Source organism: Miscanthus floridulus, chromosome 9, assembly GCF_019320115.1.
Source record: "Miscanthus floridulus cultivar M001 chromosome 9, ASM1932011v1, whole genome shotgun sequence".
Lineage (NCBI taxonomy): Eukaryota > Viridiplantae > Streptophyta > Magnoliopsida > Poales > Poaceae > Miscanthus > Miscanthus floridulus.
In genome coordinates, this window is record NC_089588.1 from 85,735,180 (window position 1) to 85,807,268 (window position 72,089).

Consider the following 72,089-nt stretch of genomic DNA (forward strand, 5'->3'; position numbering starts at 1 on the left):
CATGAAGACTTTTGTCATAAAATATCAAATTTCTTGTAGTGACAGGTCGGGAGAAAGATGCCCCTTGTTTTTTTTTCATTATGCCCCTGACGTGTGGGCCCAGGTTAGCAGTGAGATAGAGAGAAGTGGAGCTGTATTAAACACTTAGATGAATCCCAGATATATGGTACGGTGGATATGGTGAATCTAGTTGGATCTGCAGCTAGTAGAGATCTGCCAAACATGCTTTACACATTCGCTACCACATACTCCCATGACGCGGGCAGGCCGGCCCCTCCTGCCCCAACATTACATACTACTGTGCTCCTCTCCTATCATGTATTGATGACTCATGGGAATAGCCTCTCTTCAAAAACCACGTCCTTGCGCAGCCTCAGCATGAGTTGCTCGCCCGTGCCTCTACGGGCGATGCCTGCTCGACCGCGCGTCTGTGCGTGGCGACAGCGGTGGACGCTCGCCTATACGTGGCAAGGACAAGGATGACATGGAGGACATCGGCAAGTTGCTCGAGCCACGCTCCTTGCGGTGCTCAGCACGCCTGCTGGCCAGCTGCTCGTCTGACGCAGTCGCCGCGGTGCATGCGGCCCTTGGCCTCGACGGTGCGCCAGTGCGCCGGCACACGCAGCCTCGCCGGCCACCACTGTGGGCACGTGTAGGCTGCTGCGTCCACCGCCTGATGCCGCCCTGGCCCGCATGCCCATCGGCCACGCTCGGCCGAGCCACCGCCGCCCACGCCTGTCGCTAGGGCCACTGCGTCCCAAGCACACCACCGCTGCCGCCGATGGCTCCCCCATTGAAAGCTCTAGTTTAGTTTTGGTGAATTGATGAAACCCTATGTGCTAACCTAGTTTATCAAGTGATCATGAGATAGATAGCACACTCCAAGTGGTGAAGCAAATGAAGATCATAGCATGATGATGATGATGCCATGATGATCAAGTGCTTGGACTTGGAAAGAAGAAAGAGAAAAACAAAAATCTCAAGGCAAAGGTATAAATTGTAGGAGCTATTTTTTTTGGTGATCAAAACACTTAGAGAGTGTGATCACATTTAGGTTTGATAGTCATACTATTAAGAGGGGTGAAACTCGTATCGGAATGCGGTTATCAAAGTGCCACTAGATGCTCGAACTCATTGCATGTGCATTTAGGATCTAGTGGAATACTAACACCCTTGAAAATATTTGTAAAAATATGCTAACACATGTGCACAAAGTGATACATTTGGTGGTTGGCACATTTGAGCAAGGGTAAAGAAGTTAGAGGTGAAAAGGAGTTAGTCTCGCTAGTCACAAGGTGATCAGACGCTGGTCCCAGAGGAACCGACGCGCCCGGTCAGTTGTAACAGCAGAGACGCTGGCGTCGGTCAAACGACCAGACGCAGGGTCTTGAACGACCGGACGCTAGAAGGATGTGTCCGGTCCTGTTGTCGGCCAGCGCAGAGAAAAGTCACTGTGTGACCGGACGCTGGCTGTGTCCGGTCAAGCATGACCGGACACGTCTAGTCAAAGAAAACCGTTTCTGGAACCTTACTAGAAATGATCGGACGCCGGAGGCTGAGCGTCCAGTCAGTTTGTGCGCAGTGTCCAGCCAACAGATGACTGTTAAAATCTAACGAATAGTATTTTAAGCAGGGGACACGTGGCGTGAATCATGTGACCGGACGCTGAGGGCCAGCGTCCGGTCGATCGGACCGGAGCGTCCGATCACTCCGCTTTGTGCCCAGTGAAGGGGTACAACGGCTCTATTTCGTGGGGGCTTCTATTTAAGCCCCATAGCCGGTTAAAGCTCACACCTTTGGCCATTTTCATTGACATAGCAACCTTGTGAGATTAGCCAAAGTCCTCCCACTCATCTTTATCATTGATTCATCATCTTTGTGAGATTGGGAGAGAATCCAAGTGCATTTCTTGAGTGTTTGCATCTAGAGGCACTTGGTTTTCGTGTTTTGCTACTGGATTCGCTTGTTACTCTTGGTGGTTGCCGCCATCTAGATAGCTTGGAGCAGCGAGGATCATTGAGTGGAGGGTGGTGATTGTCTCCGGCTCCGATCATGGTGATTGTGATGGGTTCTTGACCTTTCCCCGGCGGAGAGCCAAAAGGTACTCTAGTGGATTGCTTGTGGCTTGTGTGATCCTCACCTTGTGTTGGTTGTGCGGCACCCTATTAAGGGTTTGGCGTGTGATGCCAATTAGCGTGTTAACCTCCAAGTGAGTGAATCGCCACAACGAGGACTAGCTTGTCGGCAAGCAAGTGAACCTCGGTAAAAATTATTGTGTGCATCATTGATTCCGAGGTGATTGGTCTTTATTGTTATTTATCCTTGTGATTGATTGGTTCCTTCATCTATACGGCAGTATAACCATCTTGATCACTCTCTTTAAATTGCCGCAAACTAGTTATCAAGCTCTTTAGTGTAGGTAATTGTGAGAGCTTGTTAGTTTGGTTAGTGTGGCTCTTTAGTTAGCTTTTGAGAGCACACTAACTTAGTGTAGTGTCATAGCTATTGTGTGGATAGAAACTATATAAACTAGAATTATGGTAGGTGGCTTGCTATTTTGGTAGGCTAGCGTAACACTTGCTTCGCCTCATAATTGTCTAACCGGTTTGTTAAGTGTTGCTGTTGAAATTTTTAATAGGCTATTCACCCCCCTCTAGCCATTAGGACCTTTCAAGTGGTATTAGAGCTGAGATCACCATGATTTGAGGCTTAACAACCTTTAGTGTAAAAATAGCTCAAATCAACAACATCAAGAAGCCACCCCAATTTGATGGCACAAATTATCCTTATTGGAAGTCAAAGATGACCACACACATCAAGTCAATCAATACAAAAGTGTGGAAGGTGGTAGAAACCAAAATTGAGATTGGTGAAAGCTCTAGTTCGGTTTTGGTGAACTGATGAAACCCTAAGTGCTAAACTAGTTTATCAAGTGATTATGAGATAGGTAGCACATTCCAAGTGGTGAAGCAAATGAAGATCATAGCATAATGATGATGATACCATGATGATGATACCATGATGATGATCAAGTGCTTGGACTTGGAAAGAAGAAAGAGAAAAACAAAAAGCTCAAGGCAAAGGTATAAACCATATGAGCTATTTTGTTTTGGTGATCAAGACACTTAGAGAGTGTGATCACATTTAGGATTGATAGCCATACTATTAAGAGGGATGAAACTCATATTGGAATACGGTTATCAAAGTGCCACTAGATGCTCTAACTCATTGCATATGCATTTAGGATCTAGTGGAGTGCTAACACCCTTGAAAAATTTGTGAAAAATATGCTAACACATGTACACAAGATGATACACTTGGTGGTTGGCACATTTAAGCAAGGGTGAAGAAGTTAGAAGTGAAATGGAGTTGGTCGCAATGATGCTGGCGTCGGTCAACTGATCGGACGCTGAAGGGCTACGTCCGGTCGTGTTGTCGATCGACATAGTAATCAGGGTTAAGCACCGGACGCTGAGCTATGTCTGGTCAAGCATGACCGGACACGTCTGGTCGGCAAAAACTCGGTTTGGACCCTTACTGTAAATGACCGGACACTGAGGGTTCAGCGTTCGGTCAACTCTGTCGGAGCGTCCGGTCAATATGTCGACCGTTGAGATCAAACGTTCACAGTTGAACGCAAGAGACACGTGGCCGCCATCAGGCGACCGGACGCTAAGGAGTAGCGTCCGGTCAGTAGGACCGGAGCGTCCGGTCACCCCGATCAGTACCCAGTGAAGGGGTACAATGGCTCTATTTCGTGGGGGCTTCTATTTATGCCTCATGGCCGGCTGTAGCTCAAAACCTTTGGCCATTCTCATTGACATAGCAACCTTGTGAGCTTAGCCAAAGCCCTCTCACTCATCTCCATCATTGATTCATCATCATAGTGAGATTGGGAGTGAATCCAAGTGCATTGCTTGAGTGATTGCATCTAGAGGCACTTGGTGTTCGTGTTTCGCTGTGGATTTCACTTGTTACTCTTGGTGGTTGCCGCCACCTAGACGGCTTGAAGCAGTGAGGATCGTTGAGCGGAGGGTGGTGATTGTCTCTGGCTCCGATCGTGGTGATTCTGAGGGGTTCTTGACCTTTCCCCGGTGGAGCACCAAAAGGTACTCTAGTGGATTGCTCATGGCTTGTGTGATCCTCATCTTATGTTGGTTGTGTGGCACCCTATTGAGGGTTTGGCGTGTGAAGCCAATTAGCGTGTGAACCTCCAAGTGAGTGAATCGCCACAACGAGGACTAGCTTGTCGGCAAGCAAGTGAACCTCGGTAAAAATCTTTGTGTTCATCATTGATTCCGAGGTGATTGGTCTTCATTGTTATTCATCCTTGTGATTGATTGGTTCATTCATCTACGCGGTGGTATAATCTTCTTGATCACTCTCTTTACTTTACCGCAAACTAGTTGACAAGCTCTTTAGTGTAGCTAGTTGTGAGAGCTTGCTTGCTTGGTTGGTGTGGCTCTTTAGTTAGCCTTTGAGAGCACACTAATATAGGGTAGTGTCATAGCTCTTGTGTGAATCGACACTATCTAAACTAGAATTGTGGTAGGTGGCTTGCATTTTGAGTAGGCTAGCGCAACACTTGCTTCACATCATAATTGTCTAACGATTTGGTTAAGTGTCATTGTAGAAATTTTTATTAGGCTATTCACCCCCCCTCTAGCCATTAGGACCTTTCAAGTGGTATCGGAGCCGAGGTCACCGTTATTTGAGGCTTAACAACCTTCGGTGTTAAAATGGCTCAAATCAACAACACCAAGAAGCCACCCCAATTTGATGGCTCAAATTATTCTTATTGGAAGTCAAAGATAACCACACATATTAAGTCAATCAATAGAAAGGTGTGGAAGGTGGTAGAAACCAAAATTAAGATTGAGGATCCGGAGAATCCCACCGCGGTCGAAGAAGTACTTCTCCAAAATAATGATATTGCTCTAAGTGCCATTCATGATGCAATTGATATGAGAACATTTGAGCAAATCAAGAATATTGAGATGGCTCATGAAGCTTGGAAGAAATTGAAAGAATCATTTGAGGGCACTCAAGCCATGAAAGGTGCAAAGGCATATATTCTCAAAGAGAAGTTTTCAAGCTTCAAGATGAAGGAAGATGAGAGTGTGCCGGACATGTTCCATCGGATGGAAGTGATTGTCAATGATCTCAAAGCACTTGGTGAGAAGATAGAGGACAAGCACTTCTCCAATAAGTTCTTGAGATATTTGCCTACAAGATTTGGCATGTTGGTCACCTTACTAGTGAGGACCGGTTTGAACACAATGACACCAAACCAAATCTTGGGAGATATCATGATCGATGATGCTTATATAGATGATGATGAGAAGGAAGAAAAGAGGGAGAAGAAAGATGAGAAGAAGGATGACAAGAAGAAGAGCGTGGCATTCAAAACCACATCATCCAAGGGCAAAGCTAAGCAAGAGACATCAAGTGAAGAAGATGAATCTTGGGATGATGATGATGATGAGAAGATGGCTCTCTTTGTCAAAAGATTTGGCAAGTTCATGGTGAAGAAGGGCTATCGTGCAAGAAGAAAGAAATCTTCATTCAAGAACAAAGAAGAGTCAAGAAGGTGCTTCAAGTGTGGAAGCAAAGATCATCTTGTTGCTCAATGCCCATACAATAGCGACAATGCTGATGACAACAAGAAGAACAAGAAGAAGGACAAGAAGGAAAAGAAGGAAAAGAAAGAGAAGAAGGATAAGATGGCATTCAAGAAGAAGAAGGGTGGTTCATATGTAGTCACTTGGGATAGTGATGCTTCCTCAAGTGATGATGATGATGATAGTGATGATAACAAGACCAGCAAGAAGAAGGTTCTTGCAAGCATTGCTATCAATGAAAATCCTTCTCTCTTCGAATCTTCATCATGCTTCATGGCTAAGGCCACTAAGGTACAATCTTGTGATGATGAAAGTGATGAAGAACATGTTGATGATAATGAACATGAAAATGAAAGTGATAGTGATAGTGATGATGATGAACCTACTAAGGATGAATTATTTGACATGCTAGAAGAAGCTAAAGAACACTTTGACATTAAGAGAAGGGAATGCAAGAGCTTCAATAAGGAGGTAAAAGCCCTTAAGCAAGCACTTGATGAGCTCAAAGCAACTCATGAGAAGCTAGAGGAAGCCCATGAGAAGCTTGGCAAAGCTCACAAAAAGCTTGAAAAGGCTCATTCCTCTTTGCTTGATGAGCAAAATAAAAAGAAGCATGTTGAAACTTGCAATATAGATTTAACTTATGATATAATTGATGAATCACTATCTATACCTATCATTGTTGCTTCTACTAACCCTTCTTGTAGCACTTCCACTTCTACCTCATCTAGTAGTGATGGTCTCACTTGTGATGCCTCACTAGTGGTTGAGAATGAGAACCTCAAGAAGGAGGTCACTAAGCTCACTCACACCTTAGCTAAGGCTTATGGTGGTGAGGACCGCTTGCTTATGTGCTTGGGTAGCCAAAGAGCTTCTCTCTATAAAGAGGGATTGGGCTATACCCCCAAGAAAGGCAAGGCAGCCTTTGCTCCTCACAAGACTAGTTTTGTGAAGAACAATGGTCGGTTTTGCACCAGTTGTAAGCAAGTAGGTCACAAAGAGCAAGAATGCAAAAACAAGAGCAAAAATGCTAATGTATCCTCCATTAAGCTTGATTCATGCTATATGCTTACTAAGGGTACAAATTGTGTAAAGGCTAAGTTCATTGGTAAACCATGGATGGGCTCAAAGAAGAAAGCTATTTGGGTACCAAAGAGCTTAGTGACTAACCTTCAAGGACCCAAGCAAATTTGGGTACCTAAAAGGAATTGATCTTCTTTTGTAGGTCAATTACAAAGCCAGAGGAAGGCATTGGGTTCTTGATAGTGGGTGTACTCAACACATGACCGGTGATGCAAGAATGTTCAACTCAATCAACACCAATGGCAATGATGGTTATGATAGTATCACATTTGGTGACAATGGCAAAGGCAAGGTCAAAAGGCTTGGTAAGATTGTAATATCCAATGACATGAGTATATCAAATGTGTTGCTAGTAGAGAGCTTGAACTTCAATTTGCTATCCGTGGCACAATTGTGTGATCTTAGATTCAAATGCATATTTGGGGTAGATGATGTAGAAATCATAAGTGTAGATGGCTCTAATTTAATCTTCAAAGGTTTTAGATATGAGAATCTATACTTGGATGATTTCAATGCTAGTGAAGCTAAATTATCTACATGCTTGTTCACTAAGTCAAGCATGGGTTGGTTATGGCATAGAAGGCTTGGTCATGTTGGAATGAAACAATTGAATAGATTGGTTAAGCATGACTTGGTTAGAGGCTTGAAAGATGTTGTGTTTGAAAAAGATAAGCTTTGTAGCTCTTGTCAAGCCGGCAAACAAGTTGGAAACACATATCCTAAGAAAAGCATGATGAGCACTAGTAAAGCATTTGAGTTATTGCACATGGATTTGTTTGGGCCAACACAATACACTAGTATCGGTGGAAACAAATATGGCTTTGTGATAGTGGATGACTACACTAGATACACATGGGTATTCTTTCTAGTGGACAAAAGTGATGTGTTTGCAACGTTCAAATCATTTGTCAAGGGCATTCACAATGAGTTTGAAACAACCATCAAGAGAGTTAGAAGTGACAATGGTAGTGAGTTCAAGAACACTAGAATTGATGAATTGTGTGATGAATTTGGAATTAGACATCAATTCTCGGCCAAGTACACACCTCAATCAAATGGCCTTGTTGAGAGAAAGAATAAAACACTTATTGATATGGCAAGGTTTATGCTTGTGAGTACAATGTGAGTCAATCTTTTTGGGCCGAAGCTATTAACACGGCTTGCTATTATAGTAACCGCCTCTATTGTCATCGATTGAAAGAGAAGACACCATATGAGCTCTTGAATGGTAGAAAGCCCAACATTGCATATTTTCGGGTCTTTGGTTGCAAATGCTATATCTTGAAGAAAGGCACTAGATTGGGCAAGTTTGACAAGAAATGTGATGAAGGATTTTTACTTGGTTATTCCGCTACAAGCAAAGCATATAGAGTTTGAAATTTGGATAGTGGTACTCTTAAGGAAGTTCATGATGTTGAATTTGATGAAACCAAGGGTTCATAAGTAGATAATGAGAACTTAGAAGATGTTAGAGGCATTCAACTTTCAAATGCCATAAAGAACATGGATATTGGTGAATTGAGGCCTAGACAAGTGAATGATGATGAAGATGATCAAGTGCAAGTGCTCTCTAACTCAAATGTGCAAGATGATACAAATCAAGTTAGTGCAAGTGGCTCTCATGACAATGAACAAGATCAAGTGGCTAGTACATCATCTCAATCCAATGATCAAGCAAGTGCAAGCAATCAAGTTCCAATCCTCCAACCAACCAATGTTGCAAGGGATCATCCATTGGACACTATCAATGGTGATATTTCAAGAGGTGTACAAACAAGATCAAGATTGGCATCATTTTGTGAACACTTCTCATTTGTGTCATCCATTGAACCAAAGAAGATAGATGAAGCATTGAAGGATGTTGATTGGGTAAATGCTATGCATAAAGAATTGAATAACTTCACAAGAAATCAAGTATGGGAGTTGGTAGAAAGACCAAAGGGACACAATGTGATTGGAACCAAATGGGTCTTTAGAAACAAGCAAGATCAAGATGGGATAGTAGTAAGAAACAAAGCAAGATTAGTAGCACAAGGCTATACACAAGTTGAAGGTCTTGACTTTGGTGAAACATATGCCCCGGTTGCTAGATTGGAAGCAATTAGAATCTTGCTAGCCTATGCTTGTGCCCACAACATCAAGCTCTATCAAATGGATGTTAAGAGTACATTTCTCAATGCATACATCAATGAAGAAGTATATGTTGAGCAACCTCCTGGTTTTGAAGATGATAAGAAACCCAACCATGTATACAAGTTGAAGAAGGCATTGTATGGCTTGAAGCAAGCACCTAGAGCATGATATGAGAGATTGAGGGATTTCCTACTCTCTAAAGGGTTCACCATGGGCAAGGTTGACACCACTCTTTTCATCAAGAAGATTAGAAAAGATCTATTTGTATTGCAAATCTATGTTGATGATATCATATTTGGATCAACCAATCAAGACTTTTGTGATGAGTTTGGAAAGATGATGGCTAATGAGTTTGAGATGTCCATGATTGGAGAGTTGAGTTACTTCCTTGGTCTTCAAATCAAGCAATTGAAGAATGGTACATTTGTGAGTCAAGGCAAGTACATCAAGGACATGATCAAGAAGTTTGGCATGAGTGATAGCAAAGTCATTAGCACACCAATGGGAACCAATGGCAACTTGGGTAATGATGCAAGTGGAAATATGGTGGATCAAAAGTTGTATCGGTCTATGATTGGAAGCCTACTCTATGTGACCATTTCAAGTCCAGATGTCATGTTTAGTGTATGCATGTGTGCAAGATTTCAAGCCTCACCAAGAGAAAGTCATTTGAAGGCTACAAAGAGAATATTGAAGTACTTGAAGCATACATCAAATATTGGTTTGTGGTATCCCAAAGGAGCAAAGTTTGAGCTAGTTGGTTACTCCGACTCGGATTATGCGGGATGCAAGGTTGAAAGGAAGAGCACATCGGGCACATGTCAATTATTGGGAAGATCACTTGTTTCATGGTCATCAAAGAAGCAAAATAGTGTTGCCTTATCAACCGCCGAAGCCGAATACATATCCGCCGGTAGTTGTTGTGCACAAGTACTTTGGATGAAGGCCACTTTGAGTGACTTTGGAATCAAGTTCAAGAAAGTGCCATTGCTATGTGACAATGAGAGTGCAATCAAGCTAACCAACAATCCGGTTCAACATGCAAGAACAAAGCACATTGATGTCCGCCACCATTTCATAAGAGATCACCAACAAAAAGGGGACATTTGCATTGAGAGTGTAGGCATCGAAGATCAACTTGCCGACATATTCACCAAGCCATTAGATGAGAAAAGGTTTTGCAAGCTAAAGAATGAGTTGAACATATTGGATTTCTCAAATATGTGTTGATGCACCCCCCCCCCCATTTACATGACATGCCTCTCCTTCGAGTAATCCAAGGTAAAAGTTGATTGGCATGACATACATCTTTGCTAAGGACATGATTAGTGCATCTAGTCACATTTTCAATTTTATTAGGACATTTCAAGTGGTTCTATCTTATTAGGCTCATTCATAAAAATCAAATGATTTTGATGTCTATATGGTATCACTATTGCTTCTATGCTTGACTTGATCTAGTGATAGCATATGACATGTTTATGGGCTTGTAAACCTAGTGTTTGATCTAGAAAATGAGCTCTAAGTGTTTAACTCAACATGGTACAAGATAACCCTTATTTGGAGGTGTGAAGAAGCTTGTCCTTGGATCAACCCGAGTTAAATATCTTTGGCAAATAATCTAGATTGGACCAAATTTGGGAAAATGATCCTCACCACATTGATTGACATTGATAATCTTGACCTTACAAGTAATTCTATCTATATTTTGAACCTTTGTGGTCATTGATGACAAAGGGGGAGAGAAACAAAGATAGTAGTAAAAATAGTGAAAAAGGGGGAGAAATATCATAAAGAGAGAGAAACATAAAGATATACTTGATATATGACATAGGGGGAGAAAAGTGAAAAAAGGAAAGGGATCAATTAAAATTTTGAGCACACAAGTAGGGGGAGCAAGCTCATGAACTTGTATGGTGCATTTGAATGTGCATTTCATATGTTTTGCTTGCATGGCATAAGTTCTAAATTTAAAATATTCATGCTTGTGTGATGTATGCTAGTTGTTAGATTGAATGATGAAATGAAATCACTAGATAACTTTCACTTCCAAATATTTCTAAGTGGTATTGAGCTAACCATGGTGCTAAGGATGGTATATTGGTGCACTCCGATTGGTATCACGCTTCAAAGGTCCATCTTTTATACCTTAGCATCATGTGGTAGACATTGTCTCCTATATTTCCTATCTAAGCATATGTGCAAGCTACAATCCAAACTCTTAGCACATATGTAGGGGGAGCAATTGCTACCATTTGGGGTTCATGAAACTTGTCCATATCCTTTTACACATGGTAAATATGCTTGGACAAGCAACATGGATTCAATTGAATTTCAATTCATATCTTTGTATAAGGGTTGTCATCAATTACCAAAAAGGGGGAGATTGAAAGCTCTAGTTTGGTTTTGGTGAATTGATGAAACCCTAAGTGCTAACCTAGTTTATCAAGTGATTATGAGATAGGTAGCACATTCCAAGTGGTGAAGCAAATGAAGATCATAGCATGATGATGATGATACCATGATGATGATCAAGTGCTTGGACTTGGAAAGAAGAAAGACAAAAACAAAAAGCTCATGGCAAAGGTATAAATTGTAGGAGCTATTTTATTTTGGTGATCAAGACACTTAGAGAGTGTGATCACATTTAGGATTGATAGCCGTACTATTAAGAGGGGTGAAACTTGTATCAAAATACGGTTATCAAAGTTCCACTAGATGCTCTAACTCATTACATATGCATTTAGGATCTAGTGGAGTGCTAACACCCTTGAAAATGTTTGTGAAAAATATGCTAACACATGTGCACAAGGTGATACACTTGGTGGTTGGCACATTTAAGCAAGGGTGAAGAAGTTAGAAGTGAAATGGAGTTGGTCGCAATGATGCTGGCGTCGGTCAACTGACCGGACGCTGAAGGGCTGCGTCCAGTCGTGTTGTCGGTCGGCACAGTAATTAGGGTTAAGCACCGGACACTGGGCTGTGTCCGGTCAAGCATGACCGGATGCGCCCGGTCGGCAAAAACTCAGTTTGGACCCTTACTGTAAATGATCGGACGCTGAGGGTTCAGCGTCCGGTCAACTCTGTCGGAGTGTCCGGTCAACATGTCGACCGTTGAGATCAAACATTCACAGTTGAACGCAAGAGACACGTGGCCGCCATCGGGCGACCGGACGCTGAGGAGTAGCATCTGGTCAGTAGGACCGGAGCGTCCGGTCACCCCGATCAGTACCCAGTGAAGGGGTACAATGGCTCTATTTTGTGGGGGCTTCTATTTAAGCCCCATGGCCGGCTGTAGCTCAAAACCTTTGGCCATTCTCATTGACATAGCAACCTTGTGAGCTTAGCCAAAGCCCTCCCACTCATCTCCATCATTGATTCATCATCATAGTGAGATTGGGAGTGAATCCAAGTGCATTGCTTGAGTGATTGCATCTACAGGCACTTGGTGTTCGTGTTTCGCTGTGGATTTCGCTTGTTACTCTTGGTGGTTGCCACCACCTAGACGGCTTGAAGCAGCGAGGATCGTTGAGCGGAGGGTGGTGATTGTCTCTGGCTCTAATCATGGTGATTGTGAGGGGTTCTTGACCTTTCCCCGGTGGAGCGCCAAATGGTACTCTAGTGGATTGCTCGTGGCTTGTGTGATCCTTATCTTGTGTTGGTTGTGCGGCACCCTATTGAGGGTTTGGCGTGTGAAGCCAATTAGCGCGTGAACCTCCAAGTGAGTGAATCACCACAACGAGGACTAGCTTGCCGGCAAGCAAGTGAACCTCGGTAAAAATCTTTGTGTTTATCATTGATTCCGAGGTGATTGGTCTTCATTGTTATTCATCCTTGTGATTGATTGGTTCATTCATCTATGCGGCGGTATAATCTTCTTGATCACTCTCTTTACTTTACCGCAAACTAGTTGACAAGCTCTTTAGTGTAGCTAGTTGTGAGAGCTTGCTTGATTGGTTGGTGTGGCTCTTTAGTTAGCCTTTGAGAGCACACTAACATAGGGTTGTTTCATAGCTCTTGTGTAAATCGACACTATCTAAACTAGAATTGTGGTAGGTGGCTTGCATTTTGAGTAGGCTCAACACTTGCTTCGCCTCATAATTGTCTAACCATTTGGTTAAGTGTCATTGTAGAAATTTTTATTAGGCTATTCACCCCCCCTCTAGCCATTAGGACCTTTCAATTGGTGATCCAGAGAATCCCACCACGGCCGAAAAAGTGCTTCTCCAAAACAATGACATTGCTCTAAGTGCTATTCATGATGCAATTGATGAGAGAACATTTGAGCAAATCAAGAATATTGAGATGGCTCATAAGGCTTGGAAGAAGTTGGAAGAATTATTTGAGGGCACTCAAGCCGTGAAGGGTGCAAAAGCCTACATTCTCAAGGAGAAGTTTGCAAGCTTCAAGATGAAGGAAGATGAGAGTGTGCCGGAGATGTTTCATAGGCTTCAAGTGCTTATCAATGATCTCAAAGCACTTGGAGAAGAGGTGAAGGACAAGCACTTCTCCCACAAGTTCTTGAGATGCTTATCTTCAAGATTTGGCACATTGGTCACTATTCTAGTAAGGAGTGGTTTGGACACCATAACACCAAACCAAGTGTTAGGAGACATCATGACCGATGATACATATAGAGATGAAGATGAGAAGGAAGAAAAGAAGGAGAAGAAAGATGAGAAGAAGGATGCGAAGAAGAAGAGTGTAGCCTTTAAGGCCACATCATCCAAGGGCAAAGCTAAGCAAGAAACATCAAGTGAAGAAGATGAATCTTGGGATGATGATGATGATGAGAAGATGGCTCTCTTCGTCAAGAAAATTGGCAAGTTCATGATGAAGAAGGGCTACCGTGCTAGAAGAAAGAAGCCTTCATCCAAGAACAAAAAGAGTCAAGGAGGTGCTTCAAATGTGGAAGCAAAGATCATCTTGTTGCTCAATGCCCATACAATAGCGACAATGATGATGACAACAAGAAGAACAAGAAGAAGGACAAAAGGGAAAAGAAAGAGAAGAAGGACAAGATGGCCTTCAAGAAGAAGAAGGGTGGTTCATATGTGGTCACTTGGGATAGTGATGCTTCCTCAAGTGATGATGATGATAGTGATGATGACAAGACCACCAAGAAGAAGGCATTTGCAAGCATTGCTATCAATGAGAAGCCTTCTCTCTTCGAATCTTCATCATGCTTCATGGCTAAGGCCACTAAGGTACAAATTAGTGATGATGAAAGCGATGAAGAACGTGATGATGAAAATGAAAATGAAAATGAAAAAAACCATGATAGTGATAGTGATGATGATGAACCTACTAAAGATGAATTATTTGACATGCTAGAAGATGTCAAAGAACACTTTGACATTAAGAGAAGGAAATAGAAGAGCTTGAATAAGGAGGTAAAAGCCCTTAAGCAAGCCCTTGATGAACTCAAGGCAACTCATGAGAGGCTAGAGGAAGCCCATGAGAAGCTTGGCAAGGCTCACAAAAAGCTTGAAAAGGCTCATTCATGTTTGTTTAATGAGCAAAATAAAAAGAAGCATGTTGAGACTTGTGATGTAGGTTTAACTTGTGATATAATTGATGAACCATTATCTATGCCTATCATTGTTGCTCCCACTAACCCTTCCTGTAGTACTTCTACTTCCACCTCATCTAGTAGTGATGGTCTCACTTGTGATGCCTCACTAATTATTGAGAATGAGAACCTCAAGAAGGAGGTCAACAAGCTCACTCACACCTTGGCTAAGGCCTATAGTGGTGAGGACTGCTTGCTTATGTGCTTGGGTAGCCAAAGAGCTTCTCTATACAAAGAGGGATTGGGCTATACCCCCAAGAAAGGTAAGGCGGCCTTTGCTCCTCACAAGACTAGTTTTGTGAAGAACAATGGTCGGTTTTACACTAGTTACAAGCAAGTTGGTCATAAAGAGCATGAATACAAAAACAAGAGCAAAAATGCTAATGTATCCTCCATTAAGCTTGATTCTTTTTATATGCTTACTAAGGGTACAAATGGTGTGAAGGCTAAGTTCATTGATAAACCATGGATGGGCTCAAAGAAGAAAGTCATTTGGGTACCAAAGAGCTTAATAACTAACCTTCAAGGACCCAAGCAAGTTTGGGTACCTAAAAAGAATTGATCTTCTTTTATAGGTAAATTACAAAGCCGAAGGAAGGCATTGGGTTCTTGATAGTGGGTGCACTCAACACATGATCGAAGATGGAAGAATGTTTAACGCAATCAACACCAATGGCAATGATGGTTATGATAGTATCACATTTGGTGACAATGGCAAAGGCAAAGTCAAAGGGCTTGGTAAGATTACAATATCCAATGACATGAGCATTTCCAATGTGTTGCTAGTAGAGAGCTTGAACTTCAACTTGCTATCCGTGGCTCAATTGTGTGATCTTGGATTCAAATGCATATTTGGGATAGATGATGTAGAAATCATAAGTGTAGATGGCTCTAATTTGATCTTCAAAGGCTTTAGATATGAGAATCTATACTTGGTTGATTTCAATGCTAGTAAAGCTCAATTATCCACATGTTTGTTCACTAAGTCTAGCATGGGTTGGTTATGGCATAGAAGGCTTGGTCATGTTGGAATAAAACAATGAATAGATTGGTTAAGCACGACTTGGTTAGAGGCTTGAAAGATGTTGTGTTTGAAAAAGATAAGCTTTGTAGCTCTTGTCAAACCGGAAAACAAGTTGGAAACACCCATACCAAGAAAAGCATGATGAGCACTAGTAAAGCATTTGAGTTATTGCATATGGACTTGTTTGGGTCAACACAATACACTAGCATTGGTGGAAATAAATGTGGCTTTGTGATAGTGGATGATTATACTAGATACACTTGGTATTCTTTCTAGTAGACAAGAGTGATGTGTTTGCAACATTCAAATCATTTGTCAAGAGCATTCACAATGAGTTTGAAACAACCATCAAGAGAGTTAGAAGTGACAATGGTAGTGAGTTCAAGAACACTAGAATAAATGAGTTGTGTGATAAATTTGGAATTAGACATCAATTCTCGGCCAAGTACACTACATAATCAAATGGCCTTGTTGAGGGAAAGAATAGAACACTCATTGATATGGCAAGGTCTATGCTTAGTGAGTACAATGTGAGTCAATCCTTTTAGGCTGAAGCTATCAACATGGCTTGCTATTATAGCAACCGCCTCTATTGTCACCCATTGAAAGATAAGACACCATATGAGCTCTTGAATGGTAGAAAGCCCAACATTGCATATTTTCGGTTCTTTGGTTGCAAATGCTATATCTTGAAGAAAGGCACAAGATTGGGCAAGTTTGACAAGAAATGTGATGAAGGATTCCTACTTGGCTATTCCACTACAAGCAAAGCATAGAGAGTTTGGAATTTGGATAGTGGTACTCTTGAGGAAGTTCATGATGTTGAATTTGATGAAACCAAGGGTTCACAAGTAGAGAATGAGAACTTAAAAGATGTTAGAGACATTCAACTTTCAAATGTCATGAAGAACATGGATATTGGTGAATTGAGGCCTAGGCAAGTGAATGATGATGGAGATGATCAAGTGCAAGTGCCTTCTAACTTAAATGTGCAAGATGATACAAATCAAGTTAGTGCAAGTGGATCTCATGATAATGAACAAGATCAAGTGGCTAGTATATCATCTCAACCTAATGATCAAGCAAGTGCAAGCAATCAAGTTTAAATACTCCAACCAACCAATATTGCAAGGGATCATTCATTGGACACTATTATTGGTGATATTTCAATAGATGTGCAAACTAGATCAAGATTGACTTTATTTTGTGAGCATTTCTTATTTGTGTCATCCATTGAACCAAAGAAGATAGATGAAGCATTGAAGGATGTTGATTGGGTAAATGCTATGCATGAAGAATTGAATAACTTCACAAGAAATCAAGTCTGGGAGTTGGTAGAAAGACCAAAGGGACACAATGTGATTGGAACCAAATGGGTCTTTAGAAACAAGCAAGATCAAGATGGGATAGTAGTAAGGAACAAAGCAAGATTGGTAGCACAAGGCTATACACAAGTTGAAAGTCTTGACTTTGGAGAAAAATATGCCCCGGTTGCTAGATTGGAAGCATTTAGAATCTTACTAGCCTATTCTTGTGCCCACAACATCAAGTTTTATCAAATGGATGTTAAGAGTGCATTTCTAAATGGCTACATCATTGAAGAAGTATATGTTGAGCAACCTCCTGGTTTTGAAGATGACAAGAAGTCTGACCATGTGTACAAGTTGATGAAGGCATTGTATGGTTTGAAGCAAGCACCTAGAGCATGGTATGAGAGATTAAGGGACTTCCTACTCTCTAAAGGGTTCACAATGGGCAAGGTAGACACCACTCTTTTCATCAAGAAGATTGGAAAAGATCTATTTATGTTGCAAATATATGTTGATGACATCATATTTGGATCAACCAATCAAGACTTTTGTGAAGAATTTGGAAAGATGATGGCTAATGAGTTTGAGATGTCCATGATTGGAGAGTTGAGTTACTTCCTTGGTCTTCAAATCAAGCAATTGAAAAATGGTACATTTGTGAGTCAATACAAGTATATCAAGGACATGATCAAGAAGTTTGGCATGAGTGATAGCAAAGTCATTAGCACACCAATGGGAACAAATGGTAACTTGGATAGTGATGCAAGTGGCAACATGGTGGATCAAAAATTGTATCGGTCTATGATTGGAAGCCTACTCTATATGACCGCATCAAGGTCGGATGTCATGTTTAGTGTATGCATATGTGCAAGATTTCAAGCCTCACCAAGAGAGAGTCATTTGAAGGCAATAAAGAGGATATTGAGGTACTTGAAGCATACACCAAATTTGGTTTGTGGTATCCCAAAGGAGCAAAGTTTGAGCTAGTTGGTTACTCCGACTCGGATTATGCGGGATGCAAGGTTGAAAAGGAAGAGCACCTCGGGTACATGTCAATTGTTAGGAAGATCACTTGTTTCATGGTCATTAAAGAAGCAAAATAGTGTTGTATTATCAACCGCCAAAGCCGAATACATATCCGCCGGTAGTTGTTGTGCACAAATACTTTGGATGAAGGCCACTTTGAATGATTTTGGAATCAAGTTCAAAAAAGTGCCATTGCTATAAGACAATGAAAGTGCAATCAAGTTGACCAACAATCCGGTTCAACACGCAAGAACAAAGCACATTGATGTCCGCCATCATTTCATAAGAGATTACCAACAAAAAGGAGATATTTGCATTGAGAGTGTATGCACCGAAGATCAACTTGCCGATATATTCACCAAGCCATTTGATGAGAAAAGGTTTTGCAAGCTAAGTAATGAGTTGAACATATTGGATTTCTCAAATATGTGTTGATGCACCCCCCCCCACTCATATGACATGCCTCTCCTTCGAGCAATCCAAGGTAAAAGTTGATTGGCATGACATACATCCTTGCTAAGGACATGTTTAGTGCATCTAGTCACATTTTTAATCTTATTAGGACCTTTCAAGTGGTTCTATTTTATTAGGCTCATTTATGAAAATAAAATGAATTTGATGTTTATATAGTATCACTATTGCTTCTATGCTTGACTTGATCTAGTGATAGCGTATGACATGTTTATGGGCTTGTAAACCTAGTGTTTAATCTAAAAAATGAACTCTAAGTGTTTAACTCAACATGGTACAAGATAACCCTTATTTGGAGGCGTGAAGAAGCTTGTCCTTGGATCAAACCGAGTTAAATATCTTTGGTAAATGATCTAGATTGGACCAAATTTGGAAAAATGATCCTAACCCCATTGATTGACATTGATAATCTGTACCTATCTAAAATTTAAACCTTTGTGGTCATTGATGACAAAGGGGGAGAGAAACAAAGATATATGTGATAAGGGGGAGAAATAACAAAGATATTAGTACATGGGAGAAAGACAAAAGATATATTAGTGTATTAAGGTGGTGAAAAGATAACAAAGGGGGAGAATTTGGACATAGGGGGAGAACTTGACATAAGGGGAGAAATATGACAAAAGAAAGAGATCAATTAAAATTTTGAGCACACAAGTAGGGGAGCAAGCTCATGAACTTGTATGGTGCATTTGAATGTGCATTTCATATGTCTGCTTGCTTGGCATAAGTTCTAAATTTTAAAATATCCATGCTTGTGTGAAGTATGATAGTTGTAAGATTGAATGATGAAATAAAATCACTAGATAACTTTCATTTCCAAGTAAGTGTTTACAAGTGGTATCTTTTCAAAGTATGTTTCCAAGTGGTATAAAGCTAATCATGGTGCTAAGGATGGTATAATGGTGCACTCCAATTGGTATCACGCTTCAAAGGTCCATCTTTTATACCTTAGCATCATTTGGTAGACATTGACTCCTATATTTCCTATCTAAGTATATGTGCACGCTATAATCCAAACTCTTAGCACATATGTAGGGGGAGCAATTGCTACCATATGGGGTTCATGAAACTTGTCCATATTCTTTTACACATGGTAAATATGCTTGGGCAAGCAACATGGATTCAATTGAATTTCAATTCATATCTTTGTGAAAGGGTTGTCATCAATTACCAAAAAGGGGATATTGAAAGCTCTAGTTTGGTTTTGGTGAATTGATGAAACCCTAAGTGCTAACCTAGTTTATCAAGTGATCGTGAGATAGGTAGCATACTCCAAGTGGTGAAGCAAATGAAGATCATAGCATGATGATGATGATGCCATGATGATCAAGTGCTTGGACTTGGAAAGAAGAAAGAGAAAAATAAAAAGCTCATGGCAAAGGTATAAATTGTAGGAGCTATTTTGTTTTGGTGATCAAGACACTTAGAGAGTGTGATCACATTTAGGTTTGATAGTCGTACTATTAAGAGGGGTGAAACTTATATCGGAATGTGGTTATCAAAGTGCCACTAGATGCTCTAACTCATTGCATATGCATTTAGGATCTAGTGGAATGCTAACACCCTTGAAAATGTTTATGAAAATATGCTAACACATGTGCATAAAGTGATACACTTGTGGTTGGCACATTTGAGCAAGGGTGAAGAAGTTAGAGGTGAAAAGGAGTTAGTCTCGCTGGTCACAAGGTGACCGGACGCTGGTCCTAGAGGAACCGGCGCGTCCGGTCAGTTGTAACAGCAAAGACGCTGGCGTCGGTCAAACGACCGGACGCTAGGTCTTGAATGACCGGACACTGGAAGGGTGTGTCTGGTCCTGTTGTTGGGCAGCGCAGAGAAAAGTCACTATGTGACCGGACGCTGGCTGTGTCCGGTCAAGCATGACCGGACACGTCCGGTCAAAGAAAACCATTTCTAGAATCTTACTAGAAACGACCGAACGCTGGAGGCTGAGCGTCCGGTCAGTTTGTGCGCAGTGTCGGGTCAACAGATGACCATTGAAATCTGACAAACAGTATTAGAAGCAGGGGACACGTGGCGTGAATCACGTGACCGGACGCTGAGGACCAGCATCCGGTCGATCAGACCAGAGCGTCCGATCACTCCGCTTTGTGCCCAGTGAAGGGGTACAACGGCTCTATTTCGTGGGGGCTTCTATTTAAGCCCCATGGCCGGTTGAAGCTCACACCTTTGGCCATTTTCATTGACATAGCAACCTTGTGAGCTTAGCCAAAGTCCTCTCACTCATCTCCATCATTGATTCATCATCTTTGTGAGATTGGGAGAGAATCCAAGTGCATTGCTTGAGTGTTTGCATCTAGAGGCACTTGGTGTTCGTGTTTCGCTATGGGATTCGCTTGTTACTCTTGGTGGTTGCCGCCATCTAAACGGCTTGGAGCAGCGAGGATCATCGAGCGGAGGGTGGTGATTGTCTCCGGCTCCGATCGTGGTGATTGTGATGGGTTCTTGACCTTTCCCCGACAGAGAGCCAAAAGGTACTCTAGTGGATTGCTTGTGGCTTATGTGATCCTCATCTTGTGTTGGTTGTGCGGCACCCTATTGAGGGTTTAGCGTGTGATGCCAATTAGCGCGGGAACCTCCAAGTGAGTGAACCACCACAACGAGGACTAGCTTGCCGGCAAGCAAGTGAACCTCGATAAAAATCATTGTGTGCATCATTGATTCCAAGGTGATTGGTCTTCATTGTTATTCATCCTTGTGATTGATTGGTTCCTTCATCTACACGGTGGTATAACCATCTTGATCACTCTCTTTACATTACCGCAAACTAGTTATCAAGCTCTTTAGCGTAGCTAGTTGTGAGAGCTTGTTAGTTTGGTTAGTGTGTCTCTTTAGTTAGCTTTTGAGAGCACACTAACTTAGTGTAGTGTCATAGCTATTGTGTGGATAGAAACTATATAAATTAGAATTATGGTTGGTGGCTTGCTATTTTGGTAGGCTAGCGCAACACTTGCTTCGCCTCATAATTGTCTAACTGGTTTGTTAAGTGTTGTTGTAGAAATTTTTAATAGGATATGCACCCCCCCCTCTAGCCATTAGGACCTTTCACCCGTCTAGGATCGGCGCAGCCCCGGCCGACCGGTGCTCTGCCCGGCCTCACGCCGCAGGTTGGTCGCCGCGGCGGGATGAGAGGAAGAAGACGACTCTTTTTCAAAACAACCCCGTATGAAGTTTATAAATATTTGTGTAATTTTTGTGTCTCGGCAATTTTGTATATAACCCTGTTAATCTTCTATTTTAAGCAATCAAGTCTTATCGCAATACGCAGGTATTGATCCATACCCGTTTGGATGAATATGAGACCCAAATAAAGTTTAAGGACCGAAATAACACACTTTCTGAGTTTAAGGACCGGGATGACACACACTCACAAGTTTGAGGACTGGCCATGGACTTTACTCTTTTTTACAAAGAGGTAGTATTATATTCCAGTGGGATTAGGACCTGTGTTGTGATGGAAGAAATATTCTATGATGCTCTTCCTTAGTTATGTCCATAAGTGAACACTAGAATATAAGTCTATCTTAAGTTAGAAGTTAAGAACCTTAGAAGTTCTCTCTGTAATCCTGTTTATCTTTAACCTTGTTGCTATCCCTAGTTAGGTTAGTCCATTGTTAATCTCACATGTTTTCCTATGGATACGATACCTGGAATACTCCTAGTGAATTGCTACAACGGTATTCCGTGCGCTTGTGGATTTATGTGTGAACGTAAGAAATACCAACAGTGGCCACATCACAAACACGGTTGGTATAGTCTCGCAAGACTATAAGCCATCTGATGTACAACAACGGTGCGTGCAAGCACCTAGTGGTAAGAGGTATAAAAACCTCACTAAACACTAGGCCTGAACCTAGAGCAAGCGCATAAACGGTGGTCTAAGCACTTCACAAAGCACCTACACCAATCATCTAATATTTTCTTAAACACTTTTGGTGGCTAGAGCACAAATGGATGAGCCCAAACTCTCCACAAACTTTCCTCAGCTGTAGCACACCTTTCTTGGCCGAATGGAGGGGTATAAATAGCCCCAACTCCAAAAACTAGTCATTACTAGCCGTTACAACCTTTTCTATGAGCATCAGACCAATAGATGTGTAGCATCGGACAAAACAGTGCCACTGTTCATTTCAGTTCAGTGAGCATCGGACAAATAGCATCGGATGTCCGCTACTCAATTTCCAGCATGTCGCGCTTTCGTATTTTGGACATAACTTTTGGCTTCGAACTCTGATTTTAATGATCTTGGACTTTTTGAAAAGTTAATGAAAAGCTCTAAGACTTTGGACTGGATTTATGTCAATTTTAGGAGATCCAAAATCATGAGATAATTCCAATTCATCTATCTCTTTGTCTCGGCTCTAGTGGCTTCAGTTTTGTTTGTGTCTTTACGTCCGGGCTTCTACTTCTTGGTGGCTTAGACTTGTATAATGTCTTGCAGGTCTTCAACATGGCTTCCAATATCTTGCTTGAAGTGTTGATCATTTGGATCACCACTTTGTCTAAGTCCAAGTCCACCTTGCATCCATTTGAACTATACCTTGTATACTAGCAAACAACATTAGTCCAATTGGTCATGTTGTTCCTCAAACACCAGAATCCAAACTTAATGGCCCATAGGTTCCATTTTCCTTACAATCAGTAGTGGCCAAAGCTTCCATGCAACACATATATCGGCTTCATGGGTTACCTTCGGTGATCATTGCTGATCAAGACCGCATCTTCATAAGTACCTCTTGGAAGGAGTTGTTTCGTTTGGCTAAGGTGTCTCTGCATAAGAGTTCCAATTATCACCTCTAATTAATTGGATAGTCAGATTAAGTGGCTGAACTAAACTATGGAGACCTTCCTTCGTTGTTTTGCTAATCCTTGTCCTACAAAATTACTGAATTGGCTCGCACTCGCGGAATTTTGGTATAGCACTTGCCCACACTTCACAATTAGTCGTTCTCCATCCGAAGCACTCTATGGTTATGTGCTTAAGAACTATGCCCAGGTCAGCAACGCCAGTGGCTGGATCTTGGATGATGGAAATTGGAACAACGGAGGAGACGGTTGCATCTAGATGGGGATGAAGGGGAGGAGAGGATCTGAATGGGATGACTTTCTTGAGGTGCAGCCACCAAAGACGAAGAAGACCCCTAAGCTGCCACCACCGATGTGGACAACAATGGTGGAAGCCACGAACCAACCATGATGGCGGGGAAAGGGACCATGTGAGCCAAACTCTTAACTAAAAACTAACCTTAGATGTCCGAAGAGGCAAATCCCCTCTCCTCCTTGCAATCGACAACGTTGCCAAAACAACAGAAAGAGGGGGACCTAGGGTAGTGACGAAGGCTAAGAACCTAATCGGGAGGCGTGCAGGGGTGTTGTTTGGCGGGCATCACTAGTATGCCACAAACTTTTTTGCTTCAAAAACTAATATATGTTTGATTTCATATGCTTGTGATTATTTATGTAGATGGTTTTAAAATTTTCTTGACCATACTTGGAGGACCAATGGCCTATTTGTTTGAGCTACAACTTTTAGCTTTTTGGATCAAAAGCTAGCTTTCTAGATTTTATCTTTTGGCTGATGGCTTTTTGCTAGTTTTTTAATAAAATTTTACAGTATGCTCATAGTGTGCCTTTTAGCTTTTAGTTTATTTCCTCTTAAGCTATTTTCTAGGTTTTTAAAAGCCAATTCAACAATTGGGTTGTTTGATTCACCTCCTGGCTTCTGTCGGATAGAAACCAGCAAAAACCTGAAAACAAGCATGCCCTAAAAGTTGGGATGAGTGAATTTCTTTTTCATCTTTAACCAGGTGCGAACTTTGGCATGTTTCCTAGAGCTAGGATGGGCAAAATTTCACCTTTTAACCAAAAAAGTTGGTTAACCAAAATTTTCGTGATCTTTTTGTTGAAGATTTTGGCTCTATTTGGTTAATAAATTTATTTGGTTTCGTATGACTTTATATTAAACATTAAAAATATATGCATTTATATTTTTAAATGTATTTCTATGACATTTTATTTGGTAGAAGCATTGTTTGTTGTTGTTTCTTTTCATTTGTTATAATATGATGCGTTTTTCTTAGGCGCCTTTCAATACCATGATATTATTGAATTATCTTCATGTATAAAGTACCAAATGTGATTTTGTTCAGCTATTAGTTGTTTATTAACAACAAATTCAGTTTACATTTGGTTAAAATCAAAAATTTTATAACCGATGGAACGATTTAACTAACTGAATTAAGCGAATGGCCCAGGCATAGCCAGAGGAGAGCAAGTGTTGTGCTGCCTTCCGCCCTCACGGTGCACGGCTCAGTTGGCCACTGCCACGCCTACGCCACCCAAAAACTCATGGCCAGCGCTGTCTGCGGCGTCACCGCGCGCCCGCACCTGCCTTCCACCGTCCCTGCAGCCGCAAGAAAGCTCTTCTTCCGCTGCAGGGCGGCCTCCACCATGAACGAGGCATCTGTGAGCTCGCCGGACGCTGAGGAGAAGAAGAAGACGACCGTCTTCGTGGCCGGCTCGACGGGGCGCACCGGCAAGCGCGTTGTGGAGAAGCTGCTGGCCATCGTCGCCGGCACGACGGACGTGAACAGGGCCCGTGGCAGCCTGCCCCAGGACCCCAACCTTCAGCTCGTGAGTTTAAGCTGACGTGCTTGTTGTCGCCCTCGTTAAATTGGTGGGGTGGTGTTGGGAATTTGGGCCTTTGACTCTTTGAGTGACTGAAGGTCAGGGTTGACGTTACAGAGGGCGTCGACAAGCTAGTGGAGGCGGTGCGCGGCGTCGATGCTGTCGTCCGCACGACGGGATTCCGGCGGTCTTTTGCTCCGTGGAAGGTTTGTATCTGGTTAATTTGTACAGAGTGACTGATGCTTCTTTCTTGTTCATTGCTTTGATTAGATCTTTCAGGTGCTATTATAGGGCTAAAATTATGAAATAGTGTAGGGAATGTTCTTGCCAGAATGCCCCGATTTAAATGTTTGTACCTGTCAAAAGTGTTCAGATTCTGTAGAAACTTTGGTAAATGTAGGTTGGTCAGCATTCTTGGCAGCAAGTTATTCTGAACCAATTTGTTTGAAGTTGCTATTCACACGTTCAGGCTATGCTGCCATCTCTTAATTCAAAGAAGCTGTAACCTTACTACTACTGATTACGACTACAGATAACTTATATATTGAGTAATTGGTGGAGCAAGGTCTCGAGTCGCCGGCACCGCCGCACTCGCCGCCGCCGTCACCCTCTGGGTACGGTTCAGGTAGATGGCCAAGTTCGAGTTCTCCTCTCCTCACTCAGCCGTTACATAGAGGGGCCTTGTTGGGTCTGCCTCTCGTTCTGGGCCACGCAGGCCCGATACTCCTACTTCGCCTATTCTGGGCCGATCATACGCGGGTTGGGCCGCCTGCTTCTTGCCACCCGGTCCAGCATACCAGGTACACGGTCGCCCTTCTGAAGTACGCCTCCCGTCACCGTTTCATCATCTTCAGATTCTTCAGGCTCTTCTCCAGCTGTAGTCACCGGAGTCGTCGATGGAGCATCGACGGTGACAGAAGCATAGGGCAGTTTCCCTCTTAATAAAATACACGCGATCCAAGCGTGCTCGTGAAAAAAAAGAAGAAGAATAGGGTAGTTAGTATGGGATTCTTACTTTGCAAATTGTATGCATCAAATTCTCAATTCTGAAAAGAATTCGCTTCAAAAAATCCGAAAAGAATGCTATATTCGAGGGTTGCCACATCACCATTCTGCTGTTCCTGGTGGGATCTGGTTCAATATCTGGACAGTTAATTTGGACCCCTGAATTCCTAAAACCAGGCCAGCGGGCCATTGAGAATTCAATTAAAGTTTGAATTCACGCAGCATACAATTCTCAGTATTCTTTTGTGGGGCAATTTTAACATGTTTCATGTTTGGTACTTATAAGATGATCTAAGTTCACTTGTGCCCACTAATTTTGCCTCAGTGCTAGTTTTCTAGACCTTGGTTCTTGCATTGAGTACTATTCATAGTGTAGACAACCCTAATCCGTCTTTTCATCCACGGTTGTCTATATGGTGACTGGCTTAAAGTAATACTGGTAATCCAACAATGTTTTGTGTAACTGAGCTGATTTGGTCCACTGGTTCAGTTTTCTATTTGTTTAAGCAAGTTTAAAAGGATGTGGCGTAGAGGGTCTGTCAAATTATATTAATTACTCATAGTGTTTGGTAACTCTTGATGTTTGTATATATATTTGGTATATTTAACGAACAATCAGTCCATGGCCTTGCAAATAAGAGCTTTAAGGATCCAATCATATCACTGGCAAATGGTTGAATGCGGATAGTACTCCTTTTGTTTCACAAATAACAGCCGTGATAAATTTTGGTATTGCAGGTAGACAACTTTGGCACAGTGAACCTGGTTGAAGCATGCCGAAAGGCAGGCGTAACAAGATTTGTACTCATCAGCTCCATTTCAGTAAATGGGGCTGCTATGGGTCAACTTCTGAATCCAGCCTACATTGTGCTCAATCTACTTGGCTTAACACTGGTTGCAAAGCTACAGGCAGAAAATCACATCAGGAAATCAGGAATAAATTACACTATTGTAAGGCCTGGAGGGCTGACAGATCAACCCCCAACAGGGAATATAGTCATGGAACCTCAGGTAAAAGCCTTAAACTTATTGCTTGATGCTATTACCAATAATAGTTTTTAAGTTAGGTGGATTAGAGGGTAGATTTGCATAATTTAGCAACGGTGATCCCCATTTGGTTGCAAGAATTGTTTCCGATTCTTGCTGGAATCAGGAGAATCTGAACCAAACGTTGTTTTTGGTGAAGTGATTCTCCGGGGAACACCTGGTAATGTTTCTTCGTTTTGAGCTAGGAAGGAGAATCACCCAAATAGGTGTTTGGCAGTGATTCTAGTTCATTTCAGGGTGAATCTAGATTGATAGCCAAATTGTTTCACCAATTCTTACTAAGCGATTTGATTCAGCTGAGAAACATCTATAAGGAGAATCTGAATCCCTATCAAATGCCCCTGCAAAAGAAGAGACAGTGGAATTTAAGTTGTGGCTTCACGCTAATTCCACTAACACAATATGCAAAACCTATAACATATGTGGCTTTAAGGTGAGGTCTGCAAACCCATGTAACTAGGATATGCTATTCCATAGAACTTTTTACTGTTGGAAGTCAATAGGATGTCATTTCATTTTATGGAAGTAGTATAATTGGCGTTAATCGATATCGTTTTTATATGTACAATCCACGTTATCAAAACACTAACATTGGTCAAATTTCTACAGTTGGACTGAATGCATTTTTTCCTTTTACAGGAGGGAGCTCTTCTATAAGAAAAATGCTCATCTTGTATGCATATTAGAAATAATGGATTGTACAATAAAACTAATCCGATCCAGATTAAGGAATACTAATATGTTTAGAGGCCTCCAGTGTGTTTTAGTGTTTTCTCATCTTGTCATTACTGGAAAGTACTCTTTGTCCACCAATAGTTTATGCATAGCATTTTTGTTATTGAAATTTTTCAGGACACTCTTTACTCGGGATCCATATCTCGGAGCCAGGTTGCTGAAGTAGCTGTAGAAGCATTGTTGTGTCCAGAGTCTTCCTACAAAGTTGTTGAGATTATCGCCCGAGCTGATGCTCCAAATCGCCCTCTGAAGGATATGTACGCTGCAATTAAGCAAAATTGACTGGTCTGTCACATCAGTTACACAGAATGATTGATTAGTTATGTACAAGGCAAATCTATGCTTCATAGAATGACAGGATGGTTAATTTGTTATACAGTACAGCCATGAACCAATGAACACTAAGGAGTTCTCAAAGTATAGTCTATGTATTTGGCATGCTATATTATACTTATAAATATCTATAAGTCCACCAAAGATTCTTCTAAGTCAAATCTTTTTAACTCTAACCAGCAATATATATATAATAAAAGTATATTATCTTGAATTAAAAAATTATGCGTAACAAAATTATTTTTCATAGTGATATAAACTCTGGGGTCAGTCTATAACTTTTTATATTGATGGCCAAAGGTAGAACAAAAACCTTAACTCATGACAAACCTAAATAGGCACGTTGAAACAGAAACAATAAATAAAGAATAAGCTAAGTATAAAAGGAAAAATAAATTGAAGAATAGGAAAACAATAAAGAAAAAGAACTTAAAAAATAAAAGGAATCATAAAGCAAGAGAACGGAAACAAATAAATCTTTTTTCTAGCATCAAGATACGATGACTGGTGGGCGTGGGCGGACGCTTCTGTCCGGATTGGTTCGCTCGTAATGTTTGTGAATTGAATCATTACGCGGATTGGTCGGGATCGGATGGCTCCTGTTACGACAATCGGACGGCCCCGAGGCGCGTTCGGACACGTGCTCGAGTCGGACGTCCGGGCGCTAGGTGCGTCGTACTCCCTTTGTCCATAAAAACATACAACTATGGGTTGCATGTCAGAAAAATTAGTTCACGTTTGACCAAGTTTCTAGTGAATAGTATTCATATTTATGGCTCCAAATTAATTTAATATAAAAATATATTTCATAATTAATCTAATAATATTTATTTGATATCATAAATATTAATATTTTTTATCTATAATTGGTCAAACTTAAGATACTAAAACGTGACACTGTGATAGATTTGCATATTTTCTTGGACGGGGAGAGTAATAGCAAACCTGGGCTATCCGTGCGAGTAGGGGTGTGTTTGGTTTCAGGATAAGGGTGGATGGGATATGGCCATCCATGGATTTTGGGATATGGATATCCATGTTGTCTATTTGGTTGGATGGATGGGGCGAGCCATTTTTTTGTTTGGTTGGATGGATAAGATTGCATGGGATGAGAATACTTGACTAATTATATCTATTATTTAAAAATAATAACAACTAATTATACCCTAATAAATATGCACTGACACTAATCTTATCATTATAATCAGTAATTAAAAATAAAATATACTCCTAGCACTATACTACTCTAATTGTCACACAAAATATGCGCTAATCAACATGTGGATATCCTCATCCGCCAGATTTTTGAGGGCCATGATATCCAGCATCTACCTAGAATATTCCCTGTTGTGGATATCCAGGTTTAGCTTGTCCATCTAACCAAACATCCTGTATCCATGGACATCCATAGAACCAAACACACCCTAGATGGATTGCCCAATCCAGGGCTTTGGGGATCTTTTGAGGGAATCCTGCACCTGCCTACTCCCTCTCATCTGACGCTTAAGAATGGGCAGGTAGTTGAGGGAGTCCTGCACCTGCCTACCCCCTCTCGTCTGACGCTTACGAATGGGCAAGTAGTTGGATTGCCCAATCGAGGGCTTTGAGGATCTTTTGAGGAAATCCTACTCCTGCCTAGTACTCCCTCGTCTGACGCGTAAGAATGGGCAGGTGGTTGAGGGAATCCTGCACACCTGCCTACTCCCTCTCGTCTGATGCTTACGAATGGGCAAGTAGATGGATTGCCCAATCCAGGACTTTGGGGGATCTTTTGAGAGAATCCTGCTCCTGCCTACTCCCTCTCGTCTGACGCATAATGGGCTGGTAGATGGATTGCCCAATCTAGGGCTTTGGGGATTTTTTGAGGCAATCCTGTTGCTGCCTACTCCCTGTTTTATTAGATGCTATTAGCTTCTGTTAAGATCGATCATGCATGTTTAACCACTGTTCATGCTTGATTAGTAATCTAAGTGCCGAATTAGATCTGTTTTATGCTATCGGTAAGTTTCTTTAGACCTTAGTAGATGCGATCTGAGGATAAGTTCATGATTAGACTAAGAATTTAGGGGGTTAGGGTTTAATGTTCATCACGATTAGTCTCAGATTAAGTCAATTTTTAAGAGATCAGTGATGTTTTCATCAAATTAGGACCCTGATAAGCATTAGGCCTCGATCGGCAGTTTAGGCTTGAATCCAGCCCAGTTTTCATTCCTGGGCCTAGATTCCAGAGGGATTCGTTCCTGTGGGTTATAGGTGAGGATTGGTTCCAGCCTGTAGAGGGGGTTGAATTGTCGAGACGGGCCGGATTGGAATCTAGGCTAGCCTTAACCGAATGCCTGTTCCGTGCTAGCCTGGTATTCATTCTGTGCTGGCCTAATTGGGGTGGAACGGACCTCTTTTCGGGGCCGATCCAAGAGAAACGAACGAGGCCTGAAGAAGATGAATTGGGCAAACCACGAGAAAAGTCCCATAAATTCCCAACCCTAACCCTAAGCATCAGATCCCGCGTGGCTCGTACCTGGATTATAGATCGGGTCATCGATGCAGGTTGTACTGCACCACAGCCGCACACGAGCGGATGGCTTGTACCCGGCGGCCATAGGCCGGGTCGCCGCCACCATGCCGGCTATGCTGCGCAGTAGCCGAGCTAGCCCGAGGCTCATACCCGGCGCCTTAGGCTGGGTCTCCACCGCCGCTGCTAGGCCACGCGGCATGGACCCACCACGTGGGCTCACCACCCCTGCCAACTGCGCGTGCGTGCTCGGATGGGCCGCTGTCGCCGCGCGAGGCCATGAGCGCCCGCCGCCGCCGAGGTCGGATGAGCAGCGCGCATCAGGTCGCAGCAGTCGACCGCCGCCGTGCGGGCCTAAGATGAGACACTGCCGTGTAGGCCTGAGACATGCGCGTCTACCACCTTCGCGTGTTGCCGCCATTGCTGGCCATCGCCGCGCCCGCATGAGGGCAAGCTCGCCGCGCGGACTGCGCCCGCAGGGGCCACCACCGCGCGCACTTGAGGGCAGGCCACCGCCACGCGCACTTGATGGGGCCGCCGCCGCGTGCGCACTTGAGCCTGCCACTGCGGGCGCCGCCACCGTTTTTGACCCAGGGCGTCACCGTATGCGCACCGGCCGAGTCTCCTAGACAGAGCCGCGCACGGCCTAGCCGCACACGCACGCTGGCTAGAGGACCGACTGACAATGGCTTTGGGGATGAGTGACCTGAGGATTGGCAATCTTGCTTGTGCGGTGTTTTCATAATGGGCTCAAGCAGGGGAGAAGAAAGATGAGTGAATGAGGGCCATAGTTTTTTATCTAATATTTGATAGGGACAATTGTCTGTTGACATCCAAAGTGATGGTCCTCTACTGGTAGACACCTACTTTGGAGCATTTTGCTAGAAGACACTCTCGTTCGGTGAAATTAGACCACAGGACATAGCGGACCGGTTGCAGCCGGTTGAGGAGAGAGAACATCGGTGAAATGACATTATTGCCCCTGTCGCTTTCTTCTTCCTCTCTCCCTTTCTCTTTTTTTCTATTTCCTATCCCCGCCTCCTACACCCGCCGTCGCGCATCAATCGATTGCAGCTCTGAAGCGAGCACACTGCAATTTCATCCAGCACTTGACGCAGGAGGCAAGCAGCGGGCGTTAGAGGCGGAGAGGGTGGCGGGGACAGGAAACAGAAAAAAAAGAAAGGGAGAGAGTAAGAAGAAAGTGGTAGGGGCAAGAATGTCATTTCACCACTATTCTCTCTCCTCAACCGGCTGCAACCGATCCACGATGTCCTGTGGCCTAATTTCACCGAACCAGAGTGTCTTCTGACAAAATGCTCCAAAGTGGGTGTCCACCAGCAAAGGACCATCACTTTGGATATCCAACAGACAATTGTCCCTATTTTTTATGAGCTTAGGAAGAATCGTAGCCATCAGTTTAAGATCGATGGTTGAGATTGTTTGGCATTAGGGTTTTCCTTTTTGGGCTGCTATTGGGCTTTTAAGTGAAGAACCGCATGGGCTGGCTCGGGCATGAGGGTGTGGCCTGGCGCTGTGCTTTTGGGCTGCTCCATGCTGAGTTGATTAAAGGCTGAATTGAGTTTGATGATTCCCACATAATCTAGTTCAGCATATTAGTAATTTACTTTTAAATTGAGTTTTTCAATTGTTGCTCATACTCATGCCGCACGATAAGTTCGGCCAACTGTGCATTGTTTCTGCCGCAAGAGTTGGCTATAAGTTTCTATCTGTTTCCGGTGGGCTATATTCTGATCCGAATTATGCTTTTCATTCAGATTTAAGTTTGCTCTACCATTAGCATCAGTGAATTAATTAGTGTCTTATTGCAAATAAATTTACGGTCCACATAATGGTGCATATTCCCATTTCATATAAAGCTTAATTTGTCTTTTTTTTGTGATATAAGTTACCTTTTTAAGTATGTTTTGGGAATATTTTTGCTAAGGATATTTAAGTTTTAGTAATTTTTTTAGTGCGATTTCCTTAGTTATCTTTATGCACTGTTTAAACAAGTTTTAAGTTTGAGATCTAACTTTTTAGTTCCAGCATTAAATTTATGCTTTCATGAGCATTTTATGTTTTAATTGATGCTCTAAGATTAAGTTTTGCATGAATTTGCATTTAATTATAATTCTTTATACTTACATATATATCCACCACTGTATAATAAGATGGTCTCTAGTTAAATAGAACCAATGAAAAGTTTAACTAGAGATTGCTCATAATTAATTTATGACCAACGTTGACTTTAATTATGAGTTATTAAGATGGATTTTGTTTGTTTTCTTCCCAACGGTGATGCAAATTAAAGTCCTTAAGCATGTTCTTAATTCCGACCAACGTTGATTTAATTGCATGCTTTAAGTACATCTTATATACAGCTTACTAATTGAGACATTATTTTGCTTCAAATTTTTCAGTAAATTTTGCAGACTATATAAGTACCATAGAACCCCTAAGTTACACTTTCCTACTTGGAATCATCAGGTGCATGCCATCTTCTCGTTTCCTTTTCTAAACTCGTTACAAATTAAATTGATCCGAAGAGGAAATATATCACCAAAAGCATGCACGTTAACCAATCTGTATTTTGTTGGCCAAACGTCAAATCGATCGGTGAAGATGGGCAAAGAATTAGAGGAAGTTTTATTTTCTAAGCCAAAATTTTATTTATCTAAACTTAGAAAGCTGTATACTTGGCATGGTTTTCACCTTTCCTGGGCACCTCAGACCGCATGAGTTGAATTTCACACACGGCCTAGTTGCAAAGCTGACCCCAGGAGGCCGTGAAAACGCCGCTGCTTGCCCATGGGCTAAGGCCGTTCCAAAGGTGGGCTCAATTAAAACCTCGTCCATCTAGGCAGATGCGTGCGTGTTTCGTCATCGTACATGGAACACTCCAGAAAATGCCTCCTTTCCTTTGTGCTCTATGGAGTATCGATTAGCGCCAACGCAGTGGTCCGTCTGGAGCTATCTGTTCGTCGTGTTCTATGACGCTTCCAAAAGGATTGCCCATCCAAGGCTGCTCTTTCTCGGTCCTCTCTGCCTTTCCCCAGGTAAGGGCGGAGGGAGAGAGAGAAGAAAGGGGAAGGGGGGCAAAACCGTCGACCATGTCGACGGCCTTCTCCGACTTCGGTCCGCTCACGGAGCGGCAGCGCGTCGAGAGGCAGCGGCAGCAGCGTAGGCGCGTCATGCTCGCCGCCGGCGCAGCGTCGGTCGTGCTTATCCTCATTGTCATGGGCGGCGCCGCCGTCGCGTACAACGCTAGCACCCAGGACGACTCGTCCTCGTCCTCCTCCTCGTCGTCCCCTTCCCCGTCCGGCGGCGGCTCGGGTTCCGGGTCGAACCTTATCAGCGCGTCCAAGAGCGTCAAGATGATGTGCGCGCAGACCGACTACAGGGACGCCTGCGAGAAGAGCCTGTCCAAGGCGGCCGCGAACGCCAGCGCGTCGTCGCCCAAGGACATCGTCCGAGCCGCCGTGGCGGTGATCGGAGACGCCCTCGGGAATGCGTTCAACCGGTCGGAGGTGATCAAGAGCAACGACCCGCGCGTGAAGGTCGCCGTCGCGGAGTGCAAAGAGATCTACCAGAACGCCAAGGATGACCTTGGGCGCACGCTCCATGGCATCGACGTCGGCGGCATGGACGGGGTCACCAAGCACAGCTACGAGCTCCGCGTCTTGCTCAGCGCGGTGATCGCGCACATGGAGACGTGCATCGACCGTTTCCCCGATGGGGACCTCAAGAAGCAGATGACTGACACGATGGAGTCCGGGAAGGAGCTGACCAACAACGCGCTGGCCATCATCGAGAAGGCCTCGTCGGTCCTGGTCGCGCTCCACATCCCGGGGTTCACCCATCGCAGGTTACTTGGCAACAACGAAGAAGAAAACATGGAGAATCAACTCAAAGTTAACCACTCGGACACGTTCCGGGGGCGTGACGCCGCAGCCCCAGCGGCCGACCGGAGGCTACTGAGCATCGACGAACCCAAAGTAAAACACTCGGGTACGTTCCTGGGCAAGCTCAAAGACGACGCCACGGCGGCCGACAACCGGAGGCTTCTCAGCGTCGACGAAGAAGAAAACATGGAGAATCAACCCAAAGTCAAACACTCGGGTACGTTCCAAGGCGAGCTCAAAGACGACGTCACGGTGGCCGACAACTGTAGGCTGCTAAGCGTCGACGAAGAAGGAAACATGGAAAATGAACCCAAAATAAAACACTCGGGTACGTTCCTGGGGAAGGGCAACGACGACGTCCCGGCGGCCGACAACCGGAGGCTGCTCGGTATTGAGGAAGACACCCCACAGTGGGTGAACGGACCGGAGAGGAGGCTGCTCAAGGGCAACTTCCAGGGCAAACTCAAGCCCAACGTGGTGGTGGACAAGGACGGCAGCGGCAAGTTCAAGACCATCAACGACGCGCTCAATGCCATGCCCAAGCAGTACACCGGAAGGTGCCAGTGCCTGAATGCATGCTCTTTTCTCATCGAAACCAGCAATGGACCGAGATTGCGTATGCATGCACCGATGATGACCCTTTCTGTCCTTTAATTTCGTGCGCGAGACAGGTACCTGATCTACGTGAAGCAAGAGGTGTACGAGGAGTACGTGACAATCACCAGGGCGATGGAGAACGTGACCATGTACGGCGACGGCGCCATGAAGACCGTCATCACCGGCAGCAGGAACTTCGCCGACGGCCTCACCACCTACAATCTACAAAACCGCAACCTTCAGTAAGACGAAAGCAAGCATCCCTTTCGTACGCGCGGTCTCAAATCTCTGACAGACGCGCACGCGCGGTCGCTGCAGACGCGCAAGGCGACGGATTCATCGCCATCGCGCTGGGGTTCCGCAACACGGCCGGCGCGACCAAGCACCAGGCGGTGGCGCTGCTGGTGCAGTCGGACAGGTCCATCTTCCTCAACTGCCGCATGGACGCGTACCAGGACACGCTGTACGCGCACTCCAAGGCGCAGTTCTACCGCAACTGCGTCATCTCCGGGACCATCGACTTCGTCTTCGGCGACGCGGCGGCCGTGTTCCAGAACTGCGTCCTGCTCCTCCGCCGGCCGATGGACAACCAGCAGAACATCGCCACGGCGCAGGGCCGCGCGGACGGCCGCGAGAGCACGGGCTTCGTCTTCCAGTACTGCCGCTTCACCGCCGAGGCGGGGCTCAGGGACGCGTCCCGCCCGCCCATCCGGAGCTACCTCGCCCGCCCCTGGCGCGAGTTCTCGCGCACGCTCATCATGGAGTGCGACATCCCGGCGTTCATCGACAAGGCCGGCTACCTGCCGTGGAACGGCGACTTCGGGCTCAAGACGCTGTGGTACGCCGAGTACGCCAACCGGGGGCCCGGCGCCGACACCGCCGGCCACGTCGCCTGGCCCGGCTACAAGAAGGTGATCAGCAAAGAGGAGGCCGACAAGTTCACCGTGCAGAACTTCTTGCACGCCGAGCCGTGGCTCAAGCCCACCGGGACACCGGTGAAGTACGGCTTCTGGGCGTGACTGCGTGAGGACATTATTTCTTGTGGCACGCATGCATGGCGCATCTGAGTCGGAGGAGAGCAGAGGATGCGATGAAGCAGAGGAGGTCATCGGGTCCTTATGCCTAATTTGCCTATGCATGGTGGATCACTAATCTTCAACTGTTGGGCGCATGTTGATCCATGGACGGACGAGACAAGGTGCTGTGATGCTGACCATAATCCCTGTATACTTATTTGTATTGTTTTGGATGCTGTACATGTATTGATGTATCAGATTTCTTTTTCAGTGTACCATATTATGAGTTGCAAAAGCAGTAAAGAGGATAGGCGATTCCTAGGGGCGGAAGAACTGATTTGTTTTTTTTTTAACTGAAGAACTGAGTTGCTGATATAGGAATGACTTAAACCATAGGACTTAACAACTTGCAGCGTGAAAATTAAGGGATTTCGCTACGAGCTCTCTGGTCAGGTCATTTAAGTCTTCTTCAGAGGGAGTTTGTCCATTCTCAGTTCACAAGTTCTTGAACATATGCAGTTTCCTGAACTTGTAAAACATTTGAGAAGTAACAGATGCACTGCTGACTGCTTATTGCAGCTCCTCTGTTGACAGAATAAAACGGAAGACAAATACTAGTACCCAAAGAAAAAACTGAATCTCCGCCATTTCCACATACTTGTGTTTAAAAAAGGCCCAATCAAACAACTAAATAACCCACCATTTTCTTACATTCTCCTCCACAGATACCATGTAGTAGTAGGACTATTGTGCTAGTATACCTCCTTGTTCGGCTGGCTGTAAAAACGGCTGATGGTGATGCTGATTTGTTGCAAGAGAAAAACACTGTTATTTCACTGAAACGGTACGGCCAATAAGTTCAAGCGCACATGGCCATAGTAGTAGGAGTATACGGTTACAATACTACTAAGACCCCGTTTGGCAGGGCTTCATTTCACTAGTGAAGTCATTTTTTTTGGCTTCAGCTCCACGAACGGTTCCAGCGGTGGAGCTGAAGCGGTTTTGGTAAACCGTTTGGCAAAATGGCTTCTCTGTGAGAGCATGTTTTTAGGGCCTGGAGGAGGAGCCGGGAGAAGCCATTTTTTTTAGCTCCATCCCACCCCAAATCACTGTGAGAGCATGTTTTTAGGGGCTTCACAAGTGAAGCAATTTTACTTTACCCCATTTGGTAGAAAACGGCTCCAAACAGCTCCTGAAACCGGTGGAGAAGCCCTGCCAAACGGGGCCTAAGCCTCCCTACACCCACCGAGGTTCAAGGATTTGGGGTGTGTCGCCCATAGTACTCTCCACCTCGGTCTGATCGTACTATCTTGATTTTCTTATTGTGCTGATTTTCAACTTCAGCTTTAAATATTTTGAATTTATCCAATGCTTCCGATCTTTCTTTAATTGGATAAATATTGTCATAACGAGAGTGGTCGTCTGTGAATGTTATAAACGAGTCATAACCATCCACATTTTTCATAGAAAAAGGACCACATATGTCTGTGTGGATTATTTCTAAAATTCCTGTACTTCGTTTGGCATCTTTCTTAATTTTCTTGACATACTTTACTTTAATGCAATCAATACATTGTTCTAAATCTGAAAATTCTAAGTGCGGGAGAATTGATTCCTTAACCAATCGTTCTATTCTCCCCCTCGAAATATGGCCCAAGCGACAATGCCATAATTTCGAAGAGACAGTATCAATTCTCTTCCGCTTCTTAGTTACATCCGCAGATGGGGAATCATTCACATTCTCATCACATACATTGTTCGCATTCTCAGCAAGAGATAATAAATAAAGCTTGTCTTGTCGAAAGGCAAGACCAACACATTTATTATTAACCAGTATCTTACACTTGCCATCACCAAAATGGCAATAAATTCCATCATCATCAAGTTTCGAAACACTTATCAAATTTCTACGCAAAGAGGGAACATAAAGTTCTTCTTTAAGTCTAAGTACAAAACCATTATTCAATTCTAAAGAAAAATCTCCAATGGCTTCAACACATTGGCTTGCACTCCATTTGCAACTTTAATCGTTCTTTCTCCTCTTTGCAAGGTTCTCGTCCCACTTAATCCTTGTAAGGAATTGGCAACATGAGTAGTTGCATCTGAATCAACCCACCAAGTGGATGTATCATAACATAAATACAGGGATTCATCTATAGATGTAATAAATTCATCACCTTTCTTTAGCAGAGATTTCAGGAAGTCTGGACAATCCCTCTTGTAGTGTCCCTTCTTGAAGCAGTGCTTGCACTGATCTTTTTCAGCTCCACCATACTGCTGATTCTCAGAATCCTGGGGTTTCTTTCCCTGTGAACCGAAGGAAGAGGACTTATCCCACTTAGGTTTTCTTTATGGTTTAGAATTCTTGCCATTAAAGTTCTTTCTTTTGTTATCCTTCACAAAATGAGCAGATTCACCTTGTGAGGACTTTATCCTCTCCTCTTCTTGAGCACACATTGAGATGAGTCTTTCTATGCCCCATCTTTTAGGCTGCATATTGTAATTCACAATAAAGGTGTCATATTCTTTCGGCAAAGAAGCAAAAATCAAATGAATCAAGAAATCCTTCTCCTTCAAATTCATTTCTTTTAGCTTAGATACCGTAGTGTTCATCTTCAAAATGTGCTCACTTATGCTACCACCAGTGAATTTCTCATTCATAAGCTTCTTAATAAGTGAACTTGATGTGGCCTTGGTAGACCCAGTAAATTGACTCTTGGTTTTCTCAAGATATTCTTTTGCAGTAGCACATTCATGAATTGAGCCCCTTATCTGATCTTCTATGGTGGCCTTGGCCACCAACAGGCACTTGCGGTTGGAGATAGTTCATTGCCTATGTTCAAGGTCATATTTCATTCTTATTTCAGCATGATCATGCTTTCGAGAAGCGAAATCAGCGTCAGATTCATTGTCACCTCTCACCAGGTCCTCTGGCTCAGTAGGACACGGTGAGGTGATGGCAAAATCGACCTCTCCCAACGCAAGTTCCAATTCATACTTCTCCCGCCACACACGATGATTGGTTCCATTGAGTGTCGGGATGTTGGTAATGTTCACAATGCATTTGCCTCCTGAAATCACACCAGAGTAAGTAAGAAACATTTATACATAAAATTCCATGCTTTAACTCAACGTTGGTCAAATTAAAACTTATAATTCATCCATGCAAACATTTTACATCACCGTTGGGCAGAAGTAAAAATAATGCACAATTTCTCATGAATAAAAAATTATAATATTATTATTAACAACGTTGGTCAGAAAATAACAGTATCATAATCGCATCAAAATTATCAGAAATTCATTTATCTTAAAATTAAATTATCCCGTTGGTTCAAATTTAATCAAAGAGAACAATAATTATCATACACAGCGGAAACATTAATAATCTTTTCATGTTATTATTTTCCAAAAGCACTAAAAAATTCATTGTTTTCTGAGTAAAATATCGTTGGATAAAATTTGCACAGAAAATTATATCAAAATTATTCAAATTCATCAAAATATGTATTTAAAATTGCTCCTGGAAAATAATAAGAAAAATTTTCTTCTTCTTCTTTCATTTCAGCCCAGTGCGGCCCAAAACGCGCTGAAAAACCGGCTCGGCCCAGAAGCGCGGCCCGGCCAGCAGTGCGCGCTGCAGCGGCCCAAGACGGCCCAGCGTCCGCGCGTCTCGCCCAGGCCACACCCAGGCCGCAACCTGGGCCTAGGCCGACAAAGCGCCTCGGCAGCGCACTCCCGCCTGGGCCTCGAGTTGGCCCAGCGCATCTCGAGCGTCCGTCTCGATCCAACGGCCAGGCACACGTTTCGTGCGGATCAAAAACGTCGCCGCGGCCGACGCCCTGGAAACCCTAGCGCATTCTTCTCCTCCCCTTTCTCACTCTTCGCTCTTTCTCAGCCGCAGCGATGACCGCAGCCATCGAGCAGCCGCGAGCGAGGAAGGCAGAGCGGGCAGCCATGGCGAGCCTTGGCGCCGTCGCCGGCCCCCTCGCCGGCGCGCGTGCTCCCCAACGGGTGAGCACGCCGCCGTCGAGCGGCCTAGCTGCGGCGCTTCCATGGCCAAGCCCGGCGAGCCAACGCCCCCGGCTCGGCTTCTTCTCCAGCGCCGACGAAAAAGCCGGTTCGGCTCTTCTTCTTCCGCGCCGGTGAAGGTTCATCCGACGAACCCTATGATATGAACACGCTAGGGTTTATGGATGATCTTTCGATGAGAGGCGTGAGACAACTCGATTTGGTGGATGGAGATGACGTTCGCGGCCCGACTACAGCCTTCCAAGACTGCGCCTTAGCAACCGATACACCACCTCCAAAGGCCATCACGATCTTGTGGAGCGCAATAACCAGCCACTAGGGCTCTCGTCCTGCAAGCAATCGAAGAACTAGCAAGAACAACGAAACAAGCACTGAATTTGCAAGATGAAATTGAAAACCTCAAACTGAATCTTATTATGAGTGGGGTTCCAAAGACAAGGAGACGGGCGGCTGAATCAGCACGCGCGCCTACAAGCAAGTAGTAAAGGCTAAACTTGATCTAAACAAAACCCAAGTGTTCCTGGTGGCGGCTAAGGGGTATATGACGTGTGGAGGATGACCACATGAGAGTTTGGGTCGTGCTCCAACCCTAGGACGCGTCCCTACTGGACTCTAAACGATACAAGCCCATTGGGCTAACTTAAGGTGGCGCAGCACCCTAGACAGAATAGACTTCTCGGTGATTTTTGGACTGTTGACGCCGCTTCTGAGTAGGTATGAGTATGAGGTCAGATCCGTATGAAAGTAGACTTTATTAGCTTTCCAACAAGTCCAGAATCACCCCAATCCAACTCCGTATGTAACCGTGGCGACCGTCGCAAGTTGGAGGTGTGCTGCAGTCCGAATCCAGCTTACGCGAGTCCTTTTTCCTTTCGGTCTTCTCCTTGATTCCTAATCAAAACAAGAGTGCACGTGTCTCCAAGATCTAAACAGGATGGACAAGAGCTCAAGAAGGAACTCACTTGATGATTAACTTTTCGAGCACGAGCACGAGTAATAGGACCAGCAGGTGTCGGCGTGGATGGCGTGGATGTATGATCGGTGTTGATGTCCTCATCATCCTCCCTTTCTTGAATTTGAGTCGTCCTTGACTCAAGCTCATCTTCCTCACCCAAATAAGGCTTCAAATCTGCAATGTTAAATGTGGGACTAACCCTAAAATCGTGTGGATTCAACCGGGACTTAGCCTTTTGACATGTTGTGCAGCGAGCAACAAATCTCTCCACATCTTATCACATCTTTGGCCAAAAGAAATGACCAGCAAGAATGTCCTCCGTCTTCTTCGCTCCAAAATGCCCCATCAAGCCACCTCTATGCGCTTCCTGCAGCAACAACAAGTGAACGAAGCTAGTTGGAATGCATAGCTTGTTAGCTCTAAACACAAACCCATCATTGACGATGAATTTGTTCCACGTTTTCCCATCTTTACAATGCAGCAGCACTTCTTTAAAATCAGCATCATGAGCATATCGATCTTTAATTGTTTCTAACCCAAAGATCTTGTAATCAAGTTGATTCAGCAAAGTATATCTCCTAGACAATGCATCTGCAATGATATTATCCTTCCCTTTCTTGTGTTTGATAACATAAGGAAAAGATTCAATATATTCAACCTATTTTGCATGTCTACGATTCAGTTTTCCTTGACTACGAATATGCTTCAAAGATTCATGATCAGAATGTATAATAAATTCTTTGGGCCATAAATAATGCTGCCATGTTTCTAATGTCCGCACTAGAGCATATAATTCCTTATCATATATAGAATAATTAAGAATAGGCCCGCTCAATTTCTCACTAAAGTATGCAACAGGTTTGCCTTCTTGTAACAAAACACCACCCAATCCAATTCCACTCGCATCACATTCAAGCTCGAAAGTCTTATTAAAATCAGGGAGTTGGAGTAGAGGTGCATGTGTTAACTTATCTTTCAGCACATGGAAGGCGTGCTCTTGTGCTTTGCCCCAAGAAAAGGGCACTCCCTTCTTTGTAAGCTCATTCAATGGTGCAGCAATGGTGCTGAAGTCCTTCACAAAACGGCGATAGAAACCAGCAAGTCCTAGGAAACTCCGCACTTGTGTGACCGTCGTGGGTACAGGCCATCCTTGTATAGCTTCCACCTTAGCTTTATCAACCTCAATTCCCTGTGGAGTGACAACATAGCCAAGAAACGATACTCGATCAGTGCAGAAAGTGCACTTCTCAAGGTTACCAAACAAACGTGCATCACGTAGAGCATTGAAAACAACACGTAAGTGATCAAGGTGTTCATCTATGAATTTGCTATAAATCAGTATATCATCAAAGTAGACGACAACAAATTTTCCAATGAAAGCACGCAAAACCTCGTTCATTAATCTCATGAAAGTACTAGGTGCATTAGTTAACCCAAAAGGCATGACTAACCACTCATATAGACCGAACTTAGTTTTGAAAGCAGTTTTCCATTCATCTCCCAATTTCATACGAATCTGGTGGTACCCACTACGCAAATCAACCTTTGAAAACACAACAGCACCACTCAATTCATCAAGCATATCATCTAATCGTGGAATAGGGTGTCAATATCGAATAGTGATATTATTAATAGCCCTACAATCAACACACATGCGCCATGTTCCATCTTTCTTAGGCACTAAAATCACAGGAACAGCACAAGGACTAAGAGACTCACGCACATAACCTTTGTCTAGTAGTTCTTGCACTTGCCGCTGAATTTCCTTTGTTTCTTCCGGATTGGTCCTGTATGGCGCACGGTTTGGCAAAGATGCTCTAGGGATAAGATCAATTTGGTGCTCAATCCCGCGTATTGGTGGCAGCCCCGCTGGTATCTCAATGGGGAACACATCAGAATACTCCTGCAAAATGTTAGCAACTGCAGGGGGCAAAGAATGTTGCATATCCTCAAATGAAATCAAAGCATCCTTGCATACCAAAGCATAAGCAACAGAGGTGGATGCATTGAACTCATTAATATTAGATTTTGTAGCAAGCATACAACGTCCTTTCAATTTTATCTCATCTTTGTCATCAACAACAGATTTGTCATTTTTATTGCTCTCGCTCTTTGCTTTTGCAGCCTTAGTAACATCAGATTGCATAATAGCTTCAAGAGACATAGGATGCAATACAATTTTTCGATCATGGTATAGAAACGAATATTGATTTGATCTACCATGATGCATTGAATCTCTATCAAATTGCCATGGTCTACCTAGCAGAATATTACAAGCTTGCATAGGCACAACATCACATTCAACAATATCTTTGTATGATCCGATGGCAAAATCGATTCGCACAAGTCTCGTTACCTTTGCCTTACCACTGTTGTTCAGCCATTGGATGTAGTAGGGATGGGGGTGTGGTTTGGTGGTGAGGGCGAGCTTCTGTACCATGTCACTACTTGCCAAGTTGTTGCAGCTACCTCCATCAATGATCATGCGGCACGAACGCTCCTTGATGACACACTTTGTTTGGAATAAAGTGTGTCGCTGATTTTGCTCCGCCTTCTCCATTTGTGCACTAAGCACTCGCTGTACAATCAAGCTCTCATAGTGCTCCGCGTCACCTGCATTAATGTGTTCTTCTATGTGTTTCTCACTACCTGCATAGTCAGCCGCAAGCAATGCAAGTGTATCTTCATCAAAATCACTAGCAGATGAACACTCACCATCATCTTTGACAATCATAACACGCTTGTTTGGGCAGTCACGCATCATATGGCCATATCCCTTGCACCGATGACATTGCATGTTGCTTGTTCTACCTGTCGATGCCACGGATGAAGTACTCGCAGCCGGCTTTTGCGCTATCTTCGCTACTGAATTGGTGGGGGCAGCTCGAGTCTTGTCACTAGATGATGGCGTAGGAGTACGTGTAGACAGAGTTGTAGACATGTGCTGCTGCCATGAACTAGCTTTCCCTACAGAAACATTAGTCCTTACGCTAGCACGTCGTCCCTGCACTTCCCGTTCAGCTTTACAAGCAAGATGAAACAGTTTGGTTACGTTATTGTATTCTTTGTAAGCGAGGATATCCTAAATTTTCCGATTTAACCCACCTAAAAATCTAGCCATAGCAGGTTCCTCATCCTCCTCTAATTTACAACGCAACATACCCGTTTGTAATTCCTGATAGTATTCTTCTACACTTTTAGAACCTTGTCTCAATTGCTGCAACTTATTTATCATATCACGGGCATAGTAAGATGGAACAAATCTAGCTCTCATGGCTCATTTCAGCGCATCCCAAGTTTTAGGTATGTTATTAGGATTTTTCTTGCCATATTCGATCCACCAAACAGAAGCAAAATCTGTAAACTCACTAGTAGCAGCCCTAACACGTGTGTTCTCAGGAAATTCATGGCATGCAAACTTTTGATCAACAGCAATCTCCTAAGTAATGTATGCATCAGGGTCATATTTACCATCAAAAGGAGGTATTTTAAATTTAATCTTACTGAAAGCATCATCATTATTGTGTACCTCGCGTCGGCGGCGGCCACCCATACCTCTACGGTTGTGACGTAGGCGACGTCGATCACGAGTGTTTCGATCATCATGTTCAGTATCACCTGTGTATTCTTTATCATAACTACCATCCTCTCGATCTTCCTCCTTCTTTTCTTCTTTATGCTGGTCTTTATCATTGTTGTGGAGGTCATAAAACGCCTCAGCAGAGCAGCAAGGCTTTTGTCTACACTAGCAATGGACTTGTCCAAACCTGCAAGCTTGTTGTTTGTGGCAATCTGCGTAGCCTCCAACTGCCCAAGTTTGTCATTTGTCACCTGCAAGTCATTATCAAGTTCCTCTGTGTGCAGCTTCACTTTCCTTTCAAAATGTTGTATGATGCCCTTTGTGCGAGGCGAATGTGGAATTTGGTTATCTTCGTCGGACCCTGGCATGGTTCAAAGACAAAAACAACAAGAAGGCAAGTGAAGAAATAAAAGCCCTACAACTACTAGGATGTAGCTACAGCAAGTCGCTCACTCTCCACCTGTTACACAAGTTCTTACCAGTTCTTACCTTGCTCGACAGGAGGGGTCGTCTACCAACAAGTCTGCAGCAATGGATGAAGTGTATCAGTGCCGCAGCACGAGACCTGTCAAGCTGTAGAATATGTGGAGCTATAGGTGGGCTGAAACAAGGAACGAACTAGCACCACGTTAGTTACAAAAAGCAAGCTGAATAATCGTTCAATCAACGGTACTGTGCTGGTCCTAGTCTAGACCGTGCTAGAGACGTGAGCCTGGACATAAAGGAGAGCACAACACACCACCCAAAGTGAACGAAAAATCTCTAAGATTAGCCCCTTTCTCTTCTTTTCTTTTGCTTCTTTCTCTTTTTTTTCTTTTTTTTTTGAATTTTTTTTTCAAGGGGCACTCAAAACTGATTATATGAACAAGAACACTCTCAAAGAGTAACTCAGCACACACACTTTTTCTGAAAGGGCAGGGATATTCCGGTAAAAAAAGATACTCTCTCTCTCTCTCTCTAGAGTAAGCCACTCGTTTAGATATGAATACTTGCAGCGTGGTTAGTTTGATATTTGTACCACAGGGTGAACTGATTCCTCGTCCGATTGGAACTTCCAATTCTACTCGGACTTGGCTAACAGCGAGGAATAACCGATTCCTTGATCCGACTCAAACTTGAAAACCTACTTGGATTCGGCCAACAGAGAGGAGCAGCCGATTCCTTGTCCGATTCAAACTTCAAACCTTACTTGGATTCGGCCAACAGAGAGACTATATGATAGCGCGTGTTGTGATAGGAAAGTGACAAGAACTCGAAACTCTAAGGGAATAAACTAAGACCAGCAATCCGACACACCCGATGCAACCGAATATTCAACAAGCCCTAACTAGGTAGCACTAGCCACGGCTCAAAGGTCTATAGGGTTGCAGGAAACTAATCTACTATTTTTTTGGCTTTTCTGGACTATAGGAAAAATAAAACAGTGAAGGATTGAAAGTCTCTCACCGATAAACCTTGCTCTGATACCAATTGATATGAACCCGCTAGGGTTTATGGATGATCTTTCGATGAGAGGCGTGAGATAACTCGATTTGGTGGATGGAGATGACGTTCACGGCCCGACTACAGCCTTCCAAGACTGCGCCTTAGCAACCGATACACCACCTCCAAAGGCCGTCACGATCTTGTGGAGCGCAACAACCAGCCACTAGGGCTCCCGTCCTGCAAGCAATCGAAGAACTAGCAAGAACAACGAAACAAGCACTGAATTTGCAAGATGAAATTGAAAACCTCAAACTGAATCTTATTATGAGTGGAGTTCCGAAGACAAAAAGACGGGCGGCTGGATCAGCACGCGCGCCTACAAGCAAGTAGCAAAGGCTAAACTTGATCTAAACAAAATCCAAGTGTTCCTGGTGGCAGCTAAGGGGTATATGACGTGTGGAGGATGACCACAAGAGAGTTTGGGTCGTGCTCCAACCCTAGGACGCGTCCCTACTGGACTCTAAATGATACAAGCCCATTGGGCTAACTTAAGGTGGCGCAACACCCTAGACAGAATAGACCTCTCGGTGATTTTTGGACTGTTGACGCCGCTTCTGAGCAGGTATGAGTATGAGGTCAGATCCGTATGAAAGTAGACTTTATTAGCTTTTCAACAAGTCCAGAATCACCCCAATCCAGCTCCGTATGTAACCGTGGCGACCGTCGCAAGTTGGAGGTGTGCTGCAGTCCGAATCCAGCCTACGCGAGTCCTTTTCCCTTTCGGTCTTCTCCTTGATTCCTAATCAAAACAAGAGTGCACGTGTCTCCAAGATCTAAACAGGATAGACAAGAGCTCAAGAAGGAACTCACTTGATGATTAACTTTTCGAGCACGAGCACGAGTAATAGGACCAGCAGGTGTCGGCGTGGACGGCGTGGATGTATGATCGGTGTTGATGTCCTCATCACCCTAACCCTAATTTTCCCCTTTTTGATTTTGAGTTTGTTCTTTTCGGTTTTATCCGAATGGGGAAAAACTAGGGTTAGGGTTAGGGTTTGTTCTTGCCGATTCGATTTCTTTGCTTTTTATTTCTTTCTTTTCGTTCATCCGAATGGAAAAACTGGGATTAGGGTTAGGGTTCTACCCTTCTTTCTTCTTCCCCTTTTCTCTCTTTCGGATTTGCGTCTAGGGTTCTCGGAATCCGACCCTCCCCTTTTCCCTTCTTCAATCCCTTCTTCAGATTTGATTTGGGGAATTAGGGTTAGGTCTTAGGGTTCGGTTTTCTATTTTCTTTCCCGATCCGCATCAGATCGGTCGGATTCACTTCCCCGATCTGATTTCTTGTCAAACCTTGGCTCCGGTACCATTGTTAGGTTTCGTTTTAGGTATATTCATCAGATCGGGATACTTAGCATAGTAGGAATAGATGTTCGGGATCACAGAGAGACAGAGAGAGGGGTGATAGGTTGCAAACCATCAAATGCCGTAGTTGTCGAAGCTCCAGCCGGGGTTTCGTTGACGGACGCCATCTGCGCGCCGGCAGCGACGTTCGGTGGAGAGGGAGTCGGCGCTGTGGCGTCCTCGGCGGCGGCGAGTGCGTCGGGGTGGCGTTGCCGGCGTCGGTGGTGCTTCCCGTCGCTGGCAGCGCCCCTTCTCAAGATCGGGTCTAGGGTTAGGATGTCGGTGGGGTGACTGGCGGCGTGGTCAACCTCGTACCGCGAGCCCCGGCCCCCACCTTTCCTTTATAGCGCTGTGCGACGGGGGCCCACCAACCATGTAGGGTTGGGCGCCCCCGATCAGGGCACGAGAACAAGGCCCAGTTAGGCCGTTGGGCTTAACTGGTGGGAGATCAATCCTAACACGCCAATGTACGGCTGCATGAACACCACCCGCAAGTACTGCTTCCACGGCCGGCCGAGGTACGTCTGTGTCGGCGGCGCCGCGGCGGCGGTGGCGTTGGTCGTCCCGTCGAGGAGGTCGGCGTGGGCGGAGACGTTGCAGAACTGGAAGGCGAATCCCGTGGTCATGTTGGCGTCGAGTCGCCCCTGCGCGGTGACACGGAGTTCTTCTGGTCGGGCAGCGGGCGGCGCGCGAGGAGGGAGCAGTTCTGGAACACGGCGGCGGCGTTGCCGAAGACGAAGTCGACGGTGCTCGTGACGCGGCAGTCGCGGTAGAAGTGTCGGAGCGAGTGCGCGTACAGCGTGTCCTGGTAGCCCTCGAACGCGCAGCGGTAGAAGACGGAGAGGTCCGAGTCGCACCGCAGCGCCACGGCCTGGTGCTTCGATGGCCCCGCCGTGTTCTCGAACATCAGGTCACGCGCGATGAAGCCCTTGCCGCTCACAGCTGCAGGTGTGGGAGCAAAAACCGATCGAAATTGCGTCAGATTAGTGGTTGGCAGGCACAGCTGCGCTGCACAGGTACAGTAGGCAGGTCGACACAAATGCCCATCAGAGTCTCCATGACTCCATGCATGCGCATGTGCTCTGCTCGGCACCTGTGGGTGCGCCCCCATCGAGTACTACAGCACAGTACACTGTCCACTGGGCCAAAATGATCGCATGTTTCGTACTCAACACCTGACCTGAGCCAGGCAAGAACCAGAGAGCCGAGACTGGACGGCGGAATCCCGAGCCGAGATCACAGATACGCGAGAATTGGGCGCTGCCGATGCCATCCAACCCGCAGGAATTGGGCGCCCAGACGCGAACGCGAAGGATGCGCATATACGGACTCTCGAGTAGCAGGCGACGCAAGCAGCAACAGCAACGGCATCTTTTTTCTGCAGGAAGATGGAATCGTTGTTGCGTCGGTGCCGTCCAGTGGCGGAGCCTGAAGTAAAATAAAGGGGGGGGGCCATTTGTCAATTGAATCTATATGTACATAAGCAGTGAACAAAAATAATGGAAGTACTTATAATTAAACCACAGCAACACAATAGCCGAGCATAAAAAATTCTATAAAAAAGCAACATAAGATATCGATTGACAACCCCAATATATATTACTCAATTAGCAATTCTAATACACATACTATGTAGAATTTATCGATTGAAAAGTTAAGAAGGAAAAAAGATAGAAAAATCAACAAGACTCAAAACGGCGCATAGCAACAGAAGCAAAGAAAACATGCTAATGGAGTAACGGCTGAGCCGAGTGGGTGGGACCACTGCTACATAATTGCTTTTTTTTTTTATTTTTTAGATGGAGGAAATGCTACACGGTTTCTATGTCTGCGTAGAGACATGCATGCCTGACCCTGGCCGTGGGCTTACAATGCATGTAGACTTAGGGCGCATGCAAACTTACTGCTAACTCACAGACTTCACTGCTCAAGCAAGGACAGGGGCTTCAGCAAATCACGGAGGGAAAGGGGGGCCATGGCCCACTATGGCCACCACGTAGCTCCGCCATTGGTGCCGTCCGGACGGTCCTGGAGGCTGGAGCAGTGGAGCTCGATCGATCCGCGGCTCGCAAAAAGGACGCGCAGATGATGATGTATCAATGCTCTTGGCCCCTCGGCAGAGGCTCTGTGGGCAAGACGAGCTGCTAACCCCAGCGGCCCAGCCCATGCCCATGCATGGACAGTTGGATACGGAGGGGCCGGGTTATAGTTTTCTAAACGTGCCAGCACGGCACTACATGGCATTAGCCCGCCCTGGCACGGCACGCTAGGCACAGCTGATGAACCATGCCGTGCCGTGTCGTGCCACCGTACACGACTCCAGGCCCAGGCACGGCACTATCATTCCTGGAGCGTGCCGAACAAGTTTAAATGCCTCAGTTTCACCAATCATAAGAGGTAGGTCCAATCTAAGCATACGAACAAGTTCAACACGGGCTACCTCAGCACTGTACTCCCAACGACGAACAGAACCATCAGAATTAAAAGCAATATGAGTCTGAGTCATGCCCCGAGTCTTCTCAAGTTTCTTAGAACACTTAGCAAGATGTCGAGTAAGATGCCCAGTGCCATGAGCAGAATAAGCAGAGTAGCGCTTATGGCAATGAAGGCAAGTGGCAGCAAACCTGATCTTTCTACCTTTCTCAGTTTTGTAGTGCTTCTCAAAGTCCTCCCAGACAGCAGATGTGGAAGGGCAATTAGAACCGACAGGGCTAACCTCGCTCTGGCCACTGTCGGCATCAGCCACGTCGACTGGGGGGTCGGAGTCGTCGACGGGAAGGGGATCAGCAGCAGAACGGCCGAAGAGCACGGCAGCGTCCTCGCGGACATCATCGTCCTCATCATCTCCAGCCATCCCGCACATACGCAGCTCGTCATTCTAGGAGTGGTCAAACTCCCCGTCGTCGTGTCGCCCGGCGCCTGGGGCCATCTCTGTCGTCTCCGGTTCCTCGACGTCTGCCACAATCAATAGATAAAAGCAGGGTTAGGTTGGGGATTAGGGTTTGGGTTAGGGTTAGGGTTAGGGTTAGGGTTAGGGTTAGGGTTTACCCTTACCTCTACGGCCGTAGCCCCGTAAACGACGACGATGAGATGGACCGATTGCACACCCCCGGTACCTCAACGGAGACCAGAGCCCCGGAGGTGGTGGCAGCCAGCGATGTGGACGACAGACAGATGACGGAGATGCGGCGAGGATGCCGAGAACGAGGCTCAATCGACGTTCAGGGATGAAGAATAAGGGAATAGATGGAGATGAAGGGCGGGAACCACCGGATCTGAAAGAGAAGAGGGAGATTGAGGGCGGAGAGGGAGAAGAGGGAACCACCGGGCACCGGAACTGACCCCTTACCAGACGGAAGACTCCATGGTGACGGCATCGAGGAGCCCAGGTTACGAGTGCGGCGAAGAGCGGCGAGGAGCTAGGGTTACGAGTGCGGCGATGAGCGGGCGAGCGACAGAGTGAGTGGGGAGAGCCGGAGAGGAAAGGGCGAGAGGCTAGGGTTACGAGTGAGGGGTGTGGGGAGAGCGGCCGCATCGGGCGGCTTATATACCGGACCCCCTGGCCACCCGGCGATCCAACGGCGGGCCGACCTTTCGGCCTAGGCACGGGCACGGGCGAGGCCGGGCCGTACCGGGCTAGGGCCGTGCTTTTTCACACCGGACCCGTGCCAGCCCGTTTCGCGCGGCCCGTTTGGAAATTTATAGGCCGGGTGCATTTAAACTCGTGCATGCATGCATGGCATAGTATCCCAACTACAGTACACCGAAATCCAGAACTGGTCTGGTGTTAATGCTGCACGTTGGCAGTGTAGTTAAGGCGGGAGGGGCTTGAATTAAAGTTTTCCAAACGGGCCGCCCGGGCACGGTACGGCACTAGCACGGCGTGACACGACACTATCAGGCACGGCATCCTGACCGTGCCGTGCTGTGTAGTGCCGTCGTGCCACCACTCCGGCCCAGGCACGACACTAAGGAGTCCAGGCAGTGTCGTGCCGTGCCACAAGGCACGGCAGCCCAGCGGATTAGTGCCGTGCCTGGGCACTAAAACCTCAATAACACTTAAAATGTTCACAAACAGCAGCACAATTCTTCAAATCTTCAATCAAACTATCACGCTTAGAAGGGCGATTAGGCCTGCTGCTTGAGCCGTCATCACCAGCGGCTTGAGCTTGAGCGTCGCCCTGGACGGCGTTGGGGCCATCACCGTCGTCGACGGGAAGTGGGTTACCAGCAGTGCTGCCGTTGAGCTCCTCGGCAGCACGACGGCCGAAGAGCTCCTCGGCATCCCCAACGACATCGTCCTCGTCGTCTCCGGTCATCCCGCATAGGCGGAGCTCGTCGTTGATGGTCATGGAGAGACTGATGTCCTCCTGCTCGTCCGACATCTCGTCGTCGCCGGCCTCCGGTCCCTCAACGCCAGCGGCTTCAAAAAAAAAGAAACAGATCTAAGGTTAAATCAAGAAGAAGAAGAAGAGATGAAGAACAAACAATCAAGAACAAGAAGTGAAGAACACCGAATCAAGAACAAGAAAAGAAATGAAGTGAAGAACAAGAAGCAGATCTGAGCTCACCTCGCTTGACGGAGCACCAGAGGCAACGGCGACGCCGACGTCGCTCAGATCCGGCGTCCTGGTACCTCAACGCATCCTTGCGGAGCCCCAATGACGCCGGAGTCCAGCGAGGTCGACGAGACCAACGAGAGAGAGACGACGAGGAGATGGAGACGACTAAGCTACATCGCCGGTCAGGGAGAAGAGGGGGGTGTAGAAGGCCGTGCCGTGTGCCCGTGCCAGCCACCGCTGCCGTCACCAGCCACCGGAGGCCGGGAAGAAGAGAGGAGATCAGGTGAGTGAGCGGCTAGGGTTTCGAAGAAGAGAGGAGAGCGGAGCGGACTGCACTACTACAGAAATGAACTTGCGCAGCGTTGCATAATTGGCCTCCGTGGCGGGCACTGTTTTTGCCCGCCACGGTAATTCGGTGTCCGGCCGGCCACTGAGACACCCGCTGCGGTAAATGATTTACTGCAGCGGGCAACCTTATTTGCCCGCTGCGGTAAATCCCCATTTACCGCAGCGGACATCTTAACGCGTCCGCCACGGTAAATCCATTTACTGCAGCGGGCAACCTTATTTGCCCGCTGCGGTAAATCCACATTTACCGCTGCGGACATCTTAACGCGTCCGCCACGGTAAATCGATTTACCGTGGCGGACGTCTTAAGATGTCCGCCACGAAAAATACCCTATTTTCCGCGGCGGACATCTTAAGACGTCCGCCACGGTAAATTGATTTACCGTGGCGGACGTCCTAAAATGCCCGCCACCTAAAATGCGGGCGTCCTAAAATCTCCCAGCTCGGCCCCTCTCGCTCCCGTCGCTTTCCCAAGCCGCATCGGCGCCCCTCTCGCTCCCGTCGCTTTCCCAAGCCGCATCGGCGCCCCTCTCGCAAGCAGCGTCCGCGCCCCACCTGCTGAAGCCCGCAGCGTCCGGGGCTGCCTCGCCCGGCCTCCGTGCGAGCCCCGGCTTCCGACCGCGACCTGCTGCGCCCCTAGCCCCACCCGGCGTCTGGCTCCGCTCGTCTGCTCGGTGCGCGGCCTTGGCCGCCCTCCCCTGCGCCGTCCATCCCTACTCCGCGCACGACCTCCCTCGGTGCTCCGTCAGCTCGGCGGTGCCTCGTCCGTGACGCTGCCGTGTGCTCCTCCCTCCCCTCCGGTGCCCCCAGCACGTGCGCTTGCTGCCTCCATGAACGACGACGGCGCGGGGCTAGGGTTTCAAATCCAGTGAGTTCATCTCCCTCTCTCCCTCTTCCTCTCCATCTCCCTCACTCCTCCCTCTTCCTCTCTCCAGATCCGGCGACGGCGACCTCTTCCTCCACGGATCCGACGGCGGCGACCTCCTCCCCCACGGATCTGGCGGCTGCACCCTCCTCCTCCGTGGATCTGGCGGTGGAGCGACCGGATCCGGCGGTGGATCTCCACCACGGCCACGACGCTGGGACCTCCACCACGGCGGGCGAGGACGCGTCGACGCGGCGGGATCCGCGAGGAGGCACGGGGATCCGCGAGGAGGCGTCGGCGTGGTCCCCTGCGAGCGACTGGCGAGGTGGTGGCGGCCGTGGGAAGCCCGGGTCCGTTGCCGGTGGGCTCGAGAACGGGCTCGCCGGCGGGCTCCTGTTTTTTTTTGTTTTTTTTAAATGATTAACCGCAGCGGGCATCCTAACGTGCCCGCCGTGGTAAAAGTATATTTACCGCGGCGGGCACGTTACACCGCCCGCCGCTGTAAATAGATTAACCGCGGTGGGCAAAGCCGCCCGCCGCGGTTAAGCCACGATTTACCGTGGCCTCTAGGCCGCGGCGGACGGCTTTGCCCGCCGCGGAAAACCAAAAACGTCCGCCTCCAGTAAAGTTTGTGTAGTAGTGCTGGGAAGCGGCCGAGCGGGGGAGAGAATGAGCACAGTGCTCAGCGGCTCAGCGCAGCCAGGAGCGGCCGCTGGCTTATATAGCCACTCGTCCCAACCCTACATCCAACGGCTAGGAATCGCCGGGGTCTCCATCCAACGGCTCCAAGCTGTGCCGACCCCGTGCCGGCCTCTGGAGCGGGCCGTGCCCGTGTCGTGCCAACGGGCTGGCATCGCGGCCCAGGCACGGGCACGGGGCCGTGCCGTGCTTGGCACGGGCACGGGAGAGGCCAGGCCGGGCCGTTTTCGTACCGGGCCAAATCAGCATCGTGCCCGTGCTGGCCCGATGGGCCTGGCCCGTTTGGAAACCTTTAGCTTGAATGGTATACCACACTACTGTCTACTGCACAGTGCACTCGTCGTGCTTGTCCGTGGAAACTCCCGGCTCGCCGCATAGTTGCACCTACCTACAGCAGCACGATCGAGTGCGGCACGGGAACTGCGTGCGCCACAGCCTGTACAGCAGCACGATCCAGGGCTCAGGAGGCAACTAAATAACTAAAGATGTGCATGCAGCCCGTGGGCCAAAGGCCCGGCCCAAAGCACGGTTATTGGGCCCGACCCGAGCACGGCACGGCCCGAACCCTAACCGGGCCCGTGTCGGCCCGAAGCCCGTAGCAGGCCGGGCTTGGGCTGAGGCCTTGGCCCGCCGGGCGGCACGGCACGGCCCGTTTTACAACGGCCAGCCCGGTGGAGGCCCGTTTTAATTTATTGAGCTGGTCGTACTATTTTCCTTTCTAGGGTTTTATCTCACGAGGTGTGAGTTTTACCTAGAATGGTTTTTAATGAGGCGGCATTGCATAAAAAGCTCAAATCTTTTGTCATCTGGTGTTTCTGTGATCGTTAAATATGAATATGTGAACCTGTGATTGTGCTGTTAAATATGGTGTTTACTATGTAACGGGCTATGGGCCGGTCCGATGGACCAGTGGGCCGCGGGCTCAACGGGCTGGCACGGCCCGATATTCGGCCCACGGACCGTGCCTGGGCCGTCCGACAGGCACGGTGGACTGTTCAGGCACGGCCCGGTGGCCCGGCGGGCCAAAAGGGCCCGAGCCCGATCGGGCCGTGCCGTGCCGTGCCGGCCCGTTGCTCATCTTTATAAATAACGTGACATTGCATCAACTCCGGCATGCAGCAGGTAACTACTTCTGCTACTGCCAAGCCCGTGCCAGGGCAGGCTCCCCTGAAATTTTCGAACCATGGTGCTTTTCTCTCTGGATATCCATGTATGGTATTGGTACGGCGCCACCCCTGGGTTGGTACCGCACCGACCCGTGCTACTGCATGCTTTGCCGGTGATCTATGACATGCTTGCTGCCACACCTGACGTGCACCGCAACGTACAGTCGGTCGTAGCCATGCCACAGTGCAACGATGGCACCTTGACCATCTCTCGTACGTCGACAGACGTCTAATACAGTAGTAGTACTACTACTTAAAGCTGGTAATGTAAATTTACTGAGCTTATCCCAGGTGAATCTAGCTTACCAAAGCAAAGAAACTAGACATTGCTAGCGTTACCGAGAGAACCCGTGGTGGCTAGTGGGATTCATCACTTCGTCGTTCGTAGATTTTGCTTTGACCATGCATGCATGGACCACAGTATGATCCTCTACTCTTAAAACATGGTGGAGTTTTCACGAAATTTAATTATTTTTGAGGCAGAGCGGAGGAACAGTTAGGACACATGCTGCACTCAGACTCACCGACGGTGGCGGTGAGGTAGGTGGTGTAGCCGTCGACGTAGCTGCGGTGCCCGGAGATGACCGTGACGCCCATGCCGTCGCCGACCAGCATCAGGTTCCACTTCTTCTTCTTCACCTCCACCGTCTCCCTGTACACGCCTTTCTTCACGTAGATCACGTGCCGCGCCGCGCTCTGCGATGGCGCCGCCTCCACGGCCGCGCTCACCGTCGTGAAGTTGCCGCTCCCGTCCTGCGCCACCACGGCGTCCACCGGCAGGCCCCCGGGCCCTACGGGCATCTGCAGCAGCCGCCGATCCCTCGCGCGCACCCACCGCGGCGGGGCGGCGGCGCCGTGGCGGGAGGAGGAGGACGCCGCGGCGTTCGCGGAGGCGGCCGCGGCGGCGGCGACCTGGCCGAGGCCATCGGCGAGGAGCGAGGTGACGGCGTCGAGCCCCGTGGCGACGAGCGAGGCCAGCGGGGAGCCGGTCTGGTCCAGGCCTTCCTTGCAGGTGTCCTGGTTCCCGAGCGCGCCGCTCAGCCAGGACCGCAGGTCGGACCGCGCGTCGCCGGTGCCGACGAGGCGGCCGCCCGCCCCCGCCCCCGCCTCGGCGGGGCTTTATTCGTCATCCGAAGTGGTGGACATGGACCACGACAGCTCGTCGGAGGAGAGGTCGAGGAGGTCGAGGCAGTCGGCGACGGCGGAGGTCAGGCGGAGGTCGCGCCGAGGATGCCGCCGCCGATGCCGCCACGCCCCTGATCGCGTCCAGCGTCTCGCGCAGCGTGGAGATCAGCCCCGCCGAGACGCCGCCGCCCTCCTCCCTTGCCTTCGCCGCCGGGGGCGCCGGCGCCGGCGACGAAGGTCTCGGCGGGTGTGCATTGTTCGGGAGAAGCAGGGACGAGGCACTAGCAGCAGCAGCCAGCAGCAGGGAGAGCACGAGGAGGAGCTGAGGTGCTGCGGCGCGCGGAGACGTCGACGCCGACGCCATTGTTCGCGTTGGCTAGCTAGCGAGCTGAGAGTGAGTGTGTCGGTTGTGGGTTAACGCTCCTGCTCGGGGGGATGGGTTTTATAAGCATGCAACTGTTTTCTTTGTAAGCAACAGTTTGAGCATGTGTGGTGTCGCTGAACAGGTAGGGTAGTGAGGACAGGAAACGGGGTTTAGTCGTACAAGAAAGAGGCTTTGGAGGCTTCCCTCTCTGCACCAGTATTCGTTACAGGTGCTTTTCAGGGAGGTGTAGCCGTCGGTTGCTTTGCCTCCGCACTGATCAACTTTAAAGCAGGCGGTCGGTAAGCAAAACTTAAGTGACATTGTTTTTGTAAGTGAACACAAGTGACATTGTTAAGCAGCATTGTTATACTAGCACGTTTGTCTTTGTCCGTCGTTTGATGACCTAGCACTCCATCCCCAGCCTGTGTAGGAACAGTAGAGCACAGTGACCAAAAGATCGTCCAGCCAGCCAAAAGGTGCTTTCCAGACACACTGGCTCAGTCCAGTCCAGAACCTGGATCGGCCGTTCCCCGGCCTCGCTTTCCCAAATTGGAGCAGCGACACGCTGTGTGCCGGTGCTGCTCTTTCTGATTATTCTCATGTTCTCTCGTAGGAGTATCATCTCCTGTCTGTGGCCCGGGCCGCCAGGCGACTGGCTGTGTGCCGGTGCCGTCGATCCTTCGGCGGGAAGCTCTCCCCAACTGGTAGATACCCTCAGGAATCTCATCCACAGTCGTCCTATGTACCCGAGCATTATAGGTCTGCTTCTTCTTGAACGGATAAGGACAAAATCTTGAAAAGTGGTCGGGTTGGTCACAATTGTAGCAGGGTCCCCTCACTTCCCAGCAGATCCCACAGCTTCCTTGGAACTGCCTTGTACCGTAGTTGCGACTGCCTTGTTGGGTTGTACTGCCATCTTGTAAGGCTTCTGGGGTCCACGGAAATTCTGACTTCTCTGCTGAGGTGGCCTGAACCTAGCGCCCAGTGCAGATGGACGATAGGGAGGACGACCTCCCGCAGGTGCTCTTGCTTGGGACGGACCACTTTCTAGGGCTCTCTTGCGAGTCTTGGCTGCGGTGCTGACGTTGTTGTTCTTTTCCTGCTTCAGACAATCGCTGATGAAGTCATTGAATCTGACGCGGTTGTTGGTACCCACATGCTTCATCATTTTTGGATTGAGTCCCCTCTTGAAACTGGCTATTCTCTTAGCATCGGTGTCAACCATGTCGGGAGCATAACGACACAAGTTGTTGAAGGCATGCAAATATTGCGTCACGGTCTTGGTGCCCTGATTTATTGCCAAGAACTCTCCCAACTTCATTCCTTTCCTGGACCAATTGTCCAATCATGCGGTCTACATTGTTGTTGGCTTGAGTCAATGTATGCACCCGCTGCATAGCTCTATCACCTCTCTCAACCACCTGGTTCCGCTGTAAGTTCATATCAGCCAACTGCTCCTGCAAACTAGCTATAGCACGTGCCTGTCTCTTCTTCTGCTTTCTCCCCTTGAGCTTATCCTGACCACGTAAGCTAGTCAAAGTCCAGTAGGTACTCTCAAGACCCTCATACGCTCTGATGGCGGCGAACATAGCACTCATAGCCTGATTGTCGCTAGCCTGTCCCTCAGCTGGACCTCTGACCAAGGCACTTCCCTGAGGCTGAACCCAAATGGCATCACGAGGATCATCCCTAGGAAAAGTGCCAGCTAGAGCTGCTGCAAGCTCACTGGGAAATCTGCTCATGATATCCCTGATGACACGGAAGGTTGCTCCCTCTGCACCCTCAGCAGGAGTGCGACCCTCAAACTCCAAGTGCCAACCATCCCAATCTGGAGCATCACCGAGAGCAGGAACCATGATCTCCACTACTGCGAGTCCATCCTCTGCTAACTGGCTCTCATTCCAAGAGTACACCGGTTCTTGACCCTCTAGGTACCCCACATCATGGAGCACTCTCCAAAGCAAGGTCGGCATGCCAAACTCGCTCAAGAAGGTGTCCGTGGTGTAGTGCTCCCTCAGGGCCAACGGACGTCGATGTGCTCTTCCTCCGGTGGACTTACAGGTGGTCTGCTTCGTGCGGGCCATCTGTAGCAAAAGTTCTTTTATTACCCCGTGGAAACATATTTTAGGTGATACAACTTTTATCAAAATGAGATAATCAATTTATAAGGGGAGGAATGCATGACATGAATGAAATGCACAAGTAATATGATGTATGTACGTGCCGTACGTTCTCACAAACTTATGAAATAAATAATTTCTAGCGACGAATTCGGTGGCATACAAACGATCTCTCAATTACGTAGCTAATACGTTCTACACGATAGCGTTGTTATGTACCTGCAGAAGATTCATTTCAGCCCAATTCCCAATGAATGCATAAAAGCAGTAAATTTTATCTACACGCTCTACACGAATCCCCAGATACATGTACAACGGTAGTAACTACCCGAACCATCGTCCTATTGACGGCATCGCCTCAATAGACGGAATACCCACACATGAGATACCTTTGTAAAAACATGCGTCGAACATGTAATTACCCAGCATCATATAAGCATTCAGCCTAGATCGGCGGTGTATCCGATCATGCTCTCACAACTCACACTTACCGAGGCATAGAGGCAATTGATCCATACATTACCACTCAAACAAGTGGCACTCATACAATAGCACGCCGTATGAGGGACAAAAAAGAAATATGATGCAAGAACCCCAAGTTAGTACTTAATTAAGCCACCTAGAGTCCTTAACTGAGCATAAAGGATATGATCACCGGCACACTTTGTAGTTTGGAAATCACGTTTTTCAAATGCCTTTTTGTTTTAAATACACTTGTGAACAGTAACACACTAAACCATGCTCTGATGCCAGCTGTAACAGAACCGACCAATTATACAAAATTAAGTAAGAAAATCATCCGCCAGAGCAGACGATTTAGCAAACTTAAGCCCATATAACCCGGTAGTCCGTGAAATCACGAAGGATTTCAAACCAACTTCCATTCCAGCCAAGATCGTAATAAGTTTAGCGGTCACCATCACATATTACATAAAAGTTCGCATCTTAGATACATTAGAGTTTAAATATAGTTATTACAAAACGAGTTCAAATAAAAGTAGCGGAAGCCAATTGTTCAAAACCACACACACTCACACGGAGTTCAAATACAGTGCCAGCTAATGATCATCTCCAACAAAAGCATCAGACGAGACGTAAGGAATGACCATGCCCATGGTCCTAAGCATCACCCATCGCAGGATAAAGGCAGTTGATACAGTAGCCGTAATACATCTGCCCATCTGCAACAAGTGGGAATAAAACCCTGAGTACGAGAAGGTACTCAGCTAGACTTACCTGACATAATCGAAAATAAGTGACACCAAGGATTATGAAGGGCTTTATAGTAGGGTAGCTGACTTATTTGCAAAAAGAAGCATTTTTAGCATTTCAAGAACCTTTCCAAAAGCATTATTGTCAAGTTAATTATTATTAACCTGTCGACTAGATTTGCACCTACACTAGAGCAAACATGTGATTAAGCCAATAATGATAACCAATGATCATTAACAACTTCCATATTGTCATATTCATTATAACTGTCCAAGTGTTCCATTAACATTACTACGATGAAGTCACTTAAGTCAAGTGCTCACTATCCAGGAGCGATGGCGATTCGAATCGATTCCTAACCAGCTGGTGATTTATTCCTTACACAAACCTCACTCACCCGCTAAAGTGAGGTATTGATCACCGAGTCAACTATCTAGGTATCTCGAGTTTGCCAGGAACCACATGTACCCGGGGGCCGACCGACTGCACTTTGGTCTTATCGTCTCGCCCCCGTGTCCTACCACACCTGCTCCGGCACAGTGCGCTGCGGGCAATCTACTCGGCCCGAATAATCTCCCAGCTTCACGGTCGGAAGGTACTTTATCCGGCCAGCTAAATATAAGGCATGCGTTCAACATGACTCGAGGCCCAACAACGGTCGGTCCTTAATCGACACAGACGGAAAGCACTATAGTTCAAAACTCTGTAAGTCTCCGTCCGGTCTCAACTTCATTTAACACTTAGTTATACCATAACTTCATAGTCATCCAAGCAGATCTAGATAACCACCTATAGCTCGCAGGTGATAGAAAATCACCCGACTTCTACCAGTCTAAGCCAGCTAAGCATTGACTCAACTGCGGATACCAGGGTAACAGGGATATAGTATAACAAAGGTAGAGAAGGTATAATGCAGCAACGGTTGCAAACAACTCCTGAATGTAATGCATCAATTAAAGTAAAGCATTTAATTAATAATTGCAAACCGGGAGAAAATGCTTCGAGGCTTGCCTCTCTCGAAGGAGCTCGGGCGGTGATCGGGGCACTCCGGAAGTTCCTCAATGTCCTCCTCGTCGGCTTTGGGCACTTCCTACGGCTGCACCTCGAGCTGCTCCTCGGGCTCCTCGGGTATGACAACTGGGTTCTCGGTTTGCGATCCTGTATGATGCAATGTGCGTAAGTGCTTATGCAATCGGTGCATCGGATGAGATGAATACAATGGATATGCTTGAATGCAAGGTAGTCAACATTATCCAAGAACATATACTACAAGCATATGTCATCTACTGCATTCTCTTCTACTACTAATATGCTAAGTCAACACATCTTATTAATTGCTTCAAAGATACACCAAAGCTTCACTAATTTCTTAATCACACATAAAGCAACACTTGATTAAACCCCAATTAATAATAGGTTTGAATAGTAACATCTATTTTTATTACTTAGAAAAATCTTAGAAAATTACCATAGCACAGTACTACCCTAAGTAGTCTACCATCAAATTTTCATGGTATTTGAATGAGTGGATTAGCCTACACAAAAATAACAAGCTACGGCATAATTATGAACATGAAAATACTTTGTACTATGAAAAGTGTCAAACAACAGAGGAAATATTTTTCCTATGTTCTACACAGCAAATAATCACTGTACAAAAATTATCACATGCATATTTTATACAAATTTTGCTCTCTAGCAAAAATAACAAAAATCAGCCATTAAAGGCACTTGAACTACACCTCATACTTTTTCTACAGCACATGCATGACACATATTTTTCCTAGGAAGAACATTACATAAGAAGATTAACAAACTTGGAATCATATTTTTCTGAAGCCTATAGGTTTTTCTACACATTTTTCAAGTTATCAGCAATATTAAGGATTAAATAAAGCTCTACAGAAAAGTATCTCAAAAATGACATGCAATATTTTTATCATGTAGATTTGGTGACAAGGAACCTAGCAAAATTTGTTTCAACAAATTTGGAGCCAAAATGAGTACACAAACATTTTCCAAAGCCTTTAAGTAGAAATGTGAAAAATCATTTTTGAAATCCTTTTAAACTTCAGCCGACACAATCGCTGGGTGCACCCGGTGCTGTACACCCAGAGGGGCTACCACGCGGGACCCAGTGGGTCAACCGGCCCCACTGGCCAGTCACCCGGAGGTAGGGGACGGCTTTGACCGGCCGGATCTCACCGGCCGTGGGGTCGCCGGCCATGGCGCGTGGTGGCGCTGCGGAGCGGCGGCACGGCCTCGTTCCACCGCAAGGATGGTCGGAGCGACGTCGTTGACTCGCCACCGAGCTCCGCCATTGCGAGGCGGGCACAGTGCACGCGAAAAGAGGAAGAGTGGGAGGCGGAGCATGGCTAGCCACGGCGGCGTGCGCTGCGGCCGAGCTCCGACGAGCGACAGCGCGGAGGAAAAACGCGCGATGGGGCCTCACCTCTGGTCGAATCGTGTGGCGAGCTAGTCGGCAGCGTGGTGCGCGAGGTGGCGGTGCTACGGGCGAGGTGGAGGGTTTAACGGCGAGCCGTGGTGGCCGAGCGAACTGGTCGGCAAGGCTCGATGCGCGGTGGCGATGGCGGGCACGCGCGCTGCTGTCGCTGCTGCTGAGTGAGTGAGGGAGTGGAGAGCGCAGCGCTGCTCGGTAGGTGTAGGCGCGCGCGTGGGAGCGGAGGCAGGCCGTGGCTGCCGCGCGGCGAGCGTCACCAGCGCATGGCCGCCACGCGGCGGTCGCGCCCTGGCGTGGTCGGAACGGCGAGCGGGAACGGGCACGACGCAGTGTGGAGTAGGCCGGACGCGGCGCTGGGCTGGGCCGAACGCGGGGCGCGCGAGCGGCGGGCGCTGCTGTAGGCCGGGCCGGCTTCGGCCGTGGGCCGAGAAGCGAGGCGGTGGCCCGTGAAAGGAGAAAGCATTTTTTTTCAATTTATATTTTCAAGAAATTTTCAAATACTAGTTTTCAAATATCATTTTGAGCAAGAAAATGATATCTTTTGAAAATGTCCCAAAAAGGAAAGTTGCTTAGAATTTAATTCTCTACAACTTTGCTTTTATGACCAAAGTCCAATTCTAGCTAGATTTTGAATTATAAAATTAAAGTCAATTTTAACTCAAAACCCTAATTTTTGGAGAATTATTTTTAAAGCAAAATTTGGCAATAATTTGAATACAAACTTTGCTCCAAAAATTGTGCTAAATAATTCTAGATGATTTACAATCATAGCCAAACATGTTTTACTAACCTAGCAAGCATAACTAGGGCAAAATAACTCTAAACAAGTGTATGCAACATTCATGTTTCACAAGCATGTTTCGTATGTTTCGAAGCAGGGTTTCAGTTATTATTTACATGATTAGGCATATATGATTAGGATGCTTGATGATGCATGATATGCATGATTTGCAGTGCCTAAATTCTGGCATAACACCGGGGTGTTACAGCCCTCCCCCCTTATAAAAATCTCGTCCCGAGATTTGGGTTACGAACCATTTGTTATAAAAATCTTCATAAGCTTTTTGTAGATATTCTCCTGTTTCCCAAGTTGCATCTCCCTCATCATGATGATCCCACTGTACCTTGTATGTTTTCACCACACTATTCCGAGTAGCACGTTCTTTAGTGTCTAACACACGGACCGGTTGCTCACGATACACCAAATCTGATTTGAGTTGGATACCTCGTGGTTCTATTCTTTCCTCTGGAACACGCAAACACTTCTTAAGATGTGATACATGGAAAACTAAGATGATGGTACTCTTTGTCTTAGGTAACTCTAACTTGTAAGCTACTGGACCTCTTTTTTCTAAGATCTTGTATGGTCCTATGAATCTAGCGGCAAGCTTTCTTCGGACTCTAAACCTTTTCTTCTTCATTGGCGTGACCTTCAGATAAACATAGTCACCAACTTCAAACACAAGCGGTCTCCTTCTTCTGTCTGCATAACTTTTCTGACGCGATTGGGCCGCCTTCATATTTTGCTGAATAATATGAACTTTCTTCTCGGCTTCTTCTACAAAGTCAAGGCCATAATACCTTCTATCTCCAGGCTCAACCCAATTCAATGGTGTTCTACATTTTCTGCCATACAAAGCTTTGAATGGAGCCCTCTTGATGCTTTCTTGATAACTATTATTGTAAGAAAACTTAGCTAATGGTAACCATGACTCCCATGATCCCTTAGAAGACAATACACAGGCTCTTAACATATCCTCCAAAATAGCATTCACTCGTTCAGTCTGACCATCTTATAACACCCCAGGTGTTTGCCACCAGTTAAGCAATGGGTTTGAGCTAAAACAGGGTATATTAAGTGATGATGAAGATGTCAAGGTCAAACCTATAGAAATGAGCCCCAACCTAAACTTGGATATTGCACCTTTTGCTCGCCTATAGACCCCTTTTCAAGATATATGCTTGGGTGGTGTGATTGGGATATCTTCATGTGTCTCACATCAATACCCATCTATATTGGACACTCAAAAAGTTTCATGAAGTTTGGAATCAAAAAGTCACATGAAATGATAAGTTATATCCTTATTGGAATGACTTTGCGAAGTGCTTGAATTGCACTATTAAGTGAATGAGAACATGAGATGTCAACCAAACCTTGCAACCTTGCCAAAATGACTCTAGATGAACTCTACAACAAAAGTCATGAAAGGTTCATGTTGGGCAAATGCCAAGAAAATGCTCCAATGGATCAAAAAGGATGATTTAAGCTTCATCGTGATCCTACTTTGGTCAAAGTAGAACAGTAGGTTCTATACCAGTTTTGAGGTTGGACCTTAAATGAAAGTTGTAGTCCATATCATGTAGAACAAACTTTGTTTTTGGACTAAGAGCTAGATCATCATGGAAGTAAGTCAAATCGAGGTCACAAGATCAATTTTTCTGCTGATTTCAGCACTTAGAAATATTCTAAGTCTAGAAATTCATCAACATCGGCATTGACGTCTCGCGTTCTCCGAAATTCATTAAGCAACTCAACTTGGTCCAAAGATAAAAGTTGGAGGGTACATGATGGAGATGAGCATGTATAAAGATGGCACTTGTTGGACTTCGTTTTGACCCTCAATTTGGGGCTTTTGTTCATCGCCGTCAATGCGTTGACACTATTAACTTGGAGCCTAATTACCCGCTGTTCTAGAGCTCTAATGACTTGGCTCCTTAAATAAGAAATGTAGAGCAGTCCGAGGTGAACAAACTTTGTTTTTGGCCCAAGGTCTGATTCAGCCTGGAAGCAGCTCAAATCGGCTCCCCACGTCGGTCATACCGTCGCCTGCCACGTGCTTGGTAGAATGCCCCAAAGGACGCCGTGTGTCCGTGGACGTGGCCACCATTGCCGAGCTTCCTTGCCGCGTGCCCTGCCTCCTCTGCCACGTGCCCTGCCTCCCCTGCGCGGTATAGAGCTGGACGCCGAGCTCCCCACTCCCCAGCGCTCTCCCTCTGCCCTTTCCTCGCTCTGCTCCACGCTGGGACGCGCGTCCGCCATGGCCGAGCTCCGAGCTCGCCGGTGCTGCGGCTGTTTTCCCCTCTCAGCCCCTCTCGCTCCTCACGAGCAACGCCATCAGCTTCGCCTCCCTCGCCTACATGCCGTGCTCGTGCTTGCCGTCCAAAACCACGCTGGGAGCACCGCAGTCGCCGACCGCCGTCGCCTCCGACCGCCAGTGCGCATGGCCGGTCCACCTCGGGCCACCTCTCGGCCATCCGAGACCACCAGCGGGCGCGCGTGGGACCCCTAGTGCTCCTCCGCCACTCCATCGCCGCCGAACATCCTCCTCTGGCCGGCACCGCGAGCCTCCGACGACCTCCCTGTTCAAAATCCCGTCAGGGACCTCCTACAAAAATTCGACGAAAGTCAGGGTTCTAACTGCGAAGTCAGTGACTCAGATGAATAGTGCCGATAAGGACCTATTTGTAGTAATTTGCTGAATCTTTGAAATTCATAGTAATTCATAGGAAATTCGTAAAATAGCAAATGAGGACTTTTTGGAATCCTTGTGAAATTGTCTATGCAGTGGATCTATAATATGGCATGTTTTAGTTTAAATATTTTGCGGTAAAAATAGATTTGTGCAGTAAGGTTATAATGCTAGTTGAATTTGTTATTTTTCATAACTGTAGATCTAGGGCTCCAAATGAAGTGAAATTTTTGTGGCATGCTACTCATGTGATAGTTGATGTGTGGTAAAAATTTCATGAGTATTGGATGAAGTATGAGCGAGTTATTGGTTTATCTTGCTCTCACATGAATTCTTGCTTTAGCAACTTGTCTTTTTCATAGAGGTTGCTATACATATCCAAATGGAGTGAAATTTGTACAGTAGACTATTGAGAGGATATGTGAGCCACTGTAATTTTTGTAGAAGTTATTGTGCACTTTTGGTATATGTTCATTAAGTCACCTTGTTATCTAAAATAAATTAAGAAATGCATTAAAAGAATTTATTTGGTCATGGACACTAGGTTTTCTGGTGTTCTTTAGTCATGTGTGACATGTTGGTAAAGTTGGTTTTGCCCAATTATGTATTTGCAACATAAGTTAATAATTATTTTTTTGCCGATGTGGTTTATGGACAGATCTGGGAACTTAGCAAAGTTCTTCATGATAATGTGCTTTGTTGTGAAACTTGTTTATACAAAAGTTGTAGATAATTCATGTATCTAGCTTCTATTAAAATTTGGTGTCATTTGGCCAAGTAGTTTAAGAGTTACAGCTGTTTAAAGTTGGGTTTCAGAAATAGCTGTTTTCTGTCAATTGTGGACCAGTTTCTGTAAATAGATATATTTGACTTAGTTAACTTGAGAATCATGCTAAGATGATTAAATATGAATTGTAGAAAATTTCATAAGCTTTCCAGAATGTCTTCTTGCAAGTCAGTTGGATTTGTATAACTCCAGTTATAGCTAAATCTTGTAGCTGCTGTTTGCATGTCCAAAAATTGGCAGATTCCAATTATAGTGTTTGCTTGTATATTGTTAAGTGTGACTTATGCCTTGAATGATGACTGAGTTAGAGCACCTGAGATCTTGGGAAACTTGTGTCATGCTTGGTGTTGTTGTCTCCGTTTGCCATCTTAGCATGATTGATTGTGTGATGTTTAAGTTAAGCATCGCAAAGTACTTAAGTGTGTTAGTGTAAACTATGCTTGTCTTGCTTGCTATTTTGTGATGCGTCTCATGGTACTATTCTTCATATTTATGCACTTGCATATTGCATCTCATCTAGGTACGCTAGATGAACCACGTGAAGGACGTGATGTTGGAGCCAAACCTAAAGACGGTGTTTGATGAATCTGTCCCGAAGATGGAAGGACTAAGCGAGTGCTAGGATCTGAGATGTCACTAGGATGGTGCAAGCTAACTGAACTGACTTGTGTCGGATCCCAGGCAAGCCCCGGAGCATTATAAGTCTCCTAATTTATAAAAGCAATTCTTTCTATATATGAGTTATATATTGTTGCATTAAGTTGTAGGAGTTGATTGAAACCGTTGATGCATTTATTACTATCCTTGCCTACCTTATTACCTTTTACCCTGTTAGGTCAGGATCGAATAACTGCTTAGCCTTGCTTAGACCGGTAGCGATCGGCGATATCCGGTCACCTACATTTATAGGTGGTTACTTGAAGAATTTAGCTATGGAAAGAATGATATCCTGGAATTAACCATGTGTGATGGATAATTGGAGACCGGACGGAAAAAGTTAGAGGCAACCAGACAGGGTTCCGGGGTGCTGTTAGTTTCCGTCTGTGTCGATTAAGGACCGACCGTTGTTGGGCCTCGAGTCATGTTGAACGCATGCCTTACATTTAGCTGGCCGGATAAAGTACCTTCCGACTGCGAAGCTGGGAGATTTTTCGGGCCGAGTAGATTGCCCGCAACGCACTGTGCCGAAGCAGGTGTGGTAGGACACGGGGGCGAGATGATAAGACCAAAGTGCAGTCGGTCGGCCCCCGGGTACATGTGGTTCCTGGCAAACTCGAGATTCCTGGAAAGTTGACTCGGTGATCAATATCTCACTTTAGCGAGTGAGTGAGGTTTGTGTAAGGAATAAATCACCAGCTGGTTAGGAATCGATTCGAATCGCCATCGCTCCTGGATAGTGAGCACTTGACTCGAGTTACTTCATCGTAGTAATTATTATGGAACAATGATGGTTATCTAGATGGTATGGGATATGCTAAATCTAAATTGGTAACTGGATGTTATTGGTTAATCAAGTGATTGCTATAGTACAGGTGCTTACCTAGATGGATAGGTCATAATAAAGATGATGCAAAGTACTTAAAATGGTTTCTTCATGATAGCTTATGCTTTTCGCAAATAAGTCAGCTAGCCCACTAAAGAAAGCCTTGCATAATCCTTGGTGTCACTTTATTTCTGGTTTACGACGGGTAAGTCTGGCTGAGTACATTCGAGTACTCAGGGTTTATCCCACCTTGTTGCAGGTGATGTTCTCGACCTGTTGATGATGGTGGCTAACCACCGGTGGGCTCGGTGATTCTATACTTACTTCTCATCTATATGCTTTTGTCGGATGATGTCACTAAGCTAGCAATATATTTGGAACTTATATTAATGTAATCATTTGAAAGCTATGTTGTTTCCACTAAGCAGTTTTGAAACCCCAAACTTGTACTATTATTTGTTAACCCTTTGTAATATTATTTCCGCTGTAACTCGATGTATGTGATGTGTATTTGCTTAATCACGCGATCTTGGTTGTGATGTTGATTTACCGAGGTCTTTCGAGACACTCGGCGGACTACCGGGTTTATATGAGTGAAAGTATGGGTGTGTCAACATGTTAGCGGGGACAACCATACTTGATCTTGTATAAATTGGGCGGTTCTGTCACAGCTGGTATCAGAGCAAGATTAAGCATAATACTGTCAGGTACATAGTTTTAGAACTAAGTTTTAGTTTTAAAAGGTCTATTTTAACTAAAACTTTAGCTACAGGCAAATTTGTCAAAACTTATTTGCAAAACTATGCTAGCGGCATCTTCCTTTATGCCCAGTTAAGGACTATTAGGTGGCTATCTAAGTACTAACTTTAAGGGATGTACTTTATTGCAATTTTTCTTTTGTTGTCCATACGGCGTGCTATTGTATGGATGCCATTCGCTTGAATGGTATTGTATGGATCAATTGCCTCTACGCCCAGGTAAGTGTGAGTTGTGAGAGTATGACCGTCCAACTATCGGTCTAGGGGAGAGTTAGCTGTGGTTACTGGAATATTTACATGTTACACACATGTATATATGAAGGTACTTAATTGTGGGTATATCTACCGGGTAGCTATGGATACCGAAGTATATATATCTGGGGATGTATATATGGAAAGTATCTTAGTTTACTGCTTTCATTATATGCTTATTTATCTCTTATGGGAATAGGCTGCAACGAATTTGCCTGCAGGTACGCTAACCACGAATGCGTAGATTGAATGTAGCTGACGACTAGCTATATATCGAGAGAGTACGTGTTATGCCACCGACATAGAACGTGATTGCCACCTTAGGCTAGCAATTTCGTGAGGACGAATAGGACGAGCATGCATCATGATTGTGCTTGTGCATAAATATGCTTCCCTTCCTTTGTTCTGAGTACTAAGTAACTTGTGATCGATGTATTGCACTATCTTCCTCGTGTGGAGTTAAACAAGAATGCCTTGTTCCTTGTTGCTTGAATAGGAAGTGCTTGAGAAAAGTGTGTGCTTAGCCTCGCTAGAAATAATTGTGGTTACATGCTTAACCTATAATGTCCTCTAGTTTAGCCAAGTGGTGGGTATGTATGCTTGTTATTTAATTAGTGCCATAGTTATCACCCCTTTTGTCCTCGGTAAGCATACGAGTGTTGAAGAGCGCTATCCTAGAACCACGTCCAAGTTTTGGTAATCACTTGGTGGACACAAGACGTATATGGAAATTTGGCAAGAAGTCCCCTGCTCAGTTGTCTTTGGCAATTAAGCTATGCTCTCTTGCATTGTGTTTTGATTTTCGAATCCCCTGCTTGTTGACTCCTAACCTTGTGACTACCTTTGTTTGCTATCCCTCCTTCGCATAGTGCTTGCTCCTATGCAACCCAATTTGTGCCATGTGAGATTTCTTGTAGGTTATATGTTCAGTAATGGTGCCATGATTAGCGATCTATGGTGCCGCGACGAAACCGAGAGCCTCCTGTGGGCGCGCACACAAGGTTGTGCTGCTCGGCACGCACTGGTATCAAGGTTTCTAGTCATGATCCATTGCAGAACTGTACCGATATGTTATTCTCACTTGAGCTCTTCCTTGGTTATCTCTCCTTATCATGTCAAGAGATCTATATGTCGAACTAGATGTAATAGGACTTCCTGCTGGAGTAGTCCAACGGTTAACCTTTGAAGAACAAGTCACTAACATGAACATAAACAGACTGCAAGAGGGTAGATAAGTGACTCTACTCGACGTGACTGTCCCTGTAATGACATCGATCATCTAGTGAGCAACTTATGTCATTTTCATTGGATCAGAAAGGTGCACCACACTTAAGGTTGAACAAGTTATCAGTCGGATGATAAATGGACCAGGAGATTATGTGCTGTAATAGGTCACCTGGTATATATGAGATTCCTGTCCAAGTTCTCAATCTTTAGGTGCATAAGGATGACGTAGACGAACCGACCTTCTTTGGTGTGACCCCTTTCTGCTGACTTCAATGGCGACCATCGGTAGGCTTCGACCAAAATTTTTATTATCAAGAGTGAAGATTTGGAACCTTTTTAGTGTTGAGGGACAACTGATTTGTTACTAGTAGGAAAGTTAGTCTTCAGTTAGGTAACAACTATTTGGTAACTATGAAGGCCAGATCTCACAAATCAATGTTGATCAAGGAAATAGCAAACCTGGCCCCATGATGCAAGTGCTACTTCTTCTCCAAATGTGCTATCAAGTCAATTCCATCTTGGACAATCACGTAGATAGTACAAGACGTGGTTTCGGCTAGGTAGGAGCTAGTGAAAGCACGCCCCTAGTTTTTAGTCAGCATCTTTGTGCCCTAAGGTGCCACTAACACATGTGTCCGGACTCTATTGGATGAAGTGCCGAAGGATATATAGGAATGGTTCCTTGTCAATGTAGAAATGCCCTACATGTGGAATAATGTTTTGTGCCATGCGAAAACAGCCACAAGTCCAATGCTTGTGCATCGTCAAGTTGGTATCTAGATCAACGGCGGAAATTGTTACCAGAGAAGCATGTAAGGAAAACTCTAGCCTCCATCCTTAGCTAGGGAAAGGCTGCTGCTACTATGAGAAAAGTAGAGAGTGCAAAACACACACCTCAACGTGTGAAGCAAAGAAAAGGGAGAACACAAAATCTGTCCAGATTTTGTGGCACTAAACTGGTTATCTTCCAGCCGGCGATTAGCGACTCAAACGAAGTTGAATTGACCCCAAACTTGGTGATCTCATTCTTTGCTTAGGACCCTTCAATGTCCTAAGTTGGTTTGAGTATTGGTTGAGTAAAACATCGGATTTGAGAGATACCTTGTCGGCTCGGTTGCTGCCATTTTAGAACACAACAGTTTTGGTAGATGAATTATTTGGATGGTCAAACGGTGTCCGTTTGAGTTGATTTTTGGTGAGTAGTAAGAAGACCCATGGATCTACATGTCCACAAAAATTTGTGCATATTGGAGCAGTAGTTTGTGAGATATGAATAGAAAACAAAAGGGTATAGAATCTGCAATTCCGTTGTGACTGCGATCATCATTTGCATTTGACAGTTGTGTTTGTCATTCCTGCCAAGAAATTACAACTTGTGGGTGTATTACTGATTAGACAACCCCCCATACCCTTGACAAGACTAATTGCACCCCTATGTGCCTTGCCTTTGCCCTCTTAGATCAGCAATGCGTGAGCAGTCAAGGTGTTCTAGAAGTCAAAATTGTGCCCTTGCAAGTCAAAAATAGATTGGAAGGGTGTTAAACCGCAGATTTTCGGATTATGGTTTTTGAGATATTGATTGGCCTCAGAATGGAAGCCTCGACGACAAATGTAGTAAGAAGGCTGGTTTTGCTACGATGTAAGTCAACCCAACTTGTTGTGCAACTGCACCACGAAGGCAAATTGTACTTAACCTGCTTGGTAGTGAACTAGTCCTTAGTTTTGTGATTACTTGCAACTTGTGTTGTCCTCCAAGCCTCAC

General features: G+C 45.8%; 1 protein-coding gene and 2 pseudogenes across 1 annotated transcript; 2 read left to right on the plus strand and 1 right to left on the minus strand.

Annotated features, from left to right (window-relative positions):
- Nucleotides 1–24,553: 24,553 nt before the first annotated feature.
- On the plus strand, nucleotides 24,554–28,163 carry LOC136482301 (uncharacterized protein At2g34460, chloroplastic-like). Its single transcript, XM_066479519.1, has 4 exons — nucleotides 24,554–24,894; nucleotides 24,987–25,094; nucleotides 26,632–26,904; nucleotides 27,793–28,163. Exons 1-4 carry the CDS (start codon nucleotides 24,610–24,612, stop codon nucleotides 27,955–27,957), a joined length of 831 nt encoding a protein of 276 aa, XP_066335616.1. The 5' UTR covers nucleotides 24,554–24,609; the 3' UTR covers nucleotides 27,958–28,163.
- Nucleotides 28,164–33,593: 5,430 nt separating this feature from the next.
- Nucleotides 33,594–36,204, plus strand: LOC136482302 (putative pectinesterase/pectinesterase inhibitor 45; annotated as a pseudogene).
- An 11,303-nt stretch (nucleotides 36,205–47,507) lies between these two features.
- On the minus strand, nucleotides 47,508–56,724 carry LOC136482303 (pectinesterase/pectinesterase inhibitor PPE8B-like; annotated as a pseudogene).
- Nucleotides 56,725–72,089: the final 15,365 nt, after the last annotated feature.

Coding starts and splice junctions, on each gene's coding strand:
- LOC136482301 (XM_066479519.1), top strand. CDS start 24,610: ATGGCCAGCGCTGTCTGCGGCGTCACCGCGCGCCCGCACCTGCCTTCC. Junction 24,895..24,986: donor AGGACCCCAACCTTCAGCTC/GTGAGTTTAAGC, acceptor GAGTGACTGAAG/GTCAGGGTTGACGTTACAGA. Junction 25,095..26,631: donor GGTCTTTTGCTCCGTGGAAG/GTTTGTATCTGG, acceptor TTGGTATTGCAG/GTAGACAACTTTGGCACAGT.